Source organism: Hyaena hyaena, unplaced genomic scaffold (genome assembly GCF_003009895.1).
Source record: "Hyaena hyaena isolate Hyena2069 unplaced genomic scaffold, ASM300989v1 scaffold_451, whole genome shotgun sequence".
In the NCBI taxonomy this organism is placed as follows: Eukaryota; Metazoa; Chordata; class Mammalia; order Carnivora; family Hyaenidae; genus Hyaena; species Hyaena hyaena.
The window spans coordinates 309,249-378,951 of record NW_024081080.1 but is presented as its reverse complement, the minus strand read 5'-3'; the positions used below and the strand labels follow the sequence as shown (position 1 = coordinate 378,951).

The following is a 69,703-nucleotide window of genomic DNA, read 5'->3' as shown; positions in this document are numbered from 1 at the left end:
CCCCCATTTGCACCCTGTCTCTCTCTCAAAAATAAACATTTAAAAGAATTTTTTTTAAAGTGTAATTAAAAAAAAAAAAAGAGCAGAGTGATCTGATAGTGGACCTCACAGAGAAAAGGGTTTTAGACAAGATGGTTCTCCATTTCTTTCTCTTTAAGTTTATTTATTTAAGTAATCTCTACACCCAATGTGGGGCTTGAACTCATGACCCCAAGATCAAGAGTTGTATGTTCCTCTGACTGAGCCAGCCAGGTGCCCCAGAATGGTTCCCATTTCAACTGAAACCCCTCTGGAAAGTCAGTATAGCATAGCGATTAAGAGCGTGCTCCACTTCCTTACCTGTGTGACTTTAGCCAAGTTACTTGGCCCCTCTGTATCTCAGTTTCCCCATCGGTAAAACAGTGATAATTATAGCACCTGTATCACGGGGCCATAGTGAGGATTAAATGTAATAATTATATATAAAGCACTTAGAACAGTGCCTCGTTGATAGTAAGCTCTATGTAAGTATGTGCTATCATTATTTCCTGTCACTACCTTCAACTACTGTTGACTCTCGGACAGTGTGGGAGTGGGGGCACTGACTCCCTGAAATCCACGTATAACTTCTGACTTCCTAAAAAGTTAGATACCAGGAGCCTTGCTCGCACTCTGTCTCTATCTCAAAAATAAATATACGTTAAAAATTTTTTTTAAAAAGAAAATAGAATGTTATTTTTTAATGTTTATTTTTGAGAGTCAAAGAGAGACAGAGCGTGAGCGGGGAAGGGGCAGAGAGAGAGGGAGACACAGAATCCAAAGCAGGCTCCAGGCTCTGAGCTGTCAGCACAGAGCCCGTTGCAGGGCTGGAACTCACAAGCTGTGAGATCATGACCTGAGCCGAAGTCGGATGCTCAACCAACTGAGCCACCCAGGCGCCCCAGAAAAGAGAATGTTATTAACAAAAACATAAGGAAGAGAAAATACGTTACAGTACTGTGCTGTGTTTATTGGGGAAAAATCCACATAGAAGTGGACCTGTATGTGCAGTTCAAACCCATGTTGTTCAAGGGTCAACTGTATTCACAGACTCCCTCAGATATTGAGCTAAATTCTGTCTCACCAAAGTAACATGCTTTCTTTTCTTTTTTTTTTTTTTACTTTTGCATTCAACTTTATTATTTTTTCCTGGGGTTGTGTGTGTGTGTGTGTGTGTGTGTGTGTGTGTTGAAGCATAATTAACAAATTGTGTTATATTAGTTTCAGATGTACAATATAGTGATTCCATAATTCTATACATTTCTCAGTTCTCATCAAGATAAATGTATTCTTAATCCCCTTTATCTGTTTCTCCCCCCCCTTCACTTCCCCTCTTGTACCCACCAGCTTGTGCTCTGTATGTAAGAGTCTGTTTTTCTGTCTCTTTTTTTTTCATCTGTTTTGTTCCTTAAATTCCTCATATGAGTGAAATCATACGGTATTTGTCTTTCTCTGACTGACTTATTTTGCTTAGCATTATACCTGCCCATGCTGTTGCAACTGGCAAGATCCCATTCTTTTTTTATGGCTGAATAATATTCCTGTGTGTGTGTGTGTGTGAGAGAGAGAGAGAGAGAGAGAGAGAGAGATAAACACATCTTCTTTATCCATTCATCTATGGATGGACATTTGGGCTGCTTCCCTATCTTGACTATTAACAAATAATGCTGCAATAAACAAAGGACTGCATATTTTTTTAAAATGATACATCCAATAAGGGGTTAATATCCAAAATATACAAAGAACTTATAAAACTCAACACCAGGAAACCCCCAAATGATCTGAGTAAAAATGGGCAGAGGACCTGAATAGACATTTTTTCCAAAGAAGATATCCAGGGATGCCTGGGTGGCTCAGTCGGTTAAATGTCTGACTTTGGCTCCGGTCATGATCTCACAGTTTGTGAGTTCAAGCCCCACGTTGGGCTCTGTGCTGATGGCTCCGAACCTGGAGCCTGCTTCAGATACTGTGACCCCCCTCTCTGTCTGCCCCTTCCCCACTTGTGTTCTGTCTTTCTGTCTCTCTCTCTCTCAAAAATAAACATAAAAGAATTTTTAGAACACATCCAGATGGTCAACAGACACGTGAAAAGATGCTCAACATCACTCATCATCAGGGAAATACAAATCTAAACCACAATGAGATATCACCTCACACCTGTCAGAGTGGCTAAAATAAAAAACACAAGAAATAATGTGTCTTGGGTGAGGATATGGAGAAAAACGAACTCTCTTGCACTATTGGTGGGGATACATATTGGTGCAGCCACTGTGGAAAACACGATGGCTATTCCTAAAACAAATAAAAATAGAACTACCCTATGATCCAGTAACTCCACTACTCAGAGAAAACAATAACATGCTTTCTTGACTGTCAATTGCCATGTGAGTGTTTGTAAGTAAGCAAGTCTGTATGTTTACATACATATGTCATAGTATACATGACCATATTTACATATATGTGGGAGAATGGCTGTGAGGGGACTATATATATTACTTATTATTTATTATATATATATTTAGGTTGGCTCCATGCCCAAGGTGGAGCCCAGTGTGGGGCCTGAACTCAGGACCCTGAGATCACGACCTGAGCTGAGATCAAGAGCTGGATATTTTACCAACTGGACCACCCAGGCACCCCGGGAGTGTCTTAATTCTTAATGCCACTTTAATGAAAAGGATGTATCTCAATCCTCAATCATAGTCTGAAATTTTAAGCTTTATTACCAGACCTAGAAATAATGTAAGTAGGGGTGCCTGGGTGACTCTGCTGGTAAAGCATGTGACTCTTGATCTCAGAGTTGTGAGTTCAAAGCCCACGTTGGGCATGGAGTTTACTTAAGAAAGAAAGAAAGAAAGAAAGAAAGAAAGAAAGAAAGAAAGAAAGAAAGAAAGAAAGAAAGAAAGAAAGAGAGAAAGAGAGAGAGAGAGAGAGAGAGAGAGAAAGGAAGGAAGGAAGGAAGGAAGGAAGAGAGAGAGAGAGAAAGAAAGAAAGAAAGAAAGAAAGAAAGAAAGAAAGAAAGAAAGAAAGAAAGAAAGAAAGAAAGGGGGCTCACCTGGGTGGCTCAGTCGGTTAGGCATCTGACTCTTGGTTTCGGCTCAGGTCACCATCTCACAGTTTGTGAATTCGAGCCCCATGTTGGACTCTGCACTGACAGCTTGGGACCTGCTTGGGATTCTGTCTCTCTCCCTCTCTCTGCCCCTCCCTTTCTCATGCTCCCTCTCTCCTTCCCTCCCTCTCTCTCTCTCTCAAAAATAAATAAACTTGGGGCACCTGGGTGGCTCAGTCGGTTAAGCGTCCGACTTCGGCTCAGGTCATGATCTCATGGGTCATGGGTTTGAGCCCCGCGTCGGGCCCTGTGCTGACAACTAGCTCAGAGCCTGGAGCCTGCTTCGATTCTGTATCTCCCTCTCTCTCTGACCCTCCCTTGCTCATGCTGCTTCTCTCTCTCTCTCAGAAATAAATAAAACATTAAAAAAATTAAAAAATAAACTTTAAAAAATTGTAAAAAAAGAAACAATGTACGTGGATCAAAGGAAAGGAGACTGTGTTTACGGAGCACCCAGTGTGGTCCAGATACGGGACTAAATAAATTAAGCACTTACATACACATAATCTCCATAACGGCAAGGTAGCTATTACTATACGTGTACTTATAGATGTGAAATGGAGGCTCAGAGAGGTTAAATAACATGTCTAAACACTGCTCAGTCAGGGTGCCTGGATGGCTGTCAGTTAAGTGTCCAACTCTTGGTTTCAGTTCAGGTCATGATCTCATGGTTAGTGAGATGGAGCCCCGATTCGGGGCTCAGTGTAGAGCCTGCTTGGGGTTCTCTCTCTCTCTCTCTCTCTCTGCCTCTCCCCCTTGCTCTCCCTCTTTCTCTCTCCCTCAAAATAAATAAATAAACTTAAAAACATAAAAATTGAAGGCTGCACAACCTAAAACTGCAGAACTAGAATTAAAACTTAGGCCTATCCTAATAAAAAATCTGGCTATCTCCTCTATACCAACGTAACCACTCTATACTGCCTTAGGAAGAGTTTCAGAATACAGGGGTGGGCGGGAGGGACTCAGTATGATATAAAAATATCCCTCAACGTTAGCCTGCTGGAAAACAAAATGTGAGTTTGGGAATCCCTAAGGTTGAGAGAGAAATAGTAAAAGTTGAGGAGGAGGCCGTCCTGTGCTTAGACAGGGAAGAGTAGTCTGGAGGGAGAGGGCTTCTCTAGGGATCTCTGCTTGGAACAGGATTCAGAAAGTCTCTCTTCAGGAAGCAAGGTAATTTGAAGAGTGCAGGGAAGATGGGGGGAAACAGTTATTCACAACCACTCCCCCGAAAAATAAAATAAAATAAATTTTAAAGGAGCGCCTGGCGGTCTCAGTCAGTAAAGCATGTGACCCTTGATGTCAGGGCCGTGAGTTTAAAGCCCACATCGGGCATAGGGAATTACTTTAAAAAACAAAAAAACAAAGGGCACCTGGGTGGCTCAGTTAGGTGAGCGTTCGATTCTTGATTTCAGCTCAGGTCACGATTGCAGGGTTATGAGATTGAGCCCCACATCAGGGCTGCTTAAGATTCTCTCCGTCTCCCTCTGCCCCTCTCCCCTGCTTGTGCTTTCTCTCCGCCTCTAAAATAAATTTAAGGGGCGCCTGGGTGGCTCAGTAGGTTGAGCGTCTGACTTCGGCTCAGGTCATGATCTCGCGGTTTGTGAGTTTGAGCCCCGCATCGGGCTCTGCGCTGACAGCCTGTCAGCGCAGAGCGCACTTCAGATCCTCTGTCCGCCCTCTCTCTGCCCCTCTGCTTGTGCTCGTCCAGAAATAAATAAATAAATAAATAAATAAATAAATAAATACATACATACATACATACATACTATAAAATAAGTAAAATAAAATAAATTTAAAACAAAACAAAACAAAACAAACCCTACCCACCCAACCCCTGAATCAAGATACACTTTTAAACTCCCACTGTTTCTCTGCCTTAACAGGGATTTCAAAGACACACTTTGTTTTTCAGTGGTGACCCGTTGCCGCTTTCTGTTTCCGCTCCGGCCTCCCCTCAAGAGACAAAGTCTTTCATTCCAAAGTTAGTCTGAAAATGCGGATTCCCTAGAGAACTCATGCCAACTAAAAATCATTCATGCTAAAATATAATCAGCTAGCCAACAAACAAGGTCTTGGTGATTGTGCTTCCCAAATGGTTCCCAAGCCCCTCTCCTCCTCGCCACTCCCATTGTGCTCCTGCTTTCCTGCAGGCCTTGCAAATATCTGCTAAGTGATCATTTGGACAATAAAAGCTAATATTTATTAAGTGCTTGCTGTGTGCTGGGCACTGTGCTAAACAGTATCTTCTTTAATCATCACTTGTGGAGGCAAATACCATTATTATTATTTTTTGTTTGAGAGAGAGAGGGCGGGGCAGAGGGAAGGGGACAGAGAATCTGAAGTGGGCTCCCTGTGGAGTACAGACAGCCTGATTCAGGGTTCAAACTCACAAACCATGAGATCATGACCCGAGAGGAAGTCGGGCACTTAACTGAATGAGTCACCCAGGCACCCTGCCTAGAGAGAGAATCTTAAGCAGGCTCCACGCTCAGTGGAGGGCTCCCAATGCAGGGCTCCATCCCACGACCCTGGGATCATGATCTGAGTTGAAATCAAGAGTCAGACGCTCAAAAGGCTGAGCCACCCAGGTGCCCCTAAATACCATTATTGTCCCCATTTTACAGATGAGGAAACTGAGGCCTACATAGGTTAAATAACTTGCACAGGCCCCACAGCTAGCAAAGAAGGGGCTGAGCCAGGGAACTGGAACTCACATCTGCCAGGTGCCAAAGGTAAAGCACATAACGACTTCATACCACTGCCTCCCTGTAACTGGCCTTCCAGGTTTCCTCAGCACCCGGTTCTCCACGTCATCCAGAGATGCTGGAGTCTCCTTAAAAGCATGAATCTTGCCGATTCTTTGTGAAAATCTTTTAATGGCTTTCCACGACTTTGAGGATAAAATATGACTGGTCTGATTTGCCAGGACTGGAGGATTTCCCAGGATGCTGACTTTTCACTGCCAAGACTGGGAATGTCCTGGGGCCCCTAGCTAGCTCAGTCAGTACAGCATATGACTCTTGATCTCAGGGTCATGAGTTTGAGGCCACATTGGGCTTAGAGATTACTTTTTAAAAATTAGAAAAAAAAAAAAAAAACAGGGGCGCCTGGGTGGCTCAGTCGGTTGAGCGTCTGACTTCAGCTCAGGTCATGATTTCATGGCTCGTGAGTTTGAGCCCCACGTCGGGCTCCGTGCTGACCACTCAGAGCTTGGAGCCTGCTTCGGATTCTGTGTCTCCTTCTTCCTCTCTCTGCCCCTACCCTGCTCACATTCTGTCTGTCTGTCTCTCTCTGTCTCTCAAAAAGAAACAAACATTAAAAAATATATTTTAAAAAATCAGAAAAAAAAAAAAAAACTGGGGAAGTCCTGGGCAAAGTAAGATGGCTGGCCACCCTAGCAGGGCATGGCATGGCATTCAATACCTTTCACACCCTGATCCCCATTTTCCTGGGAACACATCCCACCATTACTCACCCTTTCTACTGTGCCCTCTCTACCTCTTCTGCAGTCCAAACACCCCTCCCTAAAGACACTGTGTGTTCTCTTATACCTCCGTGCCCTTGATGCATACTGATCCCTGCACCTCTACTCTGCCTCATAAACTATGCTTACTCTTCATGGGAACTGAACTCCCAGGTCACCTCCGCGGGCTCTCTTGATTTCCTGGGAAAGAATGAGTAATGATTATATTCCACCCTGGTTATTTTATTGACACGTGGGACTTCTCCAGGGTCATGACTAGGGTAAGCCACTGGAGGCACCTAGAGGGCAAAGTTTAAGGAGGCAGTCGCTCGTGGGGTTGTGCAAATGCCTACCCTGTACTGGTATGACCCTGACAGCGGGTGCCTTCTTATATATATATTTTTAAATTTTTAATGTTTCATTTATTTCTGAGAGAGAGAGAGAGACAGCGTGAGCAGGGGAGGGTCAGAGAGAGAGGGAGACACAGAATCTGAAGCAGGCTCCAGGCTCTGAGCTAGCTGTCAGCACAGAGCCCGGCGTGAGCTCGAACCCACGAGCCACAAGATCATGACCTGAGCCGAAGTCGGACACTTAACCGACTGAGCCACCCAGGCGTGCCCCACCTTCTTATATTCTGCACTTGACTGCTTCACTCTAGGCCCAGCCTCGGTCTTCCCTATTAGACTAGGGACTCTCAAGGGCAGACCCCAAGTTTCTACTCAGTTCTGTATCCCTAACGACCAGCACAAGGCTAGGCACAGGATAGACATCTAGTTGAACTACTGACATCAGACCCTTCTCTGCTCCAGTAAGGGAAGGAAGTAAGAGAGCCAGAAGGTTTTAGGCCGTGTTGAGGATGGGACAAGAAGGGAAAGGTAATGGACCTCATTTCGGCCTGGGGATGAGGACAGCTTTTCATCAGCTGGCATCTGGCAGATTTGGGCTCCTCCTGTGTCTCTGGTCCTTCCCTCTCTGCTCCTTTCCCAGGTTAACAGGAGATACTCCCCAAGGTACCTTTTTTTTTTGTCCTCTTCCTATTCAGTTTCTCCTTTAGCGACCCCGTCCAATCCCAGAGCTTCAGCTAGCTAGTTCTTTGCAGGTGACTCCCAAATTGACATCTCGTGCATTATGCTAAGTAAAATAAGTCAGAGAGGATGACAAATACTGTACGATCTCACTTATATGTGGAGTCTAAAAAAGCTGAACTCCCAGGAACAGAGAGTAAAATGGTGGTTTCCAGGGGCTTGGGGTGGGGGAAATGAGACACTGGTCAAAGGCTCTAAATTTCCAATTATAAGATGAATAAGTTCTGGGGATTTTTAAAAATTATTTTTAATGTTTATTTAAAATTTTTTAATGTTTATTTATTTTTGAGAGAGAGAGAGAGAGAGAGAGAGAGAGAGGCAGACTTTGAGAAGGAGAGGGGCAGAGAGAGAGGGAGACACAGAATCTGAAGCAGGCTCCAGACTCGGAGCTGTCAGCACAGAGCCCAACACGGGGATTGAACTCATGAGCTGTGAGATCATTACCTGAGCTGAAGTTGGACACTCAACTTCACGGAGCCACCCAGGCGCCCCTTTAATGTTTATTTTTGAGAGAGAGAAAGAGAGAGAGAGAGAGAAAGTGAGCAGGGGAGGGGTAGAGAGAGCGGGACAGAGGATCCAAAGCGGGTTCTGTGCTCATAGCAGAGAGCCCAACTGTGGGGCTTGAACTCACCAACCATGAGATCATGACCTGAGCCGAAGTCGGAGGCCCAACTGACTGAGCCACCCAGGCGCCCCAAGTTCTGGAGATCTAATGTACAGCATGGTAACTATGGTGAACAATATGGTTAAAACACTTTTATATCATATGGCCAACGATATTATATCATATACTTGAAAGTTGCTGAGAGAGTAGATCTTAAACGTTCTCACTCCCCACAAAAAGAGATGGTAATTTGCCATGGGATGGAGGTGTCAGCTACCACGACGGTGGTAATCATTTTGCAATCTAGAAGCATATCAAATTGGCACAGGTCTACACCTTAAACCTACACTACATTATATGTCAAGTGTACCTCAATAAAGCTGAAAAAAGAATAAACACAATGGGGTACCTGGGTGGCTCGGTCAGTTGAGCGTCCGACTTCGGCTCAGGTCACGATCTCACCATTTATGAGTTTGAGCCCCGCGTCAGGCTCTGTGCTGACAGCCAGCTCGGAGCCTGGAGCCTGTTTCGGATTCTGTGTCTCCCTCTCTCTCTGACCTTCCCCTGCTCACACTGTCTCTCTCTCTCTCTCAGAAATAAATAAAAAACATTAAAAAAAAAAAAAAAAGAATAAACACCTCGTCTCTTTTCCAAGCCTTAGACCCACATTCCCTGTAAGATCTAGCATCGATACTGCTTTTTCATATCCATTTTCTCATCTGGCCTTTGCAACAGTTCTGTGAGAAAGTCAGGGCACAATATGAATGCATTTTTTAATGTTATTTATTTTGGGGGAGGGGGCACAGAGAGAGGAAGATACAGAATCCGAAGCAAGCTCCAGGCTCTGAGCTGACAGCAGAAAGCCTGATGCAGGGCTTGAACCCACGAGCCATGAGATCACGACCTGAGCCAAAGTCGGACCGTTAACCAACTGAGCCACCCAGGCACCTCATGAACGCATTTTTAAGGTGAGGCTCAAAAAGGTAGGCTTGCCCAACCTTTAGTGGCAGAGCTAGGGTTAGAAACTGAAGTTTGGGTGTTCTTTTTGTTATGTCGCACAGCCCAGCACTTGGGTGTTTCAATAGAGTCTCAAACCCAACGTGATCGAAATCTCAACTTGTTACCAGCCCCCTGCTACCGGCAAAAAATTCCTGGCAAAAAAAAAAAAAAAAACCAGAAACAAAAAAACATCGACAAAAATAACACAGAACAGAACAACCCTGTCCTTGTTTCCCAACTTGGTGAAAGGCATCTCACTCTCCTTCGCAGTTATCAAGGCTGGAAACCTGGGATTCCGGCTCAGTGCTTCCCTCTCCTCCAGATCGTGCAGACTGGACCTTGGAAATATCGAATCCATCCTCCCTTTTCCTTCTTTATCCCCACAGCCCCCATCGAGGCCCACGGAATCTACCCACCACACTTCTTACCTTCCCCCACGTCCTGTATACCGTTGTGAGGATCTCTACCCTAAAGCTGCAGATTGCCTGGCTGGAAGACCTCAGCCTCCCACTTGGCTTCCCTATGGCTTTGGTTGTATTTGTCCCCCAATCCCTCCCACTTACTCTGAGGCCCAGGTTATATGCCATTGGCCCCAGTGAGCTCAGTTGCACACACCTCCCCATACACTTGAAATGAGTTCTTTATCCCTGCTCTCCCACAGCACCGGATTATTTCATTCTGCCTGTCTCACAACTAACTGTGCCGTGGTCTGTCTCCTCTGCAGCCTGGGAGCCTGATGGGGACATGACCCTGGTCTCACGAACCTTTGTCTTCTCTGAAGCATGGAACCTTAAGTTCTTCACATGGTAGGTCCTCAACAGATAGCTGTGGAATTGATTTTTCCCCTTCTAAGTATTTGGAAACTTGTTACTACTAAGAAGGACCGTGGGACGCCTGGGTGGCTCCGTTGGTTGGGCATCCCGACTCTTGGTTTTGGCTCAGGTCGTGATCTCATGGTTCATGACTTTGAGCCCCACGTTGGGCTCTGCACCTGCTTGGGATTCTCACTCTCCTCTCTCTCTGCCTCTCCCCCACTTGTGCTGTCTCTGTCTCAGAATAAATAAATAGACTTTTAAAAGAATGAAAGAGGGACGCCTGGGTGGCTCGGTCAGTGAAGTGTCCGACTTCGGCTCAGGTCATGATCTCACGGTTTGTGGGTTCGAGCCCCGCGTCGGGCTCTGTGCTGACAGCTCAGAGCCTGGAGCCCGCTTCGGATTCTGTGTCTCCCTCGGTCTCTGCCCTTCCCCCGCTCACACTGTCTCTCTCTCGTTCTCTCAAAAATAAATACGTACTTTTTAAAATTCTTAAACTGAGGTGGAACACCTCACTTCTTTACCCCCTTGAGAGTTTGAAGTGGTCGGGCACTGGTCCACTAGGGCCCTCCACCCCTCCCGACACCACTCTCCCTCCCCCAGAGAAGGCAAAAGACAATTTTAACTCTTTATTTGAAACAAACAATTCCAGAGACAGAAGGTTAGTTGTGACAACAGCTTCTCACTACAACACAAGGGTGGGCATGGCTCACTGAAGGGACAGGCCAGGCGCCTCAGAACAATATATACAATTTAAACAGTGGCTAAACTGGTGACAGTTATAAAAACACAAAAAAGGAGGCTGGGGAACAGCAAAGCCAACAGGGAAAGAACTGGGTACCCCCTTTGCTGGACACTAATAGTTTTCTGGAACTACAAAGGCAAGATGGGGAAAAGAGATGCAGGCAGTGGGCGCAGGACCCATGCCCACGGCTCCTCACCTATCCTTAACCACACATCCCATCCTGCATGACCCAGGGCCCCCACAGGCTTGGCCTGGCTCTTATGAAGGGGGGGGACAACACGAGTGGGGAAACCCAGCCCCAATCCGAGTCAGAAGGTAGTTTTTGCCTTGGGAAACTCTGTCCATTGAACTAAAGGGAGGCAGTTACAGAAGGGGGCTAAGCATGTTGACACCATGGCTCATGCCAACCTAAGACGGCAGAGAGCGACAAACACATAAACCAAGGGGACAGGAGTCGGCTCCCCACACTTAGAGTCATCTTCTGCCTTTGAGGGAAAGAAAGCATTTGGGAGTTTTCAAAATGGAGGCACCAAGGGCTGGTGCTTGCAGGGGTGGGGAGGGGGAGTGAAGTGGCTCAGGGGTTCCAACAACTAGTTACCTCACTGGAGGGGAAGAGCGTGTAAGCTCTGTGGTTTAGGTAAATGTTCCCCTCATTCCTGCCATACTTTCTTTCCCGTCTTTCAAATGAGACCCTCCAGCGTGGTCCTGGGGAAGAGCAGAGGAGGGGTGGGCACAGGGCAGAGAAGGCAGCTGGGTTCTTCCCTTGGCCAAACCTAGAAACAGGGAGCTCTACCTACATGGGACGGGTTGGGAAACCCAAAGCCAACAGGATCATCAGAGCTCTCAACACTCCATCCAGAGTCGGGCCCCCAGGAGAAGGGGTTCACTCTGAAGCATAAAGAAAATGGCCGAGCTGGGTTTTGCCCATCTCTGGGAGACCAGCCCCTGGGTGCAGAGGACTGGGGCCCTGTGGTTGTCAAGTGGTGCAGAAGAAGGTAAGATCCAGGGGTTCCTAGGGAAGGCAGGGAATGGATGAGTAGAGAAGGGCAGGCAGGGCCCTTCAAGATGAGTAGCATTGGTTCCTGGGCCAGTCACCCCGTGGGACGTGGCCCCGAGCCAGATGTTGGTGTGAAAGATGGACATGGACAGCACACAGGCTCAGTCCAGGTCTTCCTCCCCAGGACGACCCAGCTCCTCGTAAATCTCCCGCACGGCCAGAATGCGATTGAGCATACTCTCCAACATGCTGCGGTCCATGGGGATCACAGAATACCAGAGAGGTGACTCGGCGATGCAGGACCGCTCGGGTTGTAGGTAGAAGACATCGTTGCGAGTCCGCAGGCTTTCGGGGCTATGGTGGTGGGGAGGCGGGTGGGGGAAGGGGCAGGAGGTCAGAGATCAATTACCAGGGCAAAGCAGACCCTCTGGGTCCCCATGCTAACGCCACGCCTGCAAAGCCTCCGACTCACCATTTTGAGAGATAGAATTCGTAGAACTTGACAGGGCAGCGGAGGGGATTCATGCGGTTCTCACGCTGCTCTAAGACAGGGGCTTCTTCTTCTCTCTTCCGTTTCCCAGGGCCCGTGTCTGCAGACGAGGCAAATGACCCAGAGTCAGTACAAGCACAGTCTCAAGGAACCACCTCCAAGAGCACAGTCCAGGGCATAGGCGGAAGGCCTCAGGACACCAAACACAGTCTCACAGAGAATAAAGGCAGATGAAGATTCGGTCAGTCAAGCAAACAGGTCCTGTGGCAGGGGCGGTGGCGGGGGGGGGGGGGNCAATGTCTCTCATCATTTGATTTTCTAGTGTACACCACCCGCTGAACAGATTTTCATCACTAAAATTTATTTTCCCCATGACCAACTAACAGTCAAGGGGGGGGGGGGGGTGGCGGGGGGGGGGGGGTTGTTCTGCGGGCCTCCCTGGTTCTCACCGCCAAGGTCTCTCTTTATAATCTCCCCAAAACTGATTTCCTGAAGAAGCCATCTCAGAAGCTCTGCATACATACTGACAAAATAGAGCCTGTGGCAAGGCTGGGCTGGCCTTCCGGGACAGGGAAACAGCAATGGCCCCAGCGCCCAGTACCTCAACCCAGGTAGAGGCTCAGGTCCACAGAAGAGACTCTGGGAATGGCACTCAGATGGCACGGGACTCCAGGGCCAGAATGGAATCCAAGGTGCTGTGTCTGTCACGCCCGGCAGCACAGAACCAGGGAAAGCCTCGTATTCACCCTGTCAACTCTCCCCCACAGCGGAACACACCCAGCAGCTTCCTACTTGTCTACCATCCACCCCAAGAAAGTACACTGCCTTCAAAGGAGAAAAGTCATGGGGCACCTGGGTGGCTCAGCTGGTCAAGTATCCAACTCAGCTCAGGTCATGATCTCAGGCCCCACATCCAGCTCTCTGCTGTCAACCCAGAGCCCGCTTCGGATCCTCCGTCTCCCTCTCTTTCCACCCCTCAATTGCGCTCTCTCTCTCTCTCTCAAAAAGAAATACACCTCTAAAAAAAATAATAATCTTAAAAAAAAAAAAAAAAAGAGGGGTACGTGGGTAGCTCAGTTGGTTAAGTGTCCAACTCTTGGTTTCGGCTCAACTCATGATCTCACAGTTCATGAGTTCGAGCCCCACATCAGGCTCTGCGCTGACAGCACGGAATCTGCTTGGGATTCTCTTTTTCTCTCTCTGCCCCCCTCCCACTTACACAGTCTCTGTCTCTCTCAAAAATAAACAAACTTAAAGTTCACAAAGAAATGTTTCTTTAAAAAAGAAAGGAAAGAGAAAGAAGAAAAAGAAAGGAGGAAAACAGGAAATAAGCCGCTGAGTGACCTCCCATTTCTGCAAGAGCCACTGCCCAGCAGACCGCAGGACTGGCTGTTTTCACCTTCTCGGCAAACACGGGGACAGAAGGGGTAGGGGAGACAAGGAGAGGGCAGGGCCAGCAGTCACGGAGGGGCCTGGGAAGGGAAAGCACGGAGGGGGAAAGATAAAAGGCGGGTGGGGGCAGCCTCGTACCTCGCCCTTTCCTCTGGCGGACGGGGGCATAGTAGCGGATGCTCACCACCTTGGTGGTGCCCCGAGGGGTGGTACACTTGCGGGACTGCCGTACCACGTTGGTGAAGGAGAGCTGCATGTGTTCCTCTGCTGTCTGTAGCCCAAAAAACTTAGTGTTGAAGAACATGAGGGTGTTGAGGAGGACAAAGGGCGAGTAGACCCCGAGCTGCTTACACTCCCACAGGTGCTCTTCCTCCACGCGGGAGAACACCGTATCTGCAATGGTCAAGGGGGAGACGCCAGTCAGTAGTGATCGACCTCCCCCAGCCAGCCACTTCGGATCCCGGATGCCCCGCTCATGAGCATTTCCCACCCCATCCCTGTCAGGCAAGTGACCACTGCACAGGAAACGCGGGTATCCTGCTGCAGTAGACAATGAACTGGGCTATTTTAATGGTTTCCACCTGCCCTTGGAGCTTCTCCCACCACCCTCGAGTTACAGGCAGGTAGATGTAAACCCTGAGGGGTCCCACAGTGCCTTCTCTTCTTTCTTCACTCATCACCGAAACCCAGGCCACCTTTTTCAGACCCAGACCTAGGTCATGTTCAAGGACGGGGGCTCCGGCCTCTCTAGCTCTGAACCCTGAGGCCCCCCAGGGACATAACTCCCACCTTCGGACCCTTTGTGGAGAGTGGCAGACCAAATGGCCCAGGACTCTTAGAACAGCATACTGAAAGCATGGAGAAGAGGACAGAGGGGTTGCAAGGTCCCTGTCCCTTACTATTGGGGAGGAGCGTGGGCTGCCAGGTACTCAGAGACTTGTTGAGTTCTTGAACGAAAGTCAGGTAGTAAAGGTCCGTGAAAATGTTCACCATTCGGTTGTTTTCCAGCAAGTACTGAAGAAAGAAAAACAAATGCACGGGAAGCTAGACTCTAGGTTCTGGAGGAAAGACGTGATGCCAAAGGCCCTCAGCACGGCGACCTCGATAATGAGGAGGCAATGGGAAAGCGCTACTTGATTAGGTGACGCAGAGTGCTTTTCCCCAGGGATACCCACCCCCCCCCCGCCCCTGAGGTCCGGGGGCCCTGCTGGAAGAGGAGGAAGTTTGGGGGAGCTGTGTCGCAGCTGGTTCTTCACAAGCCCAGCCTCCCTCATCAGACGACGTACGGCCGACCTCTCGCAGGGGGAACTACACAGCACCCCGCACCCAACAAGCTTGGCTCTACCCATCCTTCTCTTCCTAGAATGGGTCTGGAGGATTTCCAAGGGGACCTGCTCTGGGTAGGAGGCAGGGTGAGGAACAGGCGCCAGGACAGACTCATTTCCAGTGGGATCCTGCCTGCTATGTTGAGGGTGACGACAGGCGAGGTGCCGTGCAAGGGGTACCTGCTGGATGCCGAGACACAGATAGTAGATACTGTCAGGTTCGTATCGTTCGCCGTTGGGTCGAGTGATTTCTCTCACAAACTGGGCCAGACCGTAGTTGAGTTCAGCAGCTGAGCAGGCCAGAATATCCTCTTTGATACGCATAGGTTTGGCTGCAGGGACACGCAGTGGAGGTGGAGGGGATTAAGAGAACTCCATGTAGAGAATTTCATTTAGCTCCTCCATCATTAATCCCTTCATCCCTTAGTGCATCCAGCTCCAAAACAAACCCACCCGTTGCAAAAAAATAAATAATAAAAACAAAGCCCTCAGCCTTGAAACCTAGACAGCCTCTCCCCTTATTCTGCAACTCCTCCCCGTCTTCACGGGACACCCTTTGGTGATCACGGCCTTATCACCCCTAGACATCTTCAGCTGACCCACAGCCCTGGCCCTCCTCCTCTCCCCACACCGGGGGGGGGGGGGACCCTGTGTTTTAGGTAAATGGGAGGGGGCCCCTCCCCTGCCCACAGGTACTTTCCTCCCCAGCCCCACCCCTTACTTACGGCCAAAGCGCAGCTCATCCCCTTTGCTGGTTTCTCCATTGGCATATTTTGACTGCACCCAGCACTTCCAGGCGTTGACACCGTATGAATAGTTGAGTCCAGTACAGCTGGGCTGGCTGCTCATGGAGTCCCGGGAACAGCTCTCTGAAAGCACCAGCCGCTTTTGACCCTGGAGGGGAAGACAAAGGAGAAGGGTGGTGGAGGAAGGGCCAGGGGCACTGTGGAAGCCAGTCAGGGTAGCGTTGACCACCGGGGACGCAGGGGCCTCATGGAAGAACACAGCAAGCTTCCGCAGCACAGAGCCCAAGAAATGGCCCTGAGGACCCTGTGAGGAGGGAAAGTGTGGCTGCTTCTTGGCACTCACTGCGGTAGAGAATGGAGGTCAGGAAAAGTCAAACTGAGGCTGCCAGCTTGGCTACGAGAGCCGCCCCCACCCCAAACTCTTTAAGCCTCCTCCTTCTGTGGATTTAGCAGCCCCGGCCCTCACCTTCCTCATGGTGCGGGGAAGGTCTTGTTCAGCAGACACATCCTCGGGCCCTACCAGGCCACAATCAAAGAGGAAGTCTACGCTGGGGTTAATGTCCAGAGGATCTGTTACAGAGGAAAGGAGGAAGAAATCAACTTTTAAAGATCTCAACACTGTGGCCCTCATCCCCTACCCTTGCCACTTGGCCACCTGACTGGAGATGAGCCTCCTACACGGCCTCACTGTACTCAGTAGGAAGCAGCAAAGCTGTACAAAGAACACGCTCAGGGGCACACAAACGCAAAATCTCACAACGATGGGAATGTTCATAACGCTACCAAACTGCATACTTAAACGCGGTTAAGACGGTAAGTTTTATGTTATGTCTTCTGTTACGGTTAAAAAAAAAAAGCAAGACGTGGGGCGCCTGGGTGGCTCAGTCAGTTAAGCGTCCGACTTTGGCTCAGGTCATAATCTTGTGGTTTGTGAGTTCGAGCCCTGCTTCGGGCTCTGTCCTGACGGCTTGGGGCCTGGAACCTCCTTTGGATTCTGTGTCTGATTCTCTGTGCCCCCCTCTCCCACCTGTGTTCTGTCTCTGTTTCTCAAAAAAAAAAAAAAAAAAAAAAAAAAAGGCAAGACACAACTGCAAAACAGTGCGCCTGTCCCAGTATCTCTGGCACTAGTTCTTGTGAGAACCTTCTGTCACAAGGTCACAAGGAGCATTGTTTGGGGTCATGCTGAGTTCACAAGGGACACTCCATGCCCCCTGGCACAAATGCTACCACACCCAGTGGACACACTTTGAGTCCTACTCACTTTTGGGGAAGTCTGCCTCCAAGTCTTGCCCAGGCTCATCCAAGACATTGGCCATCTTGACGGCCATGGCCAAGACATCATCTCGAGCTGGCCCAAATAGGTCACAGTCTTCCAGGAGCCCCTCTGCGCTCTGGTTGCTCACAAGATCTAGGAGGCAGGGAAGTTGGCTTGGTCACTGCAGCCCCTACCTAGCGCCCTCACGGGCCTTCAGGGCCTGATCCCAACTACTCCCCAGTCCTGCTAAGGCACCAATATCACCACACTCCGCCCCGTTAGGCTGACACAGGCCGATAGCACCCTGTCTCCCTCATCATCACTGCCCTGGCATACCACAAAGGTCGGATGAAGCCTTGTCTAACTCCTCAGCCTCTGCGATCATTTCTGCCATAGCCAGGATGTCGGCCTCCAAGGGGTTGGAAGGGATCTTCACCTTCAGCTCCTCAATGGTCTCCACAATCTTGTCTGTGCTCTCCAAGGTGGTGGGCAGGAACATGGGCACAGGCACCTGGAGGCACAAATTCCAACTGAACACCAACAACCACCCCGACAGACGAGAGGGACAGCTGGTGAGAGTAAGGGGGGCGGGGCAGCAGGGAGTGTGGGTCTCAATCCTGAAAGGGTAAAAGGAGACTGCACCCGAAAGGGCAAGGAAACTTACCGGGATGGGCATGGAGAAAGGCACCGGGACTTTCTGGCAGTACAGATGCATAGGCACTGGCACAAAGATGGGCACTGGGATGGGCAGCACGATCACCTGTGGCTTCCACTCTTCTGTTGACAAGAAAGGGGTCTTCTCAGAGCCCCTGCTCGATGGACCACATTCAGCCCAGAGCCTGACGCTTGCCTGTCCCCCCCACCAAAAGCTCTAACACGTGCTTAGTGTCACAAACTGCCCTCAAACCAGAGGTTGAGAGACAACTCTAGGATTTCAGGACAACCATGTGCACGATACTTCAGCCACCTCACAAACCCCCCATCCAGCTCCTGAGCACTGGGCTGGAAGCCTAGCACTACGGAACATAGCCCGGAATGTCTAGGACCCTGGCTCACCTGTTTGACTCCCTTTGGACTTCATCTCCACCTTGCAGGAGACCCCCCGATTCTGCATCAGTGGTTTACACATGGCCGCTTTGTTTTTACGGGGTGTTGCTGGGGGTGGCGGGGGTGGAGGAGGGGTGGAAGCAGCGGGAGCCGATCGGGTCTTGGCAGGGATCTGCGGAGACAAAGGAATGTTAGTGCTGCCAACCAGCATACCCACCTCTGAGGCCATCCGCCTCCTTGGCTTCTGCCCTGACCTTGCCCAGATTCCCATTTTCCTCTGAGGTCTTCACTGTACTGCTGTTCTCCACTTTGGTTTGAGATGGTGTCTGGGGCTTCGCCTCAGGAGACTGACCTAGAGATCAAAACAAATGAATGCTCTCATCTGAGGAATGTGCTCTCTGTTCTCCTCATCCCCATTCCACAAGAGCTCCACTGAGAGGCACGCTAGATGCAAAGGGGAGATTTGGAATATCCCTTCCTCGCCACCCCCACCCCGATGTAGTCTTCTCTAGGCCCCAGCAACATTGGCCAAGAAGGTTCTTGGCTCCTGGCTACCAAGAAGACCAAAAGACAGTTCCCCCAATGACCCACAATGTGAGACCTTCCATTCAGATGACCCTCAGAAGTCTGGTACCCCTGAAGCAGTGGAGGGGCTGAGGTGACATTCTAGAAACAAGAGTCTTCAGTCTCACTGAAGGCAGAACTTATGCCGACACTTCCATCTCTCTGAAAACTAACCACAGCCCCCCACATGTCCCATGCCACCTGGGTGGGTGTCCATCCCCTCAAAAAACATCCTTTACAGGGTTCGAGTAGGCTCGAACTCTGAGGACCTTGAAACAAGGCTCCCCCTAGTACCGGCATGGTCCAGAAGCCGAAAGAGAATGGAGTACCAGGAGTCTGGGCAAGGATAAGGTGAAAGCAAGAGAGGAGGGAGAGAGAGGCCAGGCCAGTGCTAAGAGTGTGCCCCCCGCCTGGGACTCACTGTTCAGGAGGCTCTCGGGCCCGCTCTGGGTATCCAAGTTGGGTTGGTTCTGCTGGCTGTAGAAGCGCAGCAGACACTGTTGGTTGCAGAAATGACGGATCTGCCCACGCCAGTGGATGGTCTCCAGCAGCTTCCCCTGGCGCTTACAGGCGTGGCACCGGGCGGCCTGGGGGGTGTCAACAGGACGGTCAGACCTGCCTTCCTAAGATGGGCCGGGCCCTTTGCCCCGAGAGAGGCTGTGCTGCTCCCCTCAGAAGCTGGGCCAGCCGGAGGCCCCTCCCTGGAGATCGGTTCATACCCTGAGGCCAGTGCAACGGCCCATGCCCCTTGGTGCCCCATCCCCCCTTTCTGAGGCCCTGCCCCCCTTACCTTGCAGTACCACAGCAGGTACTTGCTCTTACAGTCCTCGCTGCAGAAGTCCCAGGTGCTGCCATCCAGCTGCTCGGTGACTCCACGCTGGCAGGTCTGGGAGCAGTAGGTACAAGTGATACAGCACAGCCCCAGCTTCTTGGTGAAGTCCTGTTTGTACAGCAGCACGCAGCCTGGGAAGAGGGCAAGAGGGGAGAGTCCAGAGACCCAGACATCACCATGGCCAGGAGGCCCAACCTTTCCAAGCAAGTCCACCTAAAACCTCCACCAGCCTCTCATGCCTTGAAGCCTCGGGATGGACAGAGGGACAGAGGGGAGGGGAAGGGAAGAGGACAGCACCGTGAGCAGAAGACCCCCGACCACCCCCCCCCCCACGTGCCACACCGCAAGCCCTCCTCCCTTCCCCGCCACCCACTCTGGCTGGGAGGTTCAGGGCCCTTCTGCACCTTTCCCTGCCTCCATACCTTCACTGCAGAAGCTCTTCTCCACCCCGCTGAACCGGAGTTTCTCATGCAGGAGCTTCTCCTGCCGGCAATGCTCGCACTGGGATACCACACCCCGGAGCCGCTTGAAGTCCTCACAGCAATCACGGCAGCAGAACTGGAACACCTGGTCCTGAGATGAGGGGCACAGGGTAGGGAGGACAGAGTGTGACATCCGGATCTGGCTAGAGCCAAGTGGAGGGAAGGCCCCCCTCAGACAGACAAGTCCAGTCTGTGTGGCAGGATGTCGGCAGGGGCGGGGATCTTACCTGCCAGTCCAAGACCTCAGGCTTGCCACTGAAGAGGCTATGGCAGTAGTGACAGCTCAGGTGAATGCCCCCCTCAGGGCTTGCACGCTGGAGGGAAGGAAGACAAGTAAGGGAGGTGTGTGGGGGCGGCGGGGAGGGGGGGTCAAACTCGTTCTTGGTTCTGCCCGGGCCTACCTGCCCCAACTCATACCCTCTCTGTGTCACCACACCCTTCTTTCATCCCTGGTCCAGGGTTTGGAGTACCTGGAACTTGGTCCAGCAGCTGGGGCTGCAGAACTGGTAGACTGTGCGATCAACCTTGTTGTAGTAACAGGGGTCAGAGAGGCTGCGGCGGCAGAAGCTGCAGGGTCGGGGAGGGCCTGGGGCACAGAAAGAAAGGGAAAGAGAGAGAGAGAGAGAGAGACAAAGAAAGAAAGAGAGAGAGAGAAAGACAGAGATATAGAGAGAGAGAAGGAGAGAGAGAGAGAGCACACAGAAGGTGTAAGGCAGTGCAGAGATGGAACAGGAAATCCACGGGAAGATGTGGTCGGGGCTGAGGTTGGGCAGCAGGGATCACTTTAGAAGAGGGGAGCACGGGAGGTAGAAGGAAGGCCAGCAGGGGTCTCAGAGAAGAGGGCTTTGCACCTACCAGTGAGCCCTGCCTGCTTCACTTTGTAAGAGGTGGTACAGCACAGGGAACAGAACAAGCTGGTCTTGCCATTACGATCCACATGTGATAGCATCTCAAAGTTCTTACACAGGGTCTTGCACCAGACACATGGGTACACACGTGTGTTTTTCTGTGAGGATGGGGAAGGAGAGGCTGAGGCTGGATTTGTCCCTTCACTTTTATTTGTTAAATTTTTTAAAACATGAGATATTTCAGGCATACAAAAAAAGAATAGATGATGATAATAACAAAGACCTGTGTATCCACCAGCCAGCTTCAAAAATAAAACATAACAGATACAATTGAAACCCCCTTTATTTGTTTTATTCCTCCCAACCCTTGACCTGTCAGGCACCTTTATTTGTCACCCAGGAACCGCACCCCCTTCCACAGCCCTCTAACGCACTACTCCCTCGGCCCCACCTTCTTGTACGCCCCCAAGCAGGTTGTGTTGCAGAACCGCTTTTGTTGGCCCTCGTGGAAGAGGAGCTCAGGGCCAGGGCTCCCGGTCTTAGTGTAGATGTAAGCCCCGCACTGGTCACAACAGTTGGTTTTCAGTCCCTTGTTGGCCCGGAATTTGGAGAAGCAAGAATCGCTGCAGAGCCGGTGCACCACGCTGCCGTTGCTGACCTCGTGTAGGACCTGCCATACACACACACACCCTGAGCCGGGGCCTGGCCACCACCACCCACCCTGAAGCAAGGACGGCCCACCCCGCCTCACCCTACACCTTCACAGCAGACAGTGGGCCCAGGGACCCCCCAACCTGCACATCGGGCTGCCGACTTGATGGTGAGGTCCTGGGAGGCAAGGAAGGCCGGCTGCATACATCCTGGAGAAGCTCTATCCTTGAATACGCTCCCTCACGATGGCTGCCCTCCCCCCCACCCCATGCCCCTCTTCCACAGGGCCTGGCCCCTGCAGCCCCAGGATGGCAGGGGCAGGTCAGGGCTAGCCAGGCTCTGCAAATCAGCCCCCATCGAGCTCCCTCACCTCTCCAGTCTTCTGGCATATGCTGCAGCGAGTGGCGTCGGCAGGATCCCCAGACTGCGGGATAGGGCGCTGCTGCTGGGCCTCGTACAGGGAGAGACAGACGGACGTGCAGAACTCATGGAAGGAGCCTCCCGAACCAGTCTGTGCCACAACCGAGTCCTTGGTATTCCAGATCTCCCTGCAAGTGGAAACAGGTTGCAGTGTTCACAGAGTACCGGTAGCATCCAATTGCTTTGTTTCATCGGCTCCCGCCCCTCCAGGGGGAATCGAAGGCCACAGGGCCGAGTACTCTCGGATCCCCTCCCGGTTCCACTCTGCTAGCTTCTCGCCCACACAGTCTGCGGCTCACCAGTTACTCCTGGCCTGACCCCTGCCCTCCCCACACCCAGGGACCTTCACATACTTCTTGCAGAAGGTACAGGTCTTTTTGCCTGAAGGCTTCTTAGAGAAAGTGGTGAGACAGGACGAAGAGCAGAAGAGTTGAGGCAGCCCCTTGCGCTGGTAGGCGGTCTGCCCCTTCTGCAGCGGGGTCCGGCAGTGTGCACAGGTCATCTTGGTGCCGACCGCAGAACGCCCGGCCCTTTGGGCCACGCTTGAGCGTAGGGACATGCGAGGGGAGCGCCGGGGCCGGAACGGCACAAAGTCCTCATCGTTCGGGTCATCTACCATGGCATCAGAATCCTCGTCTGACACTGGAACTGCAGAAGTGGGGAGATGGGCCGTGAGCAAAGGCTACCGGACCAAGCTCTCTGGCCGTCCTCCGACCAACGGGCAGCTCAGCGGATACTGGATCCTCAGATGAGCCCCATCCCCCTGGGTATGCCTCTGCGCCCCCACCCGTATCACACCGGCATCCTAAGCCACTGGTGGCACTCTCCCGTAGTTACTCTGCGATCTCCTGGGGAGGGCCCAGGAGGACTCTGAGTGAGAAGATTCAGGACAGGGATGGCATGGCTGAAACAGGAAACTCTATTCTCGCCACTGTTGTTTTCAATTTCCCCCACTGCCCCTGGTTCCCATGCCAACCCACAGCAGAGACAGGCACTTCACACTCTGCAGGGCGCAGCACTACAGGAGCCAGGAGATCTGTGGCCCGCCACATCCCACTCGGTCACACTTCCTCAAGTCCTACTCACTGCTCTCAGTGGAATCCACAACCTCAGGTTTTGGAGGCTCTACTCTTCTAACGCGCTCGCTTCTCTTCTGCACCTTGGAAACATGGGAGGGGAGGAAAGCTGACACCAGGGGCAGGCTAAAGGGCCTGCTGCACTGGTGCAGGGTGTGTGTGTGTGTGGGGGGGGGTGGTACAGAGATGGGAGGGGGAAGGGAGCATAGGGACCCTCAGCCCAGCCCTGAGAGGAGGAGAGAAAAGGAGGCTGGACTTTCTCCTTAAGAAGCAGGAGACACAAGAGCTCCCCCCCTCCTCCTAACTCTCCTTGCACACGCCCTCCCCAGAACAACATCTGGGAGGGAAAATGAAGGGTCTGTCCTTCCCAGAGCTATAGGGGGAACCAGACTCCTTCCAATCCCCTCCCCCCCTCACCCTCTCAGGCGGCTTCTCACTCGCCTTCCCAGTCAGGCCATCTCCTGCAAAGGAAGCAGAAAACAGCCTAAATCTTGAGCCTGCCCTCACCACCCCCTCCCTGGTCCAACCTCCACGCCTCCATTCCTGGGGAAGAACATACTCAAAACTGAAAGGGAAAACTCGGAGTGACTGTGGCTTCTTGAGGCCCCACTCAGGGTTACCTCAAGCTCTGCTCTAAGGTGGGGGGGGGGGCGGGGGCGGCGGCAGCTATTCTCCATTAAAAAAAATCGTAGCCTTCCCATCAGCCTTCTGTCCCAATCATTGGGAGTTAAGGAAACACAGATAACATGTATTTCATCAGAGAACTTACAGTTCACTGACAACAAATGCAAGCACCCAAAGGTAGGAAGGGAAAAAGGAAGCATCATGTATGGATAGGGTCCCCCGGACTCAGGTGGTTATATAAGCCCTAAGACCCTGGTCACAACCTGGGAGAGGCACACCACTAGACGGAAGAGGGGGGGAAATGAGAGCCTCTCAAGCCCAGGCTGTCCCTCTCCTATCAGAGACACAATTCCAGGCCCTGCATTTCTACCATTCCCCTAAAATCACTATGCTGTTGGTGGCTCCAGAACCCAGTTATCATTCATCGAACCCAGAAACCCCACTCTCTTCTAGAACAAAACACCTGGAAAGATCTTAGCACCAAGAAGCCTGGCATCCTCTCCAAACTGCGAAGAGAGGACCCTGGCACCAACAGCCCACTGGGGGTAAGAAAAAGGGAACCTCTCCCAACAGATCCGCTCTTCCCAATGCACCCCCTGAAACTCTCCCTATTCCCCTCCCATAACCAGAGCTGCCTTCCTACCCCTACTTTCCTTAATCTTCATCACAGCCCCCCTCCTCCCTTCCAAGCTCCCAATTCCTTTTCCATACATATCCCTACTCTTATTTCTCCACCCTCCTCCTCCTCCCGTCTTCCCCAGATACACAACCACCCCTACTTACCCTTACCCTCTCCCCAGCCTGGATTCTCCAGCTGATTAGGTGACCTACCTGGCAAGGAAGGGTGTGCAGGAGGGCTAGGGCCCCCAGGTTTGGTCTGAGAACTGTTGATTCCATCCCCCAGAGTCTCTCCCACTGAAGGGCTGGGGGGACCATTTGGGCTCTGTGGCTGCCCTTGGGGAAGCTCCTCCTCCTGCCCAGGGGAGCCCCTTCTCCCTGTAGCTATGTTGGTGGTCTCCTCCTCTTCAATATGGGGGGACTGCAGTGTTATCGGCGAATCTGGAGCCAAAGGCTCTAGTAGCCCCTCTGGTGAAGAGGGATTTGCCCCAGCCCCTGGCTCAGGTGGTACCACCTCAGGGGACTGGCCCCCTGGTCCAGGCTCTAGGGTCTGATCACCTGCATCCCATGCAAGGGTCCCCTCAGGACCATGGTCCACCTCTGGGGGGGAGGGGGCTTTATAGAGCAGCCCCCCCAGCCCCAGCAGCTCAGTGGCTCCATCCAGAACTCCAGGGTCTTTTTCCAGGCCAGCAGGGGTATCAAGCAGGTCCAGGGCTCCTGAGGATGGAGAAGGGCCTGGGGGCGCCCATCCTCGAGTTGGGGCAGTCTGGGATTCCAGTAGATCCTCTCCAAATTCCATGTCTACTGGAAGGTCTCCAGCCAGGGGCTTCTCTGGCAGGGTCAATGGGTCAAACGGACTGGGGAAATCACTGGGGTCCATGAGGATGACTGGATATGGGCTGTAGAGGGGGCAGAAGAGGTGGTCTTCGCCAGAATTCCTTCTTATATAGGTTCTGGGACACACCCCATCATCCACTTGGATTTCTCACGAACAGCCCCCACCACACCGACAAGCATTTCCACTGGCTCTAGTCCGAATGACCACTCCCCCCCCCATACAGCGCCCCCTGTGGGGAGAGGCGTTCCCCGCCCTGGCCCGGTGCCCACACTAGCCCGGCCGGCGGTCGTTCCACCCTCCCGCCTGCCCCCGCCACCCCACTCCAACTCCGTTCCCCTCCCCCCTTACCTTTCACTCCCCCCCAACTCGGGCTGAACGCCCCCTTATAGTCTCCTAGGGCCGTTGCCACCAAGAGGCTTTCCCACCCCCGCGGTCTCAGTTCTTATCCCCTCCCCTCTCTCCCAGAGCCCCCCAGCTCCCCAGTCTTTACCCACCCTGCCTGGCCCCACCCCCCCCCGCGTTGCAAGGTCCTCCCTCAGCTCTTCGCTCGCCCCCACAAACTGCCCTTCCTAACCCCTCCCCCCAGTTACCTTTCAGGGTCGCCCTCTTCCTCAGCGCCGTTCCCCCTTCCTATTGCTCCCCTAGTCGTCCTCCTCCTGTTGCCCACCCCCCACCTCAGGCATTTACAGGAAGACATTTTGGAGCTACGATCTCTCCTCAGACCCCCCCCCCCTTCCTGGCTACGGCGAAATCCCGCCTGCAGGTTCGGTTCGGCTTGATCAGGCCCGACCCCTACCTGAGGCAGGGTTAGTGTACCGGCTACAAGCCTAGAACTGCAGACAGCGACGGCCCCGCGCTCCTTCTCCACCTCCCTCCCTAGCAGCCGGGACAGGGGTCGCGGCCCCTTTAAATGGCAGCGCCGCTCACAGCGCCCAGCGCTCTGCACCAGGCGGGCGGGCGGCGCCAGCAACCAACCCCATTGGCTGGCTCGTGGAGGGGGCTCGCGAGACAGCGCCGGCCCCCGGCGCGAGACTCCCAGCCCAGTGGCCGCCTGGAAATTGCGGACTGGAGCGTAGTCGTTGGAGATGGAGCTTGAGCCCCCGCCCGGGGCCCCGTTAGTTGAGGAGGAAAAGCTAGCCTCTGGAGCTTTGAAGCCCGCCCTCGGGAAAGGCGGCACCCCCTCTCTACGGAACGGCCGAATACACTAACCCACAAAAAATAGATCTACGCACCTGCTTCTCTTACCTGGCTCTAGAGTCTTCTCTCCTTCCCCCCTCCCCGTCACACCCGTGCCCGCCCTACCTCCTGGAGCCCACTCTACCCGTGATCCCCTCCTCTCATTCAAATGGTTCCCGGTCCCCTCCCCCTCCCCGTGTCTCTCTTCGCTTCCCACTCGTGTTCAACCCCTCAGCGTCCGCCCCCCCCCAACAGTCCCTACCTACGCCATGCAGCAGGCGCCTGCCAAGATTACCCTCCCCCCAACCCCACCTCTCCGGGGCCCGCCCCCTGGACGACTGTTAGGGTAATGAGTGACAGCGGAGTAGGGGGGGTAGGCAGGGACCCAGCCCTCACGTGCCCCTCCTTCCCTTGTCTGCGGCCTTGGGCTCCCCTAACCATTCTGAATGTCATACTTGTGGGGTGTCTTAGGCTTGGTCTCCAGCCGCCCAGGGCGGGTTAAATGGCTCTGGCTCAGTGACAACGCCTATGCAGTAACCGTTACTGCCTGACGACCCCAAAACCAGGCCCCGCAAAGACACTCCCCCACTCCCTCAACGGTCTTAGGGTAAGTTCTGGGATCTTCTCCCTGAGTCTTCCTGCAGGAGCTCCCTGCCTTATCTCTACAGTAGTTTTCCTCACCAAGGCCGAGAGCTGTTTCCTCTTTCTCTCAGCCTCTCTTTTCCTCCCTCCCTCCTTCTGTCCTTGTCAGTCTTTTTCCTCCTCCTCCTCTCTCGCTCTCTCTCTCTCTTTCTCTCTCTCTCTGGCGCGCACTCTCTCTCTCCGCCTGTCTCTTTTTGTCTCGGTCTCTGTCTCTCAGCCTCGCGTTTGCATGAGCACGCACGCGCGCGCACACACGCTCCCCCCCCCATGGTCCTTAGCATGTGGGTGTGGCTGAGGTTGAAGCTTGAGAAGTGGGGTAGGGGGAGGGGGCGCCGGCGTTAGGCCTACTGGCTTAAAAAAATAAGTGTGCCAGGATCCTTTCTCAGTCCCCGTTATATAGTTAGAGCACTTTGCGGCCCCTGCCCCCTACTGTCCTCCCCCAACCCTTAAGGGCTGGAGAGCTCTCGGTATCCGAGGCAGTGGAGGAGGCTTGGGCTGCAGGGCTTGGGCTGCAGGGGAGTCCTGCCACAGATTTAGCACCGTGTAGGTTTGGTGTCCAGTGCCTGCGCTAGCTCACTTCTTTGCTCTGGGCCTGCCTTCCCACACTAAGCCTCTCCTAGCGTTATGGTCCCAGGGAGTTCTAGCCTCCCTGGTCTCGTTCGCTTTCCCACAAACCTTGAGCCTTCCTGGCTCCCCACATGGCCTTGAGATTATCTTTGCTCTCTCCTTCATAGAGATAAAAGCCTTCAGTTTCCCAAACCCAGCGTCCTTTATATCGTACCCAGTATTCTGTGTGCCTACCTCCCACCTTCTGCTTATCTCTATGTCCCGGTACCTCCCTTTGCGTTTTCAGTTTGTTCCATCTCAGTTGGTCCACCTCGTTCTTTTGTATTGCTGCCCTTCTCAACGCATACTTGGATCCTTGGCTGGTCTGTTTGTGGAGAATACCTGGTTTCAAATTGAAGGGACACAGTCTAAGGAGGGATTAATCAAGTCAGGGTGGTGGCCTAAAGACGTGTGGGCTTTGGAGACAGACCAGGACTCTAATCTCAAATCTGCTTGCTTTTTAGCCAGTTGACTTTGGACGTCACTTGTCAAGTCACAAGGGCAAGTCACCAGGTCTTAATTTTCTCATCTTTAAAACAGAGATAAGAAAGCAATCTAAATATCCAAAAACAAGGGATTGGTTAAGTCAGTTTGGTCTATATCCATACAATGGACATACTCATTAACATTAAAAAAACAAACAATGACTGGGGTGCCTGGGTGGATGACTTACACTCAGGTCATGATCTCACATGTCATGATTGAGCCCCACATTGGGCTCACTGCTCACATCACAGCCTGCTTCCAATCCTCTGTCCCCCTCTTTCTGCCCCTTCCCTGCTTGTGCTCACTCGCTCGCTCGCTCTCTCAAAAACAAATATTTAAAAAACCAATGACAGCATAGCACAGACCGTTTTTAGGGCAGTGAAACTATTCTGTTTGCTATAGTGATGGAGACATATTTACATCGTCAAAACCCATAGAATGTACACCACCAAAAGTGAACTCTTATGTGAACAATGGGCTTTGAATGATAATGATGCATCATCTATTATAACTAATGTACCATTCTGGCAAGGGATGTTGATAGTCAAGGGAGGCTGTGCCCTGGAGTGAGTATGGGGTGGGCGAGGAGTATGTGGGAGCTCTCTGTACTTTCAGCCTGCTTGTGCTGTAAACCTAAAACTGCTCTAAAAATAGACTTTAGTCTCACCTGGCTGGCTCAGTTGGTTGAGTGTCTGGCCCTTGGTTTTGGCTCAAGTCATGATCTTGCCGTTCATGAGATCAAGTCCCATGTCTGGCTCTGCACCGATGGTACAGTCTGCTTGGGATTCTCTCTGTCTCTCTCTGTCCCTCCCTTGTTTGTGCTCTCTCAAAATAAGTAAAATAAACATTTTTTTAAAAAAAATCTTTAAAAACATAGACTTTAGTCTATTAAAAGAATTAATGAGGGGCACCTGGGTGGCTCAGTTGGCTAAACGTCTGACTTTGGCTCAGGTCATGATCTCACAGTTCATGGGTTCGAGCCCTGCGTCGGGCTCTGTGCTGACAGATCCCTGCTTCGGATTCTGTATCTCCCTCTCTCTCTGACCCTCCTCTCCTCACACTGTCTCTGTCTCGCTCTCTCAGAAATTAAAAAAAATTAAAAGAAGAATTAATGACACATGAAAATGCTCCTGATATGTTACATGTTTAATTTTTTCAAAGAAGCCTCTACACCCAGTGTAGGGCTTGAATGTACAACCCAAAGATCAAGAGGCCCATGCTCTACTGACTGAACCAGCCAGGCACCCCCTATGTTAAATTTCTTTAAAGGAGTTAAAATATGATGCTAACTTTGTAGAGAAATTCTATATACAGTCGACCTTTGAACAACATGGGTTTGAACTTTGTGGTCCCACCCCTATGTGGATTTTTTCAATAAGTACAGTATAGCACTGTAAAAGTATTTTTTAATGATTTTTAATAATATTTTCTTTTCTCTAGCTTACCTTATTGTAAGAGTACATATAGCATATAAAATACATGTTAATCAACTATTTATGTTATCAGTAAGGCTTCCAGTCAACAGTAATAGTTAAATTTTGGGGGAGTCAAAAGTTATACTTGGATTTCTTCCTTTTTTAATGTTTATTTTTGAGAGAGAGAGATTGTATGCGTGCATGTGCAAGGGGGTAGGGGCAAAGGTGGGGGGGGGAACATAGGATCTGAAGCAGGCTCTGAGCTGACAGCAGAGACCCGGATATGGGGCTTGACCTCACAAACCATGAGATCATGACCTGAGCCAAAGTCAGAAGCTTAACTGACTGAGCCAGCCAGGTGCCCCTGCTTGGATTTTCAACTACATAGGGTGGTCACTGCCCCTACCTCCATGTTGTTTAAGGGTCAATCGTACATGTATACATAGAAAACACTAGAAGGAAATACTGGAAATTATACCTCATAGGGATGCATTTAAGTGAGATGTACAACTATCCGATACTGATTAATAGGTTACTATAATCATTTTATTATTTTTTAAATGTTTATTCATTTTTGAGAGGAGGGCAAGGGGTAGAGAGAGAGGGGGACAGAGGATCCAAAGCAGGCTCTGTGCTGACAGCAGAGAGCCCACCGTGGGGCTTGAACTCAGAAACTGTGAGACCATGACCTGAGCTGAAGTTGGGTACTCAACCGACTGAGGCACCTAGGCGCCCCAGTTACTACTATCATTTTAAGAGAAATAGGGGCATCTGGGTGGTTCAGTCAGTTACGCCTCTGACTTCAGCTCAGGTCATGATCTCACGGCTCCTGAGTTCGAGCCCTGAGTCAGGCTCTGTGCTGACAGCTCAGAGCCTGGAGCCTGCTTCAGATTGTCTCCCTCTCTCTCTGCCCCACCCCCGCTTGCACTCTCTCTCTCTCTCTCTCTCTGTCTCTCAAAAATGAATAAACCTTAAAAAAAATAAACAAAAACATAAGAGAAATATATCTGACCTCATGTATGGTCTGGGACTTTGTACCTTGAAACCTTCATATCCTATAAATAAATAATTTTTTTTGGTCTTTAAGCCAAGAATGCCCACAGTTGATAGATTTGAATACGTACCAGCCACAGATGAAAGGCTGTAATCTAAAATGTGGTGGGGGGGTTGGGTAAGAGTGTGGCCTGCACTTCAGTACTGTCATTTTCAGCTTTGTTAGTTATCACACAGTACTCAATTCTGTTACTTGTTAGTCCTCATTTATAAAACACTCCTGAAGTGCTACAAGCACTGTAAGGCAGGCAAAAACTCAATCCCTGTCCTCATGAGAGCGCTTTCAATTATATATATATATATATTATACAAACACACACACACACACATATATACATATGTATGTTTTCTGATTATAAAAATATAAATGTTCACTGTAAAAATTTTGGAAAACATGAAAAGTCTGAAGAAGAAAGCACTGATCAGTTATATCCTACCTATTATACCCAGAGATAACCACTGCTCTATTTGATGTATATCTTTCCGGTCCTTTTTTTGCATACATATTTTTTACAAAATGGGAATTATCTTCTATAATATGTTCTACAACATAATTGTAATGGCTGTGTATTATTTCATTGGATGTACCATGCTTTAATTAATTACTGCTGGGTGTCAAATTTTTATTTATTTTAAATTTTTAAAATGGATGTTTATTTTTGAGAGAGAGAGAGAGAGAGAGAGAGAGCGAGCAAGCTAGGGAGGGGCAGAGAGAGAGGGAGACACAGAATCTGAAGCAGGCTCCAGGCTCTGAGCTGTCAGCACAGAGCCCGACATGGGACTCAAACTCACGAGCTGTGAGATCATGACCTGGGCCGAAGTTGGACGCTCAACTGACTGAGCCACCCAGGCGCCCCTCAAACTTTTATTTTTTCACTCCAGGCAAACCTACATATAACTTGGTCAAATAAAAGGAAGTACTATTTGGCAATCATTTGATTAGAGTGAAGTTCACTCTTTACAACAAGGTGTGGAAACACATGGATTCTTATTTAATGTTTTATACCATCCTGAAGTACCCTGGAATGAAGAAAAGGAAATACGTATTTAGGGAGACATTGGGGAAATGCTAGACTGTGAGCTCCTCAATAATAGAGATCTGTTTTTACTCATCTCTATCTCCAGCATCTAGCATAGTCCCTGATACTCAGTAAATGTTTACTGGATGAATTGGTGAATGGATGAGTGAATAATGGACAGAGAGAGGAAGAAAGCCCCAATGAACTCAAATTGTAGTACTATTTCTATAATGTAAGGCTTAACAAGGAAAAAGATAAGAGTGAAACAAGAGAGGAGCAAAGGCAGGAAGGCAAAAATAAGGAATCTTCATCTTTAAAAAGAAGGATTAGTATAAACCCACAACTGTATGGTCAATTAATCTTCAATAAAGCAGGAAAGAGTATCCAATGAGAAAAGGACAAATGGTGTTGGGAAAACTGGTCAGCTACATACAAAAGAATGAAACTTGGCCACTTTCTTACACCATACACAAAAATAAAATTCTAAATAGATTAAAGACCTAAATGAGAGACCTGAAACTGTAAAAATCCTAGAAGAGAGCACAGGCAGTAACTTCTTTGTCGTAGACTGAGGCAACATTTTTCTAGATGTGTCTCCTGAGGCAAGGGAAACGAGCAAAAATAAACTATTGGAACTACATCAAAACAAAAAGTTTCTGCACAGAGGAACAAAACTAAAAGACAACCTACAGAATGAGGGAAGATATTTGCAAATGATATATCCGATAAAGGGTTAGTATCCAAAATATATAGAGAACTTATAAAACTCAAAGCCCCCAAAACATAATCCAGTTAAAAATGGACAAAAGACACAGACATTTTTCTAAACAAGACATGCAGCTGGCCAACAGATCTGTGAAAAAAAATGTTTTAGCATCACTTACTATCAGGGAAATGCGAATCAGAGCAATGAGATAATACCTCATACCTGTCAGAATGGCTAAAATCAACAACACAAGAAACAGGTGTTGGCACAGATGTGGAGAAAAAAGAACACGGGGGGCGCCTGGGTGGCTCAGTCAGTTGAGTGTCTGACTTCAGCTCAGGTCATGATCTCTCTGTGGGTTCAAGCCCTGCGTTGGGGTCTGTGCTGACACCTCAGGGCCTGAAGCCTGCTTTGGATTCTGTGTCTCCCTTACTCTCTGCCCCTCACCCACTCACGCTCGCTTGCTCTCTCTCTCTCTGTCTCAATAATAGATAAACATTTAAAAAATTAAAAAAAGAAGAAAGAACACTGGCGCACTGTTGGTGAGAATGAAAACTGGTGCAGCTACTGTGCAAAACAGTATAGAGGTTCCTCAAGAAGTTAAAAAATAAAACTACCCTAGCATGAGACTCTGGATCTTGGGAGTGTGAGTTCAAGCCACAGGGTGGGCATAGAGCTTACTTAAAACAAACAAGCAAACAAACAAACTGCCCTATGATCCAGCAATTGCATTATTGGGTATTTACTCAAAGAATACAAAAACACTAATTCAAGGGATACATGCACATGCACCCTATGTTTATAGCAGCATTATTTACAACAGCCAAGATATTGAAGCATCTCAAGTGTCCACTGATGGATGAAAAGATAAAGACAAATGTTGTATATATACATATATATATATGAATATTAGCCATAAAAAAGAATGAAATCTTGCCATTTGCAATGACATGGATGGAGCCAGAAAGTATAATGCTAAGCAAAATAAGTCAGTCAGAGAAAGACAAATACCGTATGATTTCACTCATATGTGGCATTTAAGAAACAAAACGAATGAACAAAGAAAAAGAGAAACCAGGAAACAGATTTTATTTTTTAGAATTTATATACGAGATTTTAAAAAAAATTTAATGTTTATTTATTTTTGAGAGAGAGAGCGTGAGTAAGGGAGAGGCAGAGAGGGAGGGAGGCACAGAATGGAAGCAGGCTCCAGGCTCTAAACTGTCAGCACAGAGCCTGACATGGGGCTCCAATTTACAGATTGCAAGATCATGACCTGAGCCGAAGTTGGATGCTTAACTGACTGAGCCCCCAGGTGCCTCGAAACAGATTTTTGTAAAATTTTTTTAATGTTTATTTTTGAGAGGGACAGAAACAGTGTGAGCGGGGGTGGGGCAGAGAGAGAGGGAGACACAGAATCTGAGGCAGGCTCCCGGCTCTGAGCTGTCAGCACAGAGTCCGATGTGGGGCTCAAACTCATGAGCTGTGAGATCATGACCTGAGCTGAGGTCAGACACTTAACTGACTGAGCCACCCTGGCGCCTCAACAGATTTTTAATTATAGAAAACAACCTGACATTACCAGAGAGGACAGGAGTGGGGGTTGGGTGAAATAGGTGATGGGAATGGACTGCACTTGTCTTGGTAAGCATTGGATGAAATTGTTTAATCACTATATTGTACACCTGAAACTAATACAACACTGTATGTTAACTAACTGGAATTAAAATTAGAAAAGAGAAGGATTAGTGAAATGCAAGTCCATTTGTGGCCATCTGACCTACTAGTATACTTCTGATTATACTCCCCTCTTTAACATTCTCTGTCCTGTCCAGACAGCTCTCCCAACTTTGGAGGCAACATATCCCAATTTACTCCCCATAAGGTCAACTGACTTTAGAAGACACGCTCTAGGATATATGTGGGCCCCAAGGTCTCTACAGCCTTTCTGCCATGGTTCTATCCCTTGGGAAATCAACTTACATTAATAGTACTTCTCTGAGTTCCACTTACACTTTTTAAAAAATAAAAGCTTTATTGAGATAGAATTTATTTACTATACAATTTACCCATTTAAATCGTATAATTCAATGGATTTTAGTATATTCATGGATGTGTGCAACAATTACCAGTCAATTTTACATCATCACTTATGTTTTTATTATTTTAATTCCAGTGTAATCAACACAACAGTATTATATTAGTTTCGTGTACAATATGGTGATTCGACAACTTCATATATTATTCAGTGCTCATCAAGACAAATGTACTCTTAATCCCCTTCACCTATTTCACCCATCCCCTCCCAGTGCACCTCCCCGCTGGGAACCATCAATTTGTTCTTGATAGTTAAGAGTCCGTTTTTTGGTTTGTCTCTTTTTTTCCCCCTTTGTTCATTTGTTTCATTTCTTAAATTCCACATATGAGTGAAATCATATGGTATTTATCTTTCTCTGACTGGTTTGTTTGTTTAGCATTATATTCTCTAGATCCATTTTGTTGCAAATGGTAAGATTTCATTTTTTATGGCTAGATAATATGCTGTTGTGTGTGTGTGTATATACATATATACACATATATATACATCACATTTTCTTTATCCATTCATCTAGCGATGGACACTTAGGTTGCTTCTGTAATTTGGCTATTGTAAATAATGCTGTTTAAACATAAGGGTGCATGTATCCTTTTGAATTAGTGTTTTTGTTTCCTTTGGGTAAATACCCAATAGTGTGATTAGCAGATCATAGGGGAGTTCTATTTTTAATTTTTTGAGGAACTTCCATACTGTTTTCCACAGTGGCTGTACCACTTTGCATTCTCACCCATTTTTATCATTAAAAAAAGAGAAACCCTGTATGCTTAAGCTATATTCTCCTGTCCCCCATCCCCCTAGCTTTATGCAAGCACCATTCTTTGTCTCCATAGATTCACCTATTCTGGACATCTTACATAAATTGAATCATACATGTGGTCTTTTGTGACTGGCTTCTTTCAATTGACATAATGTTTTCAAGGTCCATCCATGTTGTGCCATGATCAGAATTTATTCCTTGTATGCCTGAATAATATTCCATTGTATTGATATACCATATTTGGATTATCTGTTCTAAAGTTGATGTACCCTTGGCAATGAGAAACAATGAAATCTGGCCATGTGTAGCAACATGGATGGACCTTGAGGGTGTTATGCTGAGCGAAATAAGTCAGGCAGAGAAGGACAAATATCATATGTTTGCACGTATAGGAGGATTAGGAGGAACTTAACTGAGGAACAAGGGGGAGAAGAAGGGGGGAAATGGTGGGGGAAAGGGAGAGAGGCAAACCATGAGAGACTCTTGAATGCTGAGAAACAAACTGAGGACTGATGGATGTGGGGGGAGGGGGGATGGGCATGGAGGAGGACACTTGTGGGGATGAGCACTGGGTGTTATGTGGAAACTAATTTGACAATAAACTATTTGTAAAAAGAAGATAAATGAATAAAGTTGATGTACCTTTTGGCTATTAGGAATAATACTGCTATAAACATTCATATATATAAGTTTTTATGTGAACATATGTTTTCATTTCTCTTGGGTATATAACTAGGAGTAGAATTTGTGGATCATGTCGTAAGTTTATGTTTAATTGTTTGAGGAACTGCCACACTATTTTCCAAAGTAGCTGCACTATTTTATATATCCATCAGCAGATTTCTAGTTTCTCACATTCTTGCTAACATTTGTTTTCTGCTAATCAAAGTCCATTTATTGAGAGCTTTTTGAATTTCTTCCAGCAATGTTTTGTAGTTTTCAGAGTATAAGTTTTATGCTTTTGTTAAATTTGTTCCTAAGCACTTTATTCCTTTTCATGTTTTTGTAAATGGGTTTAATTTCATTTTCAAATTCTTTACTGCAAGTGTATAGAAATAGAATTTACATTTGCATATTGATCTTGTATCCTGCAACCCTGCTGAACTAATTTAGTTCTAATAATTGTTTTCTTCCAAAGTCTCCAAATTGTTATTTAAATTCTAGTTAGTTAACATCATGTGACATAGGCTGCAGTTGATTTCTGTGATTCATCACTTACATATTACACCCAGTGCTCCTATAAAAGTGCTCTCTCCTTAATACCCATCACCCATTGGGCCCATCCCCCTACCTCCCTCCATGAACTCCCACTTTGTTCTCTTTTTTTACATTAATTTTTAATTTACTTTTATTTTTAATTTTTTGTTTTTATCTGTTTCTTCTCTATTGTTGATCCTCTTATGGTTTATTCCCCCTCTCTCTTGTTTTTCCCTTTACATATGTTAATTTGTTTTGTTTCCTAACTTCCAGATGAGTGAAATCATATGGTATTTGTCTTTCTCTGACTGACTTATTTAGCTTAGCATAATACACCCTGGCTCCATCCATGTCATTGCAAATGGCAAGATGTCATTTCTTTTTGATGGCTGAGTAATATTCCAGTGTGTGTGTGTGTGTGTGTGTGTGTGTGTGTGTGTGTGTGTGTGTGTGTATGGATGGATACTTGGGCTCTTTCCTAGTTCTAATATTTTTTTAAGCAGATTCCGTAGGGTTTTCTATATACAAGATCATGTCACCTGCAAATAGAGATAGTTTTACTTCTTCCTTTTCATTTTGGACACCTATTATTTTTTTCTTGCCAATTTCCCTGGTTACAACTTTTAGTATAATGTTGAATGCTAGTGACTTATAGTTCTTAAAACAGTCTTACATACTAGGCTGTTCACTTTTTTTCACTTTCTCTTTTTCTAACTTTTTAGGTTTATGTATTCATTTTGAGACAGAGAGCGCACAGCAGGGGTGGGGCAGACAGAGAAGGAGAGACAATCTCAAGCAGGCTCCACACCATCAGCACAGAGCTGTATGCAGGGCTCAAACTCATGAACCGTGAGTTTGTGACCTGAGCCCAGATCAAGAGTCAGACACTTAACTAACTGCACCACCCAGGCCCTTCTTTTTCCACTTTCTCTTGATTGATGTTTAGTTTCTTGGTAATTTATTGAGGACAGAAATCATCCTTAGTACTGATATACCCCATATTATGTTCAATACCTTGAAAGTATTCAATATATATGATTGATAATAATATTTATAAAATATTGACCTCAGAGCCTCACTCAAACTCTTCCTCAGTTGCTTGGATGGTTCCTCTCACCTTGAACTTGACTTGGCCAAAAGTGCACTGATTGACTCCTCACCTCACCCTCCCAATGGTGCTCTGCCTCCTCTGCTTCCTATCCTGGTTAGTGGCATAACCAGACAACCAGGTGCCATAAACAGAAACCTGGGAATTATTCTAATCTCCTACTCCTTACCCCTACATTCAATTGGCTATTAATTTCTCTTGATCCTGCCTTCTATATATTTGGATTAGGTTTCCTCTTCTCTATCCCTACAACCATTGACTTCAGGCTTTCCTCATTTTTCACCTGAAATTATTATTACTGTATTCCAACTAGTGTCCTGATCTCCTACCTTATCTCCTCCAGTCTTTCTTTTTAAAAACATTTGTTTAATGTTTTTTTTAAATTTATTTCTGAGAGAGAGAGACAGAGAGAGAGACAGTGTGAGCAGGGGAGGGTCAGAGAGAGAGGGAGACATAGAATCTGAAACAGGCTCCAGGCTCTGAGCTTGCTGTCAGCACAGAGCCCGACGCAGGGCTTGAACCCACAAACCATGAGATCATGACCTGAGCTGAAGTCAGACGCTTAACCGACTGAGCCACCCAGGCGCCCCTCCTCCAATCTTTTCTACATACTGTTGCAAGGGTGATTTGGGGAAGCTTAATAATGGCCCCCAAAAGATATCCCAGTCCTAATCCCTGGAGTTCGTGAATGCTACCTCACGGGGCAAAGAAGTAGGATTTGGAAATGTGACTGAGTTAAGGATCTTAAGATGGGGGAATTATCGAGATGGGCCCTAAATTTAATGACAAGAGTTCTTACAAGAGAAAAGCAGAAGGAGATTTTACACAAAAGGAAAAGGCAATGTGACCATGGAGGCAGAAATTGGAGTGATACAGCCATACGCCAAGGAATGACAGCAGCCACCAAGAACTGGAACTGGAAGAGACAAAACACAGTCTCCCCTAGAGCTTCCTGAGAGATCCTGAAGAATTATGGCCCTGCCCACCCCTTGATTTCCTCCCAGTGATACTGCTTTCAGACTTCTAGCTTCCAGAACTGTGAGAGAATAAATTGCTGTTTTATGAGCCACCTAGTCTGTGGTAATCCTTTATAACAGCTTCAGGACAGTAATACAGCGATCTTTCTGAAGTTCAAACCTATATATAGAAAAAATTTATTCTCTTTGTCTCTCAGTCTCTTTGTCTATCAATAAATAAATAAATAAATAAATAAATAAATGGCACCTGGGTGGCTCAGTTGGTTAAGTGTCTGATTCTTGGTTTTGGCTCAGGTCATGATCTCACAGTTTGTTGATTCAAGCCACATACTGGGCTCCTCGCTGTTGGCATGGAGCCTGCCTGGGATTCTCTCTCACTCCCTCTCTCTCCCCTTCCCTGCTTGTTTTCTCTCTCTCAAAATATATAAACTTTAAAAATTAAAAAATAAATTAATAAATCAATACACACACACACACAGAGGCACGCATACCAACATCATGTCTATCTATCATGGTCTAGAATATACCTAAATATTAACAGCAACTTCTCCATAATGGGATTATGATGATTTTTGTACTTCTCTTTTCAAGTTTTGCCCTCAAAAAGCATATATTACTTTTATCATCAGAAAAAAAAATAATATAAATTATTGAAAAAAACCTCTTCGAGGGGCACCAGGGTGGCTCAGTTGGTTAAAAGTCCAACTTCAGCTCAGGTCATGATCTCACAGTTCCTGAGTTCAAGCCCCACATTGGGCTCACTGCTGTCAACCCCTCAACGCAAAGTCTACTTCGGATCCTCTCTCCCCCTCTCACTGCCTCTCCCCCACTTTCTCTCTCTCAAAAAAAGAAAAAAAAAACCTCTTTCAATGTCTCCCCATCACCTACAAAGTAAAGGGCAAACTTCTAAGCACAGAATGGGCCCTTAATTTGGCCTATGCCTATCTCTCTAGCCTAACTTTCTATGGCTTAGCCTCCCTACTTTTCTTCAGCAATGCCAAATTGCTTAAAACATAAGTCATTCTGCCTCTGATCCATTGCAAATTGGTCTGACTTCAACCTCTTGGTTAAAACCCAATTCAAAAGTGTTCTTTCCTGTGAAGCCATTCCTTTTTTTTTCTTTTTACTTTTTTTTTTTGTTTTATTTATTTTTGAGACAGAGAGACAGAGCACAAGTGGGTAAGGGGCAGAAGAGAGGGAGACACAGAATCCGAAAGCGGTTCCAGGCTCTGAGTTGTCAGCACAGAACCCACAAACCATGAGATCATGACCTGAAAGGAAGTCGGATGCTTAACCGACTGGGCTACCCAGGCGCTCCCCTATGAAGCCATTCTTGATCCACTCATGCAGAGCCCTGCTACCTTTGAGTTACCACTAATACGAGTTACCACTAATATGCTATTACTTTATTTGCCTAGAGTATTCCAATTATTTGTTTACATCAACATTTCTCTGTTTATGCTGTGATTATCCTGAGGCGATACACAAATGTACAACAATTTTTCTTTTACTTTGCTACCAAATTTTTCTAACATAAACAGCTGTTGTGATTTTTTAAACAAGGCATACATTGATCAAAGTGTTACTGAATTCATCGTAGCTCCTTTTAATTTGTATTTTTTCACTCAAGAGACACTAAAAACCATCACGTGGGTGTCTATAAAATATTTGGTATTAAAAAGTCTTCATAGATCTTTATCCATTTATATGGAAAGAAAGCTAAAGTATTTTTTAAAGTGAGAAAGTCATGGCTCAGAAAAGCATGTAAAGCTTAGCTTAATCCTATGTGTATAAAAAAGTATGAACATTTGTTGACCAAGTCAGTACAAATATAGAAAACAGAAATGTAGGGGCGCCTGGTTGAACGTCTGTCGGTTGAACTCCAACTCTTGGTTTTGGCTTGGGTCATGATACCAGGGTCATGGTATTGAGCTCCTTGTTAGGCTCCATGCTCAGCATGGAGCCTGCTTAAGATTCTCTGTCTCTCCCTCTGCCCCTCTTCCCTGCTTGCATGTGCAGGTGCTCTCTCTCTCTCAAAAGAAAACATTTAAATTTTACCTAATTAAAAGTAAAACAGGATTGGGGCGCCTGAGTGGCTTAGTCGGTTAAGCGTCCGACTTTCGCTTAGGTCATGATCTCGCGGTTCGTGGGTTCGAGCCCCGCGTCGGGCTCTGTGTTGACTGCCAGCTCAGAGCCTGGAGCCTGTTTCGGAGTCTGTATCTCCCTCTCTCTCTGACCCTCCCCTGCTCACGCTGTCTCTCTCTCTCTCTCTCTCTCCTAGAAACAAATTAAAAAATAAAATAAAATAAAATAAAAAGTAAAACAGGATTAACGACTCAGTTCCTGGGTGCCTAGATGGCTCAGTCAATTAAGCATCTGACTTTGGCTCGGATCATGATCTTACAGGTTGGGGTCATTGGGCCCCTTACAAGCAGTGCAGAGCCTGATTGGTATCTCCCGCCCCCCCCCGCCTCTCTGCCCCTCCCCCGCTCATGCTTTTTCTCTCTCTCTCTCAAAACAAATAAAAATAAACTTAAAAAAAAAATCCTGGGGCGCATGGGTGGCTCAGTCAGTTAAGCATCTGACTTCAGCTCAGGTCATGATCTAATGGTCTGTGGGTTCAAGCCCCACATTAGGCTCTGTGCAGACAGCTCAGAGCCTGGAGCCCACTTCAGATTCTGTGTCCCGCCCCCCCTCTTCTCTCCAGCTTGTGTTCTCTCTGCCTACCAAAAATAAACAAACATTAAACGAAACTTTAAAAAAATAAAAAACAAAATCTTAAAGGGTATCTGGGTGGCTCAGTTGGTTAAGTGTCCCACTTCACCTCAGGTAATGATCTCACCGTTTGGGAGTTAGATCTCCACATACCGGGTTCTGTGCGGACAGCAGAGTCTGGAGCCTGCTTCAAAGATTCCGTCTCTCTTTCTCTAGACTGCCCCTCCCCCCACTCACATTCTGTCTCTCTCTCTCAAAATTAAGTAAACATTAAAAATAATAAAATAAAAGATAATCTTTCTTTAAAAAAATAAACTCTTTTAAAAAACACAATTCACTTCCTCAGTCGCACAAGTCATATTTCAAGCCCTCAGTGGCCACATTATGTACACAGCCGGTAGTTGCTGCATTGAACAGAGCAAGTAACATTTCTATCCCTGCAGAAGTTCCCATTGGGCAGTGCAGGTCTAGATCACTGACCCCACATAAGTTGGCGCCAATTTTGGCACACTGAAACCCTGAGTGTGAATTAGTTAATTAGTGAGAACGAACTACAAACACTGATCAGTTGAGCCTTGTAGCTCTTGATTAACTTGAGTACGGAAAACCAAAAGTTCCTACCTGATCGGCATCCTAGGGAATGGAGAATCAGTCTGTACCCGTACCTGGATACAATGTATCCATGGCAATGATCACACCTGTTGAGTCTCTATTGCAGGAACAATGGTGGTGTTTGGACTGCTGGGTTCCCTGGTTACCATGGAAATAGATGCTGGTTACAATTATGTCTAACCACAGAGAGTAAAGTATCAATCCACCGTCCTCTCCCCCAATCCCTTTGCAGAACCGTAACCATTATCATAACCATAACCATAGTAATGACTGTTTCAGTTGGGCTTCACGAGTACACCTGGCAGCAGAAGCAACTAGAAATCTGATTTTAAGTATGGAGTGTCAGAGTGCAAGCCCTAATGAGGAAGTGTGAAAAAAGAAACATGGCGGGGCATTTCTTCAGAAGGAAAAGGCTAGAACTACCACGCTGAATACAATGACATTGTTACTCTTGCTTCTTGCACAGGCGCAGTGTAGGATTTCTCAGAGCACGCCTACGCGCACATTTTCTCCCCTTCTCTTTCCACTTTCCTCTCTCTCCTTTTTCCCCTTTCCTTTGCCGCTCCCATCGCTTGGTCTTTCAGCCTTCCGTCCGTCCGCTTATGTCTCTCCTTCCGACCCTCCATCCCCTCCCTACCTCTTGATCCCCCTCCCCCTTCCTTTTCCGTCTGGAGCAGTCGGCAGTTTGCGCATGCGACTTAAGTAGACAGCCTCGCTCTTTGTCCCCATCTGTCGTTCACACGAACTCAAATCTTTCGCATTCGGTAGCCAATAGGATTGAAAAAATGGCGGAAAACGGATTCCGCCTCTGGAGATAAACCTTGATTGGCAAGGTCCATAACCAATGGAGAATGCCACTTTGTGCCCCTTGGGAGGCACCGAGCTCCGTCGTCTCGTTTCCGGCGGTCGCGCGCTCTTTTCTCGGGACGGTAGAGGCCGTGTAGCGTCGCCGTTACTCTGAGGAGAGAACAGTCGGTAGAGGGTGAGTTTGGGGACGACTTAGTTCTTCTTTGGGTGGGGAGTAGGGTTTTTCGCGACAGGAGGCTAGGGCGAGGCTGGCTTTGGAGGGAGGTTGGCCGTTCCTTCCAAGGCCCCTTGAGGCCTTGTCCCCGCCGCCACACGGCCTCCTCAGCCCACCCGCGGGGGCCCATCGCTCTCAGCTCGCCTTGCTTTCTCCTTTGACCGGCCCCCGTCGCCTTTCCCGCCCCGTTTCTTTATGCGACTGGTCCTCGAATCTGAGCCGTGGCCGTGACTTCCCCGGCCCTTTACCCGCCCTGGGCCTGAGGGTGTGGGGTCTATTATCCGAGAGCCCTGAAGTCGCGGCTGGAGGAGGAGGCGCTTTGCAGGCGCTCCTCCTCTCGGCCTCTCGAGGCCATTAATTCAGAATGAGAAGTGCTCCCCCCCCTCCCCCGCGATGTTTCTTTGTCAAAACTCTAAACTGGTAAGTTCATCTGCTAGTCCAGACCCCGCGCCTCTCCTAGTCAGGTTTTTTTTTTTTCCTTTTCTTCTTTTTTAAGTCTTGTTGCCTACCTACTCGACCCATTTACAGCATCACTTTTTAAAATGAAAATTAATTTTGTGGATTTTCTACTGGGTATTTTCCCCTTGGGGAAACTTGTTGTCCCCTGAAACCTTTCTTTGTGTTCTTAACGGAGAAGTTGAGATTAGAGAGGATTTGGGAGGCACTTCAGCCGAAGTTGAGGTAGGTGTAGGGTTGCCAGCGAAAATACAGGATGCCGCGTTAAATTTGGATTTCACATAGACAACAAATTCGTTTTAGTATACGTTGCTTGGGACTTAAATACTAAAAGGTCATTTTTTTAAAATCTGAAGTTCAAGTTTAACTGTACGTTGTGTATTTTTATATCGCAAATCTGGCAACTCTCCTAGGGAGCACTGGCTAGATTTATACTGTGTCTTTGGCCAACTTCCTTGTTAATAAATGAAAAGTCCTAGAAACACTTAGAAAAGTACCTTACCATTGTCAGTTCATTGTACAGCTTTCCGGCAAGTCCATATCCATGCAGCCATTTAGGTCGGTAGATTTTTACCAGGTTCCCCCCCCCCCCCCAGTTTCCGCTTAAAAAGTTGATCCTTTTCCTGAAATTGGATTTCAGGTATGTGTGGTGTAGTGTTTGGTCCTGTACTTACACCACATTTGTGCTACTATGTCCAAGAGTCCCAGTCTTTTCTAAATCAGCAGCACATATTCTCTCTCAAAAAGTCCTTCGTCTGGGTTAGTCATTGGGACGGGTAAGTAGACAAATCCTTGATGCTGATCTTTGCGCTTAGTTCTCAGAGGCCCTGTGGTTATGAGGGCAGTGAATTTATTGCTCACAAGAGATTTCTGCACTTATTTCCAAATTCTGTTGGTGGTCATCATCAGAAATAAGCGATAGGGACAATACTTAACCTGAGTACTTGGTACTTTCTGAGCACTGTTTTAAGTGATTTATACGATATTATTTAGTCTTCACCGTTGAATGTGTCTTTGGGAAAGAAGAAACTGGAGGAAAAATAAAGATTAGCATTGTGGAGGCATTCAGGAATACTAAGGTAGGCAATTTGGTTGTAAAAAGTGATTTTTCCTAGAATCCAAAAGAAGAGGAAGCATGTAAATTGATGACATTTGTCTAACTAGAGCACCAATCAAATGTAAGAAAAGGGATAGTGGTTCCCAGTAGGAACAAGTGCTGGCTGTGTACAGGATCTCATTTTAGTCCTTAAAGTAACTAGCCTTGTGAGGTTGCTGTTGTTACCCCCTTCTTATAGGGGAGTAAACTGAGGTTCAGAAGTTAGGTGATATGGCTAGTCAGTTTGTTGGACCCTAAACTTTGAAACCAAGCTTTGATTACTAAGCTTGCAGCATAGTGCTGAGGATGAGCTTTAGAGTTAAATAGATGTGAGTTCTACTCCTTGGTCCACATTTGGGTGACCTTAGATGGGCATCAGTTTTCTTCTCTGGGAGAATAATAGTTTTGAGCATTAAGTGAGATAATGCAGGCTTAGCACAGTGCATGGCATATAATGGTTGGTGAATCTCTGGTATTACCTCTGCTACCAGGCTCCACTCTCTAAAACCAAAAGTAACCTCCCTTGAAGTTATATTAAGTGGCTTAGAACATTTTATCCTCAAGGAAGGTAGTAAGAAGTTGTAAAATGGCCTTTCTGAAATGGAGTGGTGAGGTTTGGTTAGGATATAAAAACAGAGTTTTTAAATATTTCAGTTTTGAATGGATCTCTGAAGATTTTTATTAACGTGTCAATAAAAATTGTGTATTCCTGAATGGGATGCAGGATACTGAGGTTGGGGCCACTGACTCCCAAACTAAAGGCTGGAAGGGAAAAAAAAAAAACAAAAAACAGATTCTTTGGAATCTAGCCAGGAGTAAGAAGGCCTAGTTGGAGAAATGGCTGTGAAGATAACTCGTTTCTGCTATAGGCCAATTTGGTGTCAGGGGAAGGGGGAGGTGTTGAATAGCTGGACTCAAATAGTTAGAGATTGGATTCTTTTCATTTATTTGTTTATTTATTTCAGAGAGAAGGAGAGAGAGACAATGTGAGCAGGGGAGGGTCAGAGAGAGAGGGAGATACAGACTCCGAAACAGGCTCCAGGCTCTGAGCTAGCTGTCAGCACAGAGCCCGACGTGGGGCTCGAATCCATGAACCATGAGATCATGACCTGAGCCGAAGTCAGATGCTTAACCAACTGAGCCACCCAGGCGCGCCCCTAGAGATTGGATTCTAATGCCCATCTAACCCCATCCCCAACTGTTGCTGGAGTAGACTACAAATTTTGTATGTTGTAATTTCCTATTTTTACAAACATGATTTCCCTTTTTTAGAGGAAACAATGCTGTACTACGTGGTAAGAGTCACAGAGATACAATTATTCTAATTTTAAGAATTTATTATAAGGAAATAATTTAAAAGAATAATAAGCAAGAAGATATTTACTGCAGCATTATAATAGGAAAAAGCTGAAAACAATCTAAATGTCTCATAGTAGGGGATAGTGTAGTAAACTAGTGTTTATCCACACAGACTTTGTATAGCTGTTGAAAATTATTATACTGACACAGTAAAAGTGAAAAGCTGAATATACAGTGGTGCATTATAACTGCATTATTTGAAATGATCACGTATGTTTTGGAAGGTAAATAAGGAAAAGTCGAAATTGTGGGAGGAACACTTACTCATGGATGCGCTCCAAGATTTAACTGTGAACATGGTTTATATGTAATGGTGAAAAACTAGGAACAACCCAGGTGTCCAACACAATGGGTGCTTTTGGTTGACAGCTAAATACTGTGTCCATTAAAAAGTAATGTTTAAGATTTGGGGGCGCCTGCATAGCTCAGTCGGTTAAGTGTCTGACTTCTGCTCAGGTCATGATCTCACAGTTCATGTGTTCAAGCTCCAGGTCAGCCTCTGTGCTGACAGTGGGGCCTAGAGCCTCTTATTCTGGGTCTCCCTGTCTCTCTCTGCCCCTCCCCCGCTCACACTGTCTCAAAAATAAACATTAAAAAATTAATGTAGAAGATTTAGTGACATAAAAGCTGTCTATTGTGTAATAAAGTAGAAAAGGCAGGTTGCAAAATAGTCTGTAATATACAAATATACATACATACAAATGTATGAATCAATGACTAGAAGGGTAAATGTTGACTATTTTCTAGTGGTGGGTCTTTAGATTTTTATTTTTTTAAGTTTTCTATATTAAAGTTATATTTTATAATAGATGCCTTATTAATGAGAAACATAAAATGATGAAATGATACAAATAAGATTCAAGTCTTGGCTTTATTAAATGTCAACTTTCCAGTTAGACTTCCCTCACAGCTCTATTTAAAATTGCAGTTTAGGGGCGCCTGGGTGGCTCAGTCGGTTGAGTGTCTGACTTTGGCTCAGGTCATGATCTCATGGTTCTTGGGTTCGAGCCCCGCGTCGGGCTCTGTGCTGACATGACAGCTGGCTCAGAGCCTGGAGCCTGTTTCAGATTCTGTTATCTCCCTCTCTGCCCCTCCCCTGTTCATGCTCTCTCTTTTCTGTCTCAGAAATAAAACATAAAAAATAAAATAAAATTGCAGTTTAGGGGTGCCTAGGTGGCTCAGTTAACCCGGTTAAGTGTCCAGCTCTAGATTTTGGCTCTGGTCATGATCTCATGGTTGGGGAGCTTGAGCCCTGGATTGGACTCCATGCTGGCAGTGGGGAGCCTGCTTCGGGTTTTCTTTCCGTCCCTCCCTCTCTGTCTCTCTCTCTCTCTCTCTCTGCCCTTCCCTAGCTCACTGTCTCTCTTTCAAAGTAAATAAACTTTCAAAAAACATAAATACAATTGCAGCCTTACTTACTCCCCTTTTTAAAATATTTATTTTGAGAGAGAGAGTTCAGCACTCATGCAGGCAAGCAGGGGAGGGGCAGAGAAGAGAGGGTGAGAGAGAATCCCAAGCAGGTTCCACCCTATTGGGCAGAGCCTGCCTAAGGGCTCAATGTCAGGACTGAGAGTTCATGACCTGAGCCAAGATCAAGTCAGACACTTAAACTGACTGGCCACCCATGCATTCTGCAAGTCTTATCTCTTTCACTCCCTATCTACTCCCCGCCCCCCATTTTTCTTTATTTTCCAGTAGTACTTATTTTTTATTAAGTACTATATAATCGTTATGTGTATTTTCTCTTATTAGCAGGTAAGCACAACTGAAGTCAAGAATCTTTGCTTTATTCATTGATGCATCCCAAGTGCCTAGCAAAGAGTAAGCATTCAGTGAATATTTGTTGGGTGAGTTAGTAAAATATAAATATATATGAAAACTGTCTAATAACTTATAAACAGGACAGTTTTCGTTTTTGCCTTTTGCCTACATTCATGCATTTTTTTAATTTTAATTTTTTTTTAAATTTATAGAGCGGGGGCGGGGGAGGTGGGCAGAGAGAGGGAAGGAGAGAGAAAGAATGAGAATCCTAAGCAGGCTCCACACAGAACATGGATCCTGATGTGGGGTTCGATCCCACAGCCTGGGATTATGACCTGAGCCGAAATTAAGAGCTATCCAGGTTCCTCATTCACTTGTTTTTGGGGAGAAAACACCCCTTTCCTCGTTTTTAATTAAGCCTTTCCCTTTTAAAACCTCAAACATTTTTAATGTTTACACAGTCTTCACAACTTTTAATGTCGTATAACATTCCATTGAATAGATGTACCATAATTTATTAAAAACCGTACCACTAATTTTGGATATTTTTTTTTAATTTTGGGTATTTTAGGTCATTTTGTTACTATAAAGGTCATTACAGTGACTGTTTCATGGATGTGGTTTTTAAAATTTTTAAATTATATTCTTAGGATAAATTTCTAGTAGAATTTCCTAAGTTACAGAATATTAACATCTTGATAGCTTTTTGTTAAAATGTTTATTTATTTTTGAAAGAGAGAGCGAAGGAGGGGCAGAGATAGAGGAAAACAGTATCCAAAGATGGCTCTGTGCTGATGACAGCGCCCGATGTGGGGCTTGAACTCATAAACTGTGAGATTATGACCTGAGCTGAAGTTGGATGCTTAACCAACCCCAACATCTTGATAGCTCTTATTATTACTTGTCTTATAAAACAATTTGTGAATATAGAATTTGATAATTATGTTGTTCTTAGTTTAGGTGGGGTATGATATGAAATGTTTGAGTAAAGTTTTCATATACATACAAGTATTGTTGTACCCATCATCCAAAATCAATAGTTATCAAGACATTGTCACATTTTCTTTGAGAAATACAATTTTCTCTATTTTAAAGGATTCATATAATGGAAACAATAAGTATTCATGAAAAGGTCCTTCTCCATATCTTTCCTTCAGCTAAACTCTGACTAGAAGGCCTTGTGTTTAGGGAAAGGAATTTAGGATTGGCTTTTTCCTTTTATTACTGGAGAACTGTCCTTGGGTGAGGAAGATGGTCCTCAGCTTGAACCAGAGCAGTTAGAAAATTTCCATTTTAGGGGTGCCTGGGTGGCTCAGTCGGTTAAGTGACCTTGGCTCGGGTCACAATCACATGGTTCATGAGTTCAGAGCCCCACGTCAGGCTCTGTGCTGACAGCTCATAGCCTGGAGCCTGCTTTGGATTCTCGGTCTCCCTCTCTCTCTGACCCCTCTGACCTCCCCTGCTTGCACTCTGTCTCTCTCTCTTTCAAAAATAAATAAAAATTAAAAAGAAAAAAGAAAAATTCCATTTTAAAACCAAGTTTAAATTCAGTCTGGATTGTACCAGGAATTTTCATTTTGTTTTCTTTTTATCTTCTGTTGATTTTTAGATAAGATTTAAAATTAGAATTGTATATTCATCTTTTTAAAAAAATGTTTACTGTTTATTTTTTGTGTGAGAGAGAGAGAGAGACTGCGTGAGCAGGGGAAGGTCAGAGAGAGAGAGGGAGACACAGAATCTGAAGCAGGGTCCAGGCTCTGAGCTGTCAGCACAGAGCCCGACGCGAGGCCCGAATCCACCAACCATGAGATCATGACCTGAGCCGAAAGCTGGACAGTCAACCGACTGAGCCACCCAGGCACCCCTACCTGTATTCATCTTTTTGTATTGTTTTCATTGCTTTAATAGTCTTTTATCTTTCTGTTATGATTAATAACAGTATTTACTGAGTGCTTACGAATTCCAGTACTGAACTAGCGTTTATCTTAGTTTATCCTCCTAGCCATTTTGAGAGGTAGGTATTTTTATTATCTCCTTTATAACAGTTTAAGGAATTTGTGCAAAAGTAATTTACAAGTAGTACATAGCTGCTAAGTATTAGGACCATGCTTCAAATCTAAGTCTGTCTAACTCCACAGTTCATACTTTTTTGCTGTTCATTCCACAATGTCTACTATAGGCTAGACTGTGCATAGTGCTGGAGAAAACAAGATTTACTACCAGTTCTTGTCCTTGTAACTAGAATCTATTTCAGTCGTTGTGTTTTAATATGGTAACGGCCGTTTTTTTAGGTGGTGGCTTCTTTGAGGAAAGTAGCTTCCAATTAATGCATAGAATTAGTGAACTGAAGGTTTCTCCAAGTTACTCTCATGCAAGTTCTTCTGATCTAGTACTTGTCTAGTTTCTGTGTGCAACATAACTGCTAATGTCTGGTTGATTTTAGATTTTTGAATGGTACTCCTTTGCCATACTTGTTCAAAATACCTGCTCATTTGAATCTGGCAAGAGCCAGGACATCAGAGATGATTTGTGACGTGTAAGTCATCAGGAAGGTGACTGATAAGCCCTGAACATATTTGACAGTCCACATTTTCCTTTTAGGGTGCAAAAATGCAGAGCAATAAAACCTTTAACTTGGAGAAGCAAAACCATACTCCAAGGAAGCATCATCAACATCACCACCAGCAGCACCACCAGCAGCAACAGCAGCAGCCACCACCGCCACCAATACCTGCAAATGGACAACAAGCCAGCAGCCAAAGTGAGTTCACCCTTGTAAGGGGATTGGTTTTAGATTAGTGTCTTGAGATTATCAGAATAAGCCTTTGTGGCACACCTTTGTTCTTCTTTTCCGTATTTACCTCGTAATACTTCTTAGGATAGAAAAAGGGTGATTCTCTGAAACAAGGAACAGACATGGTGGAGAGCAGATGAGTAGAGTTGCTGTGCCAGGTTGGCATAGTCTACTGCTAAACAGACGCGTTTGTGTTTTACCTCAGAGCTTGGTTCTTAGAGGTAATCAATCATCAGATGACTGGTAGTTAGAAAATATAGGACAGGTCTTTAATGGAAAAGAAGTCTGGTACGGAGTGTTGGACTTTTAGCCTGGGGCCTGTACCAGCCCATTTTTAATCAGAGTAAACATTCTTTAAAGGCATGTTTCCATTCATCAGCAAACTTTGAGCACCTATTGTGTGCCTCTAAAACTAGAACCAGCTTCGACCTTCTTTTATTTCCAGAGATCCTTATAAAGAATACTGTTTCCTAACCCATTTCCTTTCGTTCCATTAACCTAAGCATGAAAGAATGGGAGCTGTTAAGGTTATGAAGATTGGTGAGAGATTGGGAAAATGGAGCAATTATGTTTTAAATTTTAAAAGCTGATCCCTTCTGACATAAGTCTCCTTGACTTAATTTTCCCTTTGACCAATAACTCCTGTATTGTCTTTCTGTCTCTGACTTAGTCTGGGTGGCTCCTGGCCCATAGTAGTGCTATTGAGAAGTCCTCTCAGATGTCTGCATACTGCTTTCACATTTTAAGGTGCAATTTACTAATAAGTGGTTAGTGGATAGATTGCATTGGGAAATGGTGCTTGACTTCTCGATAGCAATTAGGTTTTGTAATCTGGGAGCAGTTGTAGCTCTGAAAATGTGACTGTAGATCTCTTTTTCCAATCTTTTGAGTGACTGTGTGTCTTCTCTCAGATGAAGGCTTGACGATTGACTTGAAGAATTTTAGGAAGCCAGGAGAGAAGACCTTCACCCAACGTAGCCGGCTCTTTGTGGGCAATCTTCCTCCTGACATCACTGAGGAGGAGATGAGGAAACTATTCGAGAAATATGGGAAGGCAGGCGAAGTCTTCATTCACAAGGATAAGGGCTTTGGCTTTATCCGCTTGGTGAGTAACCATGGGCTTTTAGAATGTGTGCTCTAAAAGGTGGCGAAATTGGGGAATGATGGACTTGGGAAATTAGACAGTGCAAACAATTCTCAGATGGTCTGTTTGTTAAATGTTTATCATTGTAGTTGGTAGCACAGGACAGAAAATGCAGATTTTGTTTTTATTTTTCCTCCTAGGTTTTTGTTTTGTTTCAAGGACAACATAGGTTTATTTGCCTTGGACACTAAAACTAAAGTATGCCTGTTGGAACTTTTTTAATTGGTAAATTTCAAACTTAGAGATTTAGACAGAGTAGTATATGAACCTGTACATACTTCATGCCCAGCTTCAATAATTATCAACTCATAGTTTATTTTATCTTAGTAATGATTAGGATTTATGTAATTTCTTTGAAAAGTTTTCATACATGACTTTTTTAAAATCATGAGGAGACCATTTTATTTGTATCTTATTTTTAAAAAAAATATCTTAAGTTGTGCTAAAACACACATTATCATAACCATTTTTAAGTGTAGATCTTTTTCCTAAAATCTGATTTGATTAGGAAACATGTTTAAGTATATGGGGGAGAAACTTTCCTAGACCTTACTTACATAAACAAGGAACATGATATGCTAGCAAGTTTACTGGATGCAGTGGTCAGAACTAGTTTTTATTCCAGATCTACCACTAACAAGATTATATGGGCAAGTCATTTTCTATGGGGCTCAAGGTTCCTCTTTAGTAATGTGAGAGGCGGGCTCCCATTAGGGTTTGTGGTTCTAAAAAGGTCTTGGAGAGGGCATACATGATTCTTACTAAACTTGTATGTATGTAGCTAGCTGAAATGAAAATAATTCTGGCTACTATATTTTAAGGGTAGGTTTTAGGCTGGTCATTGTCTGTCCCACTGATCTGTTACCACTTGGGAGAATAACCTATGATACTGATGACCATGTAAGTGGTATTTATTTCTAGAATTCCCAGTTGATTTATTGCGAGGCTATCAGAACAACTAGGTTTATCTGTTTATCATCCAAAGATTTATCTGAAACGTAATTCTCTTCTTTCAGTACTATCAAGTTTTCTTTATATGTGTGTTGTCAAGGTTTTGGGGAGAGACATTTTGTATTGAGCTATGCTACTTTAGACTCTTGATGGCCATCAAGAGATGGCCACCGTGCATGTATGTAGTCTTTGTCAAACTGAGTTATTCTGACTTCTCTCTGCTTCCTAGGAAACGCGAACCCTAGCGGAGATTGCCAAAGTAGAACTGGACAACATGCCACTTCGTGGAAAGCAACTGCGCGTGCGCTTTGCCTGCCATAGTGCATCGCTCACAGTCCGAAACCTTCCTCAGTATGTTTCTAATGAACTGCTAGAGGAAGCCTTTTCTGTGTTTGGCCAAGTGGAAAGGGCTGTAGTCATCGTGGATGATCGAGGAAGGCCCTCAGGAAAAGGCATTGTTGAATTCTCAGGGAAGCCAGCTGCTCGGAAAGCTCTGGACAGGTGCAGTGAAGGCTCCTTCCTGTTAACCACGTAAGTAGGGGCTGCTTTTAGAAATAGAACTTAGATTGCTACTTCTTTCAGTGGTGTGGAGAGTTAGCCTCTAGGAACCATGTTCTTGCAGTCACTTAAAGACTTTGGATACTAATTCAGCTCTCTAGTAGGGTTTTCAGTGTAAATTAATTAATATAGTATGAGGATTATGAAATCTTTCAGGGACACCTGGGTGGCTCAGTCAGTTAAGCATCCAACTCTCGATTTAGGCTCAGGTCATATCTCATGGTTCATGAGATTGAGCCCTATGTCAGTGTCGAGCCTGCTTGGGATTCCCTCTGTCTCCCACTCTCTTTCTCTCTCTCAAAAACAAAAACAAAAACAAAAAAATCCTTTCTTTCAGTCTTTGAGTGACACTTAATCAGTGTTATATCTCCCCTTCCCTTGAAGTCAGAACTCTGAAAAGTTGGGGCACCTGGGTGGCTCAGTCGCTTAAGTGTCTGACTTTGGCTCAGGTCATGGTCTCACTGCTTGTGGGTTCGAGCCCCGCATCGGGCTCTGTGCTGACAGCTTGGAGCCTGCTTCAGATTCTGTCTTCGTTTCTCTGCACCGCCTTTGCTTCCTCTCTGTCTCTCAAATATAAAATTTTAAAAAATTGAAAAAAAGAACTCCGAAAAGTTCTTTTGTGCATGCAAAACACATGCACGTGTGTTTACTCTAAGTGATTGCCTGGTGTTCTCTAGGTACTGGATATTTAGACTGCACTTATGTATCCTGTCTGTTTACTTTGAACATCTTCTTTAGGGTCATATTCAGAGATCTAAGCTTGACTCCATCCTTTCAACCCCGGATTCCACATGCCATCCAGAGACCTGGTCACCTGGGTGTAAAAACCCCTTCAGAAATATGTTTAATTGTTCAGTCCTGACCCCTAAGTGGTCACTGTGCCAATGACAGTTGTAGAGTGGAAGTTGTAGAGAGGGTATAATTTGATTAATGCTGAGCTGCTTTCTTTCTCCCAGATTTCCTCGGCCTGTGACTGTGGAGCCCATGGACCAGTTGGATGATGAAGAGGGACTTCCAGAGAAGCTGGTTATAAAGAACCAGCAATTTCATAAGTATGTAATCCTATCAGTTCCCTGTTAGGTGTTTGTCTATTCTTTTTTTTTTTTCCACAAATAGTTTATTGTCAAGTTGGTGGTGTTCGTCTATTCTTAAGGAAGCTTGTAAAGGCCTTTGCTGTATGTTTTCACTGGCAGCCCTAATCTTGGCCCTCAGGAGGAATGCAGTGCTTAGTTGGGGGAATCTTTGACAAAGTTTGAATAGCCCAGGAACTTTATTTATAGGGAGCGAGAACAGCCACCCAGATTTGCACAGCCTGGCTCCTTTGAGTATGAGTATGCCATGCGCTGGAAGGCACTCATTGAGATGGAGAAACAGCAGCAGGACCAAGTGGACCGCAACATCAAGGAAGCTCGTGAGAAGCTGGAGATGGAGATGGAGGCTGCTCGCCATGAGCACCAAGTCATGCTAATGAGACAGGGTGAGTATAGGCTTGTAAGTCTTTTTTTTTTTTTTTTTTTTAATATTTTTATTTATTTCTAGGAGAGAGAGAGAGAGAGACAGCGTGAGCAGGGGAGGGTCAGAGAGAGAGGGTGTCACAGACTGAAACAGGCTCCAGGTTCTGAGCTGGCAGTCAGCACAGAGCCCGACGCGGGGCTCGAACCCACAAACCGCGAGATCATGACCTAAGCGAAAGTCGGACGCTTAACCGACTAAGCCACCCAGGCGCCCCTAGGCTTGTAAGTCTTAAACGTAGAACAAGAACAGTGGCTTTTTACAGGAGGGTCTTTGTAGCATTCAGCAGAAAAAGGCCTAGACCTCTGCTTTTATTCTCTGAAATATTTTGTTGAGCTTGGAGATGCGGCAGAGAATACTGGATTCTATGGAGAAGGAAATCCTAGGTTTGACTTCATTTTTGGAATCTGGATAGCTCAGATGACCATTCAGGGATTATATATACCCCCTTTACTTTCTGGATCTTTCTGGGAATTTATTGGGTCTGTCTGAGGAGAATGAAGAATACTCTAAATTAGTCTATTGTCTTTTTAGATTTGATGAGGCGTCAAGAAGAACTCCGGAGGATGGAAGAGCTGCACAACCAAGAAGTGCAAAAACGAAAGCAGCTGGAGCTCAGGTAACTAACTCTCAAACCCTTTTTTTCTGACCGCTCTAAAAGGTAATGTCTCATTCCTGTTTCCTACCACCATGCTACCTCATGCGTTTGTAAATGTGTTGGCAAATAGTTCCTGGCCGGGTGGGAATTATTTCGGCTGCTCATGGTTCTAGGAGTTATCCAGAGCTGCACTAAAGGGAAAGCAGCTGAGTGCTGATATCATGAGGCCTCTTTGTGAAAGAACTTTTTTTCCCTGAATGACACATGTGGGTTGCTTTGGGGCTGGACACATTAACAGTGAATTTTTTGGAAAGCTATGATAGTTTTCAGTAGGCTCTTAATCTCCTTGGCTGAGTCCCTGTTAAGATAATCTGCTCAAGGGGCGCCTGGGTGGCTCAGTCGGTTAAGCGTCTGACTTCGGCTCAGGTCATGATCTCGCGGTTCGAGGGTTCGAGCCCCGCGTCGGGCTCTGTGCTGACAGCTCAGAGCCTGGAGCCTGTTGCAGATTCTGTATCTCCCTCTCTCTCTGACCCTCCCCTGCTCACACTCTCTCTGTCTCTCAGAAAAAAAAGAGAAAGATAATCTGCTCAAGTTCTGGAATGTCTCTGCCTAAATATCTTGGTGACTCTCTGTAGGCAGGAGGAAGAGCGCAGGCGCCGTGAGGAAGAGATGCGGCGGCAACAGGAAGAAATGATGCGGCGACAGCAGGAAGGATTCAAGGGAACATTCCCTGATGCGGTATTATCTCCCATGTCCTGATACGACAAACCCACCAATTGTCCAGTGGGACTATATATAACATTCCAGGTTATGAGTGGTTTTTGTAGTCTATGAAACTCCTCTTTTAGAAAGAATTAATAGGAAGGAAAGGTAAAGCTTGAAGGGGAGTTCTTGCCTCGCAGGCAATTTAGGATGAAGAGCTGGGGCCAGCGTATACTGTTTAGACTCAGCGACCGCCCGATGGGCTCTATTCAGTCCTGTGGCAGCCTTGACTAGTTCTCTCGTGTCCTTGGAGTTGTTGCACATATTGGGGTCCTAGAAGAAATCAACTATCTTTCCCCTTGGCTTTTACCTCTCTGTTCCGTATAGGAGACTCTGACTTGTGTCCTTGTAGGTCTAACCTTGAATCCACTGCACAACTAACAAGGGAATGTTGGTTTTCCTCAGCTTGGTCTCCGTGTACTTGGAATGTGTTAATCACTCTTATCTGCTTCCCTTAGTGTGTGTCCTCAGTATATTGTGAATGGTAGAGTGCAGTGCTGTCTTGGGCTGTATTGAGTATTTCTTATTTTTCAGAGAGAACAGGAGATACGGATGGGCCAGATGGCTATGGGAGGTAAGGACTCATGAGGTTAATGGTTCTGATAATCCATTTTTGTCTCATTTCTGTTGAACTACATAGCTTCTCCGACATGGTCCAGATTTAAGGGGCTGATGTTTCTGGGAGCATCATTTTTGGGTGGGGGTAACTTGTCCTTAGCTCAGAGGTTTTGTTGAATTGTGTTCTCTCACACAGAGATTGACAATCTCTGTCTCCTGTACTGATTACACTGCTCTGCTGTAGGTGCTATGGGCATAAACAACAGAGGCGCCATGCCCCCGGCTCCAGTGCCAGCTGGTACTCCAGCTCCTCCGGGACCTGCCACTATGATGCCAGATGGAACCTTGGGATTGGTAATAAACTGTGGAGCCTTACAGTAATTCCGAATGGTGATAGGAGAAGGGACTTTGTTTTCACAGTCCGTTTGTCTGCCACAATTTTGCTATAGATAACCAGTTTTTAAGACCACTGTTTTCCATTCAATGTAATCTCAAGGGCCTGATTTGAACAAACCCATCCTCAAACTATATTTTGTCTAGCAGTTAAGTAAATGCTTTCTGTTTAGTTGCTACCTTGAGTTAATGAGGTTGTTTTTTTTTTTCTTGTATCGAAGGCAATGATGTGTAGGTATTGTCACATAAAATAGGAATCCAAAAGGCTTTATGGCTCATACAATTCTGAGTTAATCTAGTGTCAAAATTTTATTTTTTATTTAAAAAAAAATTTTTAATGTAGTATTTATTTCCAAGGGAGAGACAGAGACAGCGTGAGCAGGGAAGGGTCAGGGGGGGGGGAGATACAGAATCTGAAACAGACTCCAGGCTCTGAGCTAGCCATCAGCACAGAGCCCAACACGGGGCTCAAACCCACAAACCGTGAGATCATGACTTGAGCCGAAGTCAGACGCTTAACTGACTAAGCCACCCAGGCACCCCTCTAGTGTCAAAATTTTAAAACTGGATGGGCTTAATGTTGCCGAAGAGTGATGGTCTGTCTTGTTCATATACTTAGTTCAGGAAGAAAGACTTAGTTAGAAATTATTCAGCCTGGGAATTCAGTATGTAATATTGTTTAATACATAGGAATAGGGATAGAAAGATAAGGGTAGGATAGTTGGATGGGTCTTTAATTCAGACAGCCTTCTTTCCAGGAATATCCACTTGAGTTCTTTATTTTTTAATGTTTGTTTGTTAGTTTGTTTGTTTTGAGAGCCTACATGAGCAGGGGAGCGGCAGAAAGAGAGAGAGAGAATCCCAAGCAGGCTCTGCATGGTACAGATCCCAACATGGGGATCCATCCCACAAACTGGGAGATTTATGGCCTGAGCTGAAACCAAGAGTTGGACGCTTAACTGACTAAGCCACCCAGGTGCCCCAAGGATGTCCACTGGGGTTCTAAACAGGCTTAATCACCGCTAGAGCATCAAGAGCTTTGAATAGTTGGGTTGCCTGGGTGGCTCAGTGGGTTGATCATAGACTTCGGCTCAGGTCATGATCTCACGGTTCGTGAGTTCAAGCCCCACATCAAGCTTGCTGCTGTCAGTGCGGAGCCTGCTTTGGATTCTCTGTCCCCCTCTCTCTGTACCTCCCCCACTTGTGCTCTCTCTCTCTCAAAAATAAACATTAAGAAAAAGCTTTGAATAGTGGAGTGGAAATGGCCTTCAGGGGAGGCATTACAGATGAGTGGGAAGCTTGGGGCATAGGTTGTATTGTAACATTGCTCTCTTTTTCTCTTTAAGACCCCACCAACAACTGAACGCTTTGGCCAGGCTGCTACCATGGAAGGAATTGGGGCCATTGGTGGAACCCCTCCTGCATTCAACCGTGCAGCTCCTGGAGCTGAATTTGCTCCAAACAAACGTCGCCGATACTAATAAAAATTTCAGTGTCTAGTTTCCCAAAAACCCTTAAAAGAAGGACCCTTTTTGGACTAGCCAGAATTCTGCCCTGGAAAAGTGTTAGGGATTTCTCCCAATAGTTAGGTCTTCCTTGCCTGTACTACTCTAAGGAAGTATGCTGGAGGCTGAGGGCAAGGGAGGGGCGATAACCTTTAACAAATCAATTCTGTGTGGTATGTCGTCTAACTAATTGATTCTGTGTGGTGCATTCCTGAAGTCCCCTGTGATTGTTGAGGGCCTGGTGGGGGGGGACCGTGATAAAATGAATTGAATTAGACCCCCCCACCCCCTTTAATCTTGATCATTCCATTCTTTGTCCATCCTGTTCTATTTGCTTTCTCATTCTTACCCCCTCCAACCCCAGAGACACTGCCACATACACCACAAAAACAAACATCCCCCAATGACCTTAGCCCCGTTGCTCCACTTGCAGGTGGGAATTCAGGCAAATGTCCACAGAGGTCACAGACAACATACATACGGTTCTGTTCTATCCCGTATATTACCCCTTTGTGTCCTAAGGAAGACATTTTCTCTTAGAGATTTTCATTTTAGTGTATCTTTAAAAAACTCTTGTGTTATGTTGCCTCCATCTTCTTTTCTTGGGTAAGGATAACCCAGGAATGGCCCTTTTGTGTCTATGATGTTGCTGTTCACAGCTTTTCTTGATAGGCCTAGCACAATCTTGGGAACAGGGTTGCTGTATGCTGAAGGTCGGACAGTAGCTCTTAGCCTTGCCTATCCTAGGTAGTTACGCTGTGCATTTTTTTTATTGGTGTACCATGTTTGATTTGTCCCTGATATCTTTGGAGTTTTTCTGAGAAATGGAGCAGTAATGCAGCATCAACTTATTAAAATACATTTTAAGCCTTTTAATTTTCTGTGCTATTTTTGAAAGGGAATGGAGGGAGGGGAGTTCTGTGTCAAGAGCTGAGCATAGGCTCTAGAAGACTAAAGCCTTTGCTACCTTGTGCTCTAAAGTATGAATCAATCTAGGCAAACTTGGGGAGGTTGGGTGCATACTATGGCTTAAGTGGTTGACAAAGATTGGTGCTGTTGGCAGTACATAAGACGCAATGAGGATGAGAGGAAAGCAGCTGCTTTGAGAGGAAGAAAATGAGCTGGAGGAACTGGGTACCTTCAATGAGCTGGGAGGGGTCTCAAAATTGGGATTCAGGTTTGAGCAGCTACTGGCATGTCAGGCTTGAAATCGGTCTGGTAAATCTAAAAGTGTCTCAGCAGTGATGAGCTGACCTCACCCAAGTTCCAAGCCCTACTCCGCTTGATCCTTTTTTCTTGAGCCTCGGAGCTAAAATGCTCCTGAGCTCCTTCCGATTGGTTGAGAAGACCAATTGAAGTTCCCTTGCCCATGTTAGGAGGTGTACGCCTCCTGAACTAAAGATAGAAACAGCTGGCCCTTCCAGGCAGCTAAAAGCCTCCAGACTAAGAGGTGTTCCCCACTCGGCAGCCAGACTCCTTGAAATACCCTTTCAGTAATTCTACCAACATCCTCCATGTCTCTACTCTGCCATAACAAAGGCTGCGGGCAACACTTTGACCCCAATGCGAACCTTCCTGGTGAGTAATCCTGACTGCCAGGGGGTCCTGTGAGTGCTGGGGGAGTGGTCAGCTGTGGGCAGTCCGTTAAAGGAGCAGAGAAATTTCATGTATCTGCCCTAGTTTAATTGGTGTGGGTGATCTTCAATCTTTTACTTTTTTTTAATTATTATTCTAAAGAAAAACCACGAGCATGTGAATCTGGGGGAGAGCTAAGAAGTGACATTTGGTATAGTTTTCCTTCCTTGATCCTTCTGCTGGTATCCACAGATTCCTGTTGCCATCACCCTGGGGTCCCAATCTTCCACGATGCACTTAAGGTGAGGAGTAGGCAAGGGGGGATGGATTTCCCAAAGGAAATCTACCCAGGAATCTGGCCTGAGCTGAGTCTTTTGTTATCAGGGTTGGTCCTGCTGCCGGAAGCGAACTGTAGATTTCTCTGAGTTCTTAAACATCAAGGTAAATTATTTGCTTCCTTGAATTCTACCCCCTAATAGAAGGATTCTATCCCTAATCCTTCTCTCCTTATCTGTACTAGGGCTGTACTGTGGGACCACACTGTGCTGAGAAGCTCCCTGAGGCCCCTCAACCTGAGGTGCCTGCCACAAGCAGTTCACTTCAGGAGCAAAAACCTCTGAATACGATCCCAAAGTCAGCAGAGACTTTGCGTCGGGAGAGGCCCAAGTAAAGAGGAGGAGGTCCCTGGGTTTTTCCTACATTCCTGGAGCTTCTTAGAAGTGATTAATGGGTCACTGGGGTTTGGGGACTAGGGATGTGAGGAGCGCCAAGTGTCAGGGCTTTGTGTGTATTTTACACCTTAGGGGAAATTTGTGTCCAGAATTATACTGTCCTTTGCTTTAAGGTTGGTATGGGGTGATGGGATAGGTATTGAGTCAACAGCAGATAGCCCGTCGCAAATACATACTTAGTTATAATACAAGCAGGATTGTGGAGAATGACTTGATTTGTTTTTCGTTTTGGAAAAAAACCCTTTTTTTTTAAATTAAAATTTACTGAGAGAGAGAGGAGAGAGAGAGAGAGAGAGAGAATGACTCCCAAGCAGGCTCCATGCCATCGGCACACAGCCCACCGTAGGGCTTGAATTCACGAACCATGAGAGTATGACCTGAGCCAAAATCAAGACGCTTAACCAACTGAGCCACCCAGATGCCCCTTGGAAAAAAAGCTTTGGAATGAGTTTTACATCAAGAAAAAGATGTAGTATTGGCAGTTATGAGGCTGTAGAGAATAATTTTGTGGAAGAAGTATGAGTAACAGAAGAAAGTCATATTAGATCTGCAATTAGAGAAGGATGAGGATATGATACAGTTCTGCAGGGAAATATTAACATTTTAAAGCAACTGAGTAGATGGGCAAGAAAACCTCCGGGGATTTCCCCAGGGCTCAGGGACTTGGGATGTCCACAAAGAAAAAGAAATTGGCAATGCAGTTGCTACCCAACTTTTCCACCCCTGCCCCCACTTTCACCAGACTTACTCGATACCATTACCACTGGTGGGAGTGTTGGAGCTGTTGATCATGATTTATGGGTCAGAACTAAATCACTCCACCCGTAACCCCTAGGTCAGAGTTACCTCCAAAGCTGCTTCCACTAAATATATCCCAAGCTCTGGAAATGGCATTGGAACAGAAGGAATTAGACCAAGAACCTGGAGCAGGTAAGTGGGTCTTTAGTAGGACAGGCTTCGCAGACTGGAATTTAGTGAAAGTGGCAATTAGATGGAGGGAATGGATAGGTTCCTGACTCTGTTTCCCTTGCCCAGGACTTGACAGTAGTCTGATCCGGATGGGTTCCAGCTGCCAGAATCCAGGATGTGATGCTGTGAGTGAGAGCTGATGGGGGCACAGGCATGTGGCTGAGAAATCCTTTACCTGGGATGACTGGGTATAGGTATGAGGCTGTGTGGGGTATACTTTCAAATGACCTGATTCTTTTCTGGATTCTCCTTTATCCATCTTAGGTTTACCAAGGCCCTGAGAGTGATGCTACTCCATGTACCTACCACCCAGGAGCACCTCGATTCCATGAGGGGTGAGAAAGGGGGCCTATGAGACGGGTTTCTCCCAATGTTGATCATAAGGTGGGAGTGAGGGCTCATGGGGAAGGGAAAGGAGATGCAGTTGAATTATCTTCCCACCTCAGGATGAAGTCCTGGAGCTGTTGTGGCATCCAGACCCTGGATTTTGGGGCATTCCTGGCACAGCCAGGATGCAGAGTTGGTAGACATGACTGGGGGAAGCAGGTAAGCCCCAACTTTCCTGAACTTTTGATTAGAACCAAATTCCAGAAATAAGTTCCCCTCCCTGTACCAGATAAGATTCTGCTCCTTATCCTCAGCAGCCCAGAGGCTTTGCAATATGAAGTAGTAGCAATCTTTCTGGATTCCATGTCTCTTCTCTAGACACACCTGAGACCTCTCCTTGGGTTGAGTTCATTCTTACCACCCACATTTGGCTTCTCTTTAGCTGCCAGCATCTTGCCGTCATGATTGGCACCAGACAGATTCCGTAGTAGTGGTGACTGTGTATGGCCACATTCCACTTCCTGCGTTCAATTGGGTGAAGGCCAGTCAAACTGAGGTGAGGAATGTCTGCTGCTGGATGGGAGGCTGGTGGATTGGGTGATATTACAGTGTTACAGGCAGAGTTGCTGTGTGCGGTTAACACGTGGACTTCTCTGAGAGGAAGGTAGAGCTAGTAGGTCAGGGCTGTCTGGCTGACGTGTGGATGTAGGGATCACACCTCTTGCGTGGTTCTCTGTTGTAGTAACCTGTTCTGACCTTCTGGGACTGTTACTACTCCTGCAATTCTTTTTCTCAGCTTCATGTCCACGTTGTCTTTGATGGTAACCGTGTGTTCCAAGCACAGATGAAGCTCTGGGGGGTAAGTGAAGATAAGGGACACAGGACGGGGAGGAAGATGGGTGAAAAGAAGGACCAGATTGGAATGAACAGAGGGTATCTTGAGGGAAGGAATTATAGTGGGAAAGTGGAGGTTTTCTCTTCATTTGCTTTGATATTCTCTCTCTCCCCCTCTCCCTCCCTTTTTTCTCCCCCCCCCTCTCCCATTTCTTTCCTCTTTCTCTCTTACTATATTGCTTTATTCCTCCCCATCTTGTTTTCCGCACCTTACATTTATTTATTGGTCATTTATCACCACCCCACCCTGACCACAAAACCTCATTTTCTCTTTCTTCTGTGTTCCTCTATCTTTTCCTCCTCCTCAGGTCATAAACGTGGAGCAGAGCTCTGTCTCCTTGATGCCATCTCGGGTTGAAATCTCCTTGGTCAAGGCTGACCCAGGATCCTGGGCCCAGCTGGAGCACCCCGATGCGCTAACTGAGAAGGCTAAGGCAGGGACTGAGTTAGAGATGGATGAGGAAGAATCTGAGGATTCAGATGATGATCTGAGCTGGACAGAGGAGGAGGAAGAGGAGGAAGCGATGGGGGAATAGTGACACCAGTCAAGTATCTAGATAGGACCTCAGTGGTTCCCTTAGAATCTCAGAGACCAGGATGTGGTTGGCCATTTGCTGTTAATGAGCAGCAGCAAGCTGAGGGAGGGGAGAACAAAAGTGTCCAAACCGTGCCTTTTTTTCCCCTAAATAAATCTTATATTCTGCAGTTTCACATAGTGTCGTTCTCTCACCTCACTACTTAAGATTTTATTCATCCCCCCAACTTCTGTGTATGTTTAACACACGTGTGTGGAAACAAGCACATGCACATTCAACCTGTTCTTTACAAACACCCAGTAATCTACTGAGTACTTACTGTGTGCCCAGTTGTGTGTTAGGTGGTTTAGGGCTATCTGAGAAACAGAAGGCTTATTTACTCCTCTCAGGAAAATTATAGTCTGGCTGACAGGCTAATCTACATGAAATATTAAAAAACATTGTCAAGTAGTTTAGCTGAGTGTTAACTTGTGCTGTACAGTTATTAAGAGCCGTAGGAGTTGAGAATGGAGCGATTAATGTGGACTATAGGAGAAAGGGAGAGCTCCGTGGAAGAACATTTTTTAACAGCTTTGTTGGGAAACAATTCACATTCCACACAATTCACCCATTAAAGCATAGAATGCAGTGTGTTGTTTTTTTTTTTTTTAAGTATGCTCAGGGTTGTGCAGCCCACAACCAATTTTCATCCCTCCAAAAAGAAACCTTGTACCCATTTGCAGTTACTACCAGTTCCCTTCAAACTCATGGCTGTGGGCAACCACTAATTGACCTCTATGGATTTACCTGTTCTGGGTATTTCATATGAATGGAATCCTACAACATGTGGTCTTTTGTAAGAGGCTTCTTTCACTTAGCATACATGTTTTCATGGGTCATTCATATTGTAACATGTATCAGAACGCCATTCCTTTTTATGGTTGAATAATATTCCACTGCATGGATAGATCACATTATGTTTATTTCATCAATTGAGGTAACATTTGGGTTGTTTCCATTATTACGAATAATGCTTCCGTCAACATTCATGTACAAGTTTTTATGTAGACTTATGTCGTCACTTCTCTTGGATGTATAACTGGGAGTATAATTTATGGGTCAAATGGTAACTTTAACCTTTTGAGAAACTGCCAGACTGTTTTTCCAAAGAGGTTGTACCATTTTACATACCCATCAGCAGTGTAAGAAGGTTTCAGTTTCTCCACATCTTCAGTAACACTTGCTATTTGTCTTTTTTATTATGGCCATCCCTAGTGGGTGTGAAGTGGAATTTCATTATGTTTTTATTAAATCTTTTTTAATGTTTTTACTTATTATTGAGAGACAGAGAGAGACAGAGCATGAGCAGGGGAGGGGCAGAGAGAGGGGGAGACACAGAATCTGAGGGAGGCTCCAGGCTCTGAGCTGTCAGCACAGAGCCCAATGCGGGGCTCAAACTCACAAACCGTAAGATCATGACCTGAGCCGAAGTCGGACGCTTAACCGACTGAGCCATCCAGGCGTCCCTCATTATGGTTTTACCTACATTTCTTTGACGGCTAATGATGTTGAGCATCTTTTCACATGCTTATTGGACATTTGTGTTCTTATTTGGAGAAATGTCTATTCAAATCCTCTGTCCATTTATTAACTGGATTGTCTTTTTATTGAGTTGTGAGAATTTCTTTAATATAGTCTGGAGACAAATCTCTTGTCAGATAGATGATTTGGGAATATTTTCTCCCATTCTGTGTTTTGCCTTTCTACTTCCTTGATGGTGTCCTTTGATACACCAAAAGTTTTTAATTTTTATGAGTGTAATTTATCTTTCCTTTGGTTGCTTAATGTTTTTGATGTCCTAGGCGAAAAGCCATTGTTTAATCCAAGGTCATGAAAATTTGTCCCTCTTTTCCACTGAGTGTTTTATAGTTTCAGCTCTTACACTTAGGTCTTTGATCCATTTTGAGTTGTTTTTTGTATGTGGCATGAGGTAGGGGTTTAGGTTTATGTTTTTGCACACGGGTATCTAGGTGTCCCAGCAACATTTGTTGAGAAGGCTATTCTGTCCCCATTGCCTTATCTTGGCACCCTCGTTGAAAATCAACTGACCATGAATGTAAGGGGTAAGAAATACATTTTGAATGGAAACCTGTAGGAATGAGAAATTTGGATGGATATGGAAGAGTGGGGAGAGCCACGCTGAGGCAGGAAGGTGTTTTATTATGAATTCCAAAAGTAATACATTGTCACTGTAAAATGCTCAGCGCAGAAGTATGTAGTATGTAAATGTTCCTCTTACGACTCTCTCCAAGCTTAGTCCCTTTGCTGTTTGTAACCACTGCTAACATATCAGGAGGTATGTTTAAGGGAGGGGACAAAAAAGTTAGCTGAGTGTAGCTAGATTGGGAGGAGCCTGTTAATTCTAGATGAAGGATTTGGAACATTATTTAAAAGAGAGTTAGAGAGGCAGTATAGGCCTTCTTTTAATGTAGATTTTTAATCAGAGGAGTGATAATCTCTTTCTTGAGTCTCCCTTGAGCCAGAGTTACTCCCTCAACAAAGTGGCCGGGAATCTGGGAGATTCAAAGTCTAAGAAACCTCAAAGTAGGAAGCCTCGCCAAACCTCAAAATGATCTCAAATTCTTTTCATAGCACACTTTTCTCTCAGTTCAGATTCAAGGAACATAAAGTCTCATCGGGAGGTAGAGGTAAGATGGGAGTGAGAGAATGGACGTGGGCAGCAAAGGTAAGGGAGCACAGGATAGCATGGCTGAGGATTTGGAGATTGAGGCAGGATTAGGGGATACTGGGGAATGCATCCACAAATGCATCTCTGCATCACAGAGAAGTGTGATCAGAGGTGAAGAGGCTTCCTGGACCTCCAGGATATTCAACAATTCTGGCTCATTTCTCTGCTCTCATTCTACGGATTTGAGGTGCAAGTAAAGTTTCCCCCTTGACTCAAGCCCTTCAGATCCTTTAAAACCCTGGCAGCAGTTTACTTTTACTGTCATTTTTCTCCAGGTGAGTCAACATCAGTAGGGGCTTTGGTGGACACTTAAAACTTTTAGAGGTGGAGATTGCATATAGAAAAGTGCATAAAGTGCACTAACCTTAAATGTACAACTTTTTTCTATCTTATCACAATCAGGAGACCAGCAACTACCCAGAATTCCTGGCGAGGATGAAGGTGAGGAATCAAAAAGTTTAAGTAACCATTGTGTATAAACTCGATATATAAAATTTCAAGTTCCAGTAGTGTACTTCCTCATCTCATGCAGTCCAAAGGCTAAAATGTTAAGACAGTTGAGCAGGTGCATACCAGTAGCGGTAATAACAACAATCACCATGGCTACAGTTTCTCATACAAACCTTCCAGGTGCTATGCTAAGTGCTTTGCATGCATGACCTCATTTACTCCCCTACTTCCCACCATCAGATGTACATCTTCGTTCACGTTAGCACAGATCCTCCCCTTACCTCCTACACTTTCTCGTTTCTTCCCATTGTGCTTTGTATCCTGTCCCCTCACACCTTCCCAGAAACTTTACACTATTAATTATCCTTTCTCTCTGCTGTTTGTTCAACCTTTCCCTCTCATTGAGTTATTTTCAGTGACATTTTTTTTTAATTTTTTTCTAAGGTTTATTTATTTCTAGGAGAGAGAGAGAGAGAGACAGCGTGAGCAGGGGAGGGTCAGAGAGAGAGGGAGTCACAGACTGAAACAGGCTCCAGGCTCTGAGCTGGCAGTCAGCACAGAGCCCGACGCGGGGCTCGAACCCACGAACCGCGAGATCATGACCTAAGCGAAAGTCGGACGCTTAACCGACTAAGCCACCCAGGCGCCCCATTTTCAGTGACATTTAAACATGCTCAAGTCTCTCCAATTTTACAAAAACAATTTCCTTTGACTACACAACCCTTTCCAACTGCTACTTCACTCTCTTCTCCTTTATAAGCAAACTTCTTGAAATAACTATTCAGTTTCTATTTCCTCCTTCCTAGTACCGTCAAAACACACTTCAGTCTGACTTTCAACCCGCTCAGTCTGTGGTGATCAGGTCACTTTGGGCCATCAAGTCACTAAATCCAATGGATGCTTTTAGTCGTTGTCGTACTTGATCTCACAAACACAATTTGACACTCTTGATGGTTTCCTCCTTGAAATACTTTTAATACGTTGGCTTCTAGGACCCATCACTCCTCTTGGTTGTCCTCCTACTTCTCTGGCTGTTCCTTTAGGTCTCTTTTGCAGGGTTCTTCCTTTCCTACCTGGCCATTGAATGATGAAGTTCCTCAGGACTTAGTCCGGGTCTTCCTCTCTTCTTATATATGACTCTTCCAGACACTCTCAATTATGCCCATGATTGCAAATACCACCCACATGTAGATGACTCACACATTTTTATCTCTAGGCCATATCTTTCCTTTGAGGTCCAGATTTGTAGATCATAGTAGTAATAGCTTACACAATTCTCTCTCTCACTGCCCCCCCCCCCGCTTGTGTGAGCACGTGCGTGCTGTCTCACAAAATAAATTAATAACCTTAAAAAAAATAGCTAACACATATTTAGAACAGCACCTGGCATATATAGTAAGCACTATGTAACTGTTTGCTGTTATTAGTGCTACTATTATTCCTCTCTCTCTTTAAATTGTTTTAATGTTTTTTGTTTATTCCTGAGAGAGAGAGAGAGAGAGAGAGAGACACACAGCGTGAGCAAGGGAGGGTCAGAGAGAGAGGGAGACACAGAATCTGAAGCAGGCTCCAGACTCTGAGCTAGCCATCAGCACAGAACCCGATGCAGGGCTTGAACCCACAAACCATGAGATTATGACCTGAGCCAAAGTCGGGCGCTTAACCGACTGAGCCACCCAGGCGCCCCATCCTCTCTCTCTTTACTAAAAGCTTTCACTTCAGACTAGTAGGAAAGTTGGGGTGTTTTTTTTTTTTTCTCTTCGAGAGGAGGGACACATCTCTAATATCTAATTTTATGATGTTTCAATAAGAAAATAGGATTTTTTTGACAGTCAGATCTTGCTGGTCTACAAAGTGACAACATATTTAACATAGCATTGCATCGGCTCCAGGATTAAGGGAGATTGTATTCACCTGCTGATGGAATAAAGTATCCTGTATAGAATGCCACTGTGATCACCACTTCTACCCACATTATTTTACTTAATCCTCACACCTGCCCTCTGAGGTAGGTATTATTATCCCAAATTTTTATAGATGAGGAAACCAACACTCAAGGAAGGAAACTGCATGCTTTGGAAGTAATATAGCTACTAATTAAAACCTCAGTCATTGCTAAGAGCTGTCCTAGAGCCATTTGAGAACACCCAAAACCTAAGGACCAAACTGCGGTCTGAGAAAAGAAGCCTTAGAGGAGGAGCATGACACCGTGCCCCTCGGGCCTCACAGAGTCCCTTTGCCAAGCCTGTCTAGGAAGTAGCGAGGCCTTTGGCTGACCACTGCTATCTCACATTGACGCAACACTTTTCCAATGTATTTACCAGATTCGGTGTTACTGTTTTGGGGATCCCTGCCTCCACTGTCTGCTTTTCTCCCTTTCTGCTCACAAAGTTCCCGAACACTGCTACAGGGAGAACCGATATAACTTCATGCTGTCCAATTTCAACTTGGCCCTGCTTGGCAGCTGCTCGGCAACCCTTTTATTTGTCTCCTACGTTCCCTGGCACTGTCCCCACAGAGGATCTTAACATACCTCTTCTCAAATTCCAGCTCCTCCTGTTCCACTCCTTCTGACACATACACACTTTCAGGAGATGCTTGACAATTCAGTAACATCGTTTTAAAGCTTCTTTATAGAGAATTTCGACATGCACAAAAGTAGACAGAATATCATAGGGAATCCCAGTTTACCAAACACTCAGCTTCGATTAGTGTCCACTCCATATACTTCTTTAATCCATTTCCTCTTTTCTCCATTATTTTGGAGCATATCCCAGACATGATATCATTCCATACCTAAACATGTCAGCATGTATCTTTAAAAGGTAAGGATCCTTTTTTTAAAAACAAAATCATAGTTGTAATAACGTTAGCACACAAACAAACAATATTTCCTTAATCCCATTTAATACCAATCCATATTTAAATTTCCAATAGTTTCATGAATGTCAAAAGAATTTTGATAGCATTTTCATTTGATTCAGTATCCACATAAAATCCACACACTGTGATTGGTGCATATGTATTATTTGTCCATTTTATTTATTTTATTTTATTTTATATTTTAAGATAAGCTCTGTGCCCAACATGGGGCTTGAACTCACAATCCAGAGATCAATAGTTGCATGCTCCAGCCACTGAGCCAGCCGGGTGCCCCGATATGCCACTTTTAAACTAAAGGTTCCTTTTCATCTATTTTTTTCCTTACAGTTTTTTATTGAGGAACTCAGATAATTTTTCAGTAGAGTTTCACACAGTCTGGGGTTTGCCGATTGCATCTCTGCTGTATAGTCTAACCTGTTTCCTTGACCTCTGTTGTACATATTGGCAAAATCAGTGTCTGTACAATGCATCTTCTATACTCATTGTCCTATTTTCAGTAGGGTGGGGAAATTGTCCGTGTTACCAAAGAAGCGGA

General features: G+C 46.0%; 3 protein-coding genes across 10 annotated transcripts; 2 read left to right on the top strand and 1 right to left on the bottom strand.

The window, feature by feature from the left end:
• Positions 1–10,705: 10,705 nt before the first annotated feature.
• Positions 10,706–41,738, bottom strand: ZMYM3 (zinc finger MYM-type containing 3). Of its 8 annotated transcripts, none has more exons than XM_039253380.1 (26): positions 41,617–41,738; positions 27,660–27,806; positions 24,416–25,101; positions 23,378–23,421; positions 22,971–23,043; positions 22,238–22,532; positions 21,835–22,012; positions 21,265–21,483; positions 20,821–20,971; positions 20,436–20,551; positions 20,193–20,279; positions 19,906–20,056; positions 19,442–19,614; positions 19,073–19,238; positions 18,342–18,439; positions 18,097–18,259; positions 17,705–17,817; positions 17,377–17,551; positions 17,047–17,193; positions 16,252–16,355; positions 15,765–15,933; positions 15,220–15,371; positions 14,614–14,728; positions 13,853–14,107; positions 12,305–12,422; positions 10,706–12,186 (listed from the first exon to the last, which is right to left on the bottom strand). In XM_039253380.1, exons 3-26 carry the CDS (start codon positions 25,080–25,082, stop codon positions 11,994–11,996), a joined length of 4,122 nt encoding a protein of 1,373 aa, XP_039109311.1. In that variant the 5' UTR covers positions 25,083–25,101; positions 27,660–27,806; positions 41,617–41,738; the 3' UTR covers positions 10,706–11,993. The 8 variants fall into 8 exon arrangements, with proteins under 8 accessions (XP_039109311.1, XP_039109318.1, XP_039109313.1 ...); XM_039253387.1 differs by having other exon boundaries at positions 27,698–27,806; positions 41,617–41,703; XM_039253382.1 differs by lacking the exon at positions 41,617–41,738 and having other exon boundaries at positions 22,971–23,037; positions 27,660–27,879.
• A 611-nt stretch (positions 41,739–42,349) lies between these two features.
• On the top strand, positions 42,350–58,951 carry NONO (non-POU domain containing octamer binding). The gene is made up of 11 exons (XM_039253390.1): positions 42,350–42,589; positions 49,902–50,061; positions 51,006–51,199; positions 52,419–52,720; positions 53,704–53,799; positions 54,028–54,224; positions 54,794–54,878; positions 55,493–55,595; positions 56,154–56,193; positions 56,422–56,531; positions 57,917–58,951. Exons 2-11 carry the CDS (start codon positions 49,911–49,913, stop codon positions 58,049–58,051), a joined length of 1,413 nt encoding a protein of 470 aa, XP_039109321.1. The 5' UTR covers positions 42,350–42,589; positions 49,902–49,910; the 3' UTR covers positions 58,052–58,951.
• A 420-nt stretch (positions 58,952–59,371) lies between these two features.
• On the top strand, positions 59,372–63,282 carry ITGB1BP2 (integrin subunit beta 1 binding protein 2). The gene is made up of 11 exons (XM_039253348.1): positions 59,372–59,653; positions 59,903–59,952; positions 60,035–60,091; positions 60,171–60,316; positions 61,217–61,311; positions 61,417–61,475; positions 61,615–61,685; positions 61,797–61,896; positions 62,120–62,233; positions 62,474–62,536; positions 62,880–63,282. The coding sequence occupies exons 1-11, from the start codon at positions 59,590–59,592 to the stop codon at positions 63,105–63,107; spliced, it is 1,047 nt and encodes a 348-aa protein (XP_039109279.1). The 5' UTR covers positions 59,372–59,589; the 3' UTR covers positions 63,108–63,282.
• Positions 63,283–69,703: the final 6,421 nt, after the last annotated feature.

Bases quoted from the DNA above. Each gene is read 5' to 3' on its own strand.
- ZMYM3 (XM_039253380.1), bottom strand. From the start codon at position 25,082: ATGGACCCCAGTGATTTCCCCAGTCCGTTTGACCCATTGACCCTGCCA. The intron at 17,552-17,704 runs GTAAGTTTCCTT...TTGTGCCTCCAG, and splicing joins CTTTCTCCATGCCCATCCCG to GTGCCTGTGCCCATGTTCCT. The intron at 16,356-17,046 runs GTGAGTAGGACT...CCTCTGTAACAG, and splicing joins GGAGGCAGACTTCCCCAAAA to ATCCTCTGGACATTAACCCC.
- NONO (XM_039253390.1), top strand. From the start codon at position 49,911: ATGCAGAGCAATAAAACCTTTAACTTGGAGAAGCAAAACCATACTCCA. The intron at 54,225-54,793 runs GTGAGTATAGGC...TTGTCTTTTTAG, and splicing joins AGTCATGCTAATGAGACAGG to ATTTGATGAGGCGTCAAGAA. The intron at 54,879-55,492 runs GTAACTAACTCT...GACTCTCTGTAG, and splicing joins CGAAAGCAGCTGGAGCTCAG to GCAGGAGGAAGAGCGCAGGC.
- ITGB1BP2 (XM_039253348.1), top strand. From the start codon at position 59,590: ATGTCTCTACTCTGCCATAACAAAGGCTGCGGGCAACACTTTGACCCC. The intron at 61,312-61,416 runs GTAAGTGGGTCT...TCCCTTGCCCAG, and splicing joins AGACCAAGAACCTGGAGCAG to GACTTGACAGTAGTCTGATC. The intron at 61,686-61,796 runs GTGAGAAAGGGG...TTCCCACCTCAG, and splicing joins GCACCTCGATTCCATGAGGG to GATGAAGTCCTGGAGCTGTT.